The sequence below is a fragment of the Bos mutus genome, chromosome 7 (genome assembly GCF_027580195.1).
Source record: "Bos mutus isolate GX-2022 chromosome 7, NWIPB_WYAK_1.1, whole genome shotgun sequence".
Lineage (NCBI taxonomy): Eukaryota > Metazoa > Chordata > Mammalia > Artiodactyla > Bovidae > Bos > Bos mutus.
The window spans coordinates 66135891-66207979 of NC_091623.1; the positions used below are offsets into that span (position 1 = coordinate 66135891).

Here is a 72089-nt window from a genome sequence, read left to right on the forward strand (position 1 = left end):
ATGTATGGATGTGAGAGTTGGACTGTGAAGACAGCTGAGCACTGAAGAATTGATGCTTTTGAACTATGGTGTTGGAGAAGACTCTTGAGAGTCCCTTGGACTGCAAGGAGATCCAACCAGTCCATTCTGAAGGAGATCAGCCCCGAGTGTTCTTTGCAAAGAATGATGCTAAAGCTGAAACTCCAGTACTTTGGCCACCTCATGCAAAGAGTTGACTCATTGGAAAAGACTCTGATGCTGGGAGGGATTGGGGGCAGGAGGAGAAGGGGACGACAGAGGATGAGATGGCTGGATGGCATCACCGACTCGATGGACGTGAGTTTGAGTGAACTCTGGGAGATGGTAATGGGCAGGGAGGCCTGGCATGCTGCAGTTCATGGGGTCGTAAAGAGTCGGACACGACTGAGCGACTGAGCTGAACTGAACTGCCTCAAGTGGATTAGTATACGGTTTGATGGTCTCTGCCACTAGGAGGAGTTGTCTCTGGCAGATAGTGTGAGATTGTTTTCATGTGTAACCGGAGTTAACAATGCTGGGCAGAGAGCTAAGTAGAGCTAACAGTCTTTTCACTGCCTATGAGTTTGAAGCTCTAGCAAAAGTGGATAGAGGCTCTTTTTGCTGTTTGTGTGACTTCCATTTGCCAATTTGGATCCATAACATTTCAGCTGAGTTTGGAAAGTTGTGTGACTATCACTTTGGTGGTTTCCCTGTCTTCTGGAACTTTGCTGCAGACTGCATGACTCATCATGCTTCCTAGGTTTCCTCTTGGTTAAACGTCTCCATGGAGTGTCTATCTCCATGGAGTTTCCTGTGGGGAACATTTGCTTACAATCACGTCTGCCAACAGACTCCTTAAATGCATTGAGATCTCTGTGGCATGACCCAGGGCTCTCTACTTGGCTCTGATATGTTTGAAGTTTTGCCATTAATATGAAAAAAAAATATGGAAGGCTTGCTGAGCCAATGTACAGATGACACAAAGATGGTGAGCACAATGAATATGAAAATGAGGAAATCAGATTATAAAAAGCCTAGACTGATGAACTAAATGGAATACAATGAAATAAAAAAGAGAAATTTTAAATTCTTAGACTGGGGTGCAAAATTGTAAAACTGTACCAGAAGAAGATGGGATTTTATGTTTGACATAACATTTGGCATCACATAGCATAGGTAAATTTCTACCTTGGCATACATAAAAATACCTAAGAGTTTCAGCTGCCTGTGATGGCTTTTGAATGGCTTACTATGAACAGTAATGTGGCTGCAAAAAAAAGATCATTTCCTCTTGGGCTGCATCTTGTAACATGTGCTTCTCAGAACAAAATAAATCAGAATTTGGTTCCACTCGTTTTAGTCAGCCACATAGAGGTTATTATTTTCCTTTCTCTGCAGCAGGGACGTAGCTAAACTGAAGAGCGTCCAGAATGTTTGATAAGAACAAGAGATGATTCAAAACATATGACACTATAAAGGGTGGTGGAAGGAACTGGAGTATTTTTATCCTGGGGGAATAATGATAACTGTCAAGAAATCTGAAGGAGCTGAGATTTGACCATACTTGCAAGCTGATCTGTTAGCCTGACAGTTTCATGGATGCTGGTAGAAAGCACAAGACTGACAGCCAGAGAAAAGTTCATTATTCACAACAATCAGAGGACCCAGAGTATCAGCATTTCCTTGTGTCAGCTCCGTATCCCAGTTTGCACAGGGCAATGAAATCAGAGGAGATGATGCCACACGATAGGTGGCATTACAAGAGAGGAATCCCAAGCTCAGGAAATCCCAATCTTTTATAATAGGCTACCTGCAGTGGACATGAACTTGGGCAAATTTCGGGACATGGCGAGGGACTAAGAGGCCTGATGTGCTGCAGTCCATGGGGTCACACAGTCGGACACGACTGGGCAACAGAACAACAACGAGCAAATCTGCCCAACCATCTACCTAGGGCAAAGAGAGATGCTATCTCTAAACAAAGAGCTTTCAAAGGAATTAAACTCTGTCAGTGTCTCAGCTAGAAGGACATGCAAAAAGGAGGAGGGATCCATGAAGACCTGTCTTTCAACAACAGCTACATCTCAAGGGTGGTCCTATTAAAGAATATCAGAAATCTGCCACTTCAGAAGAAAACAATGGTGTCCACTTGGCAAAAATGGCCAAAATACAAGTTTGCAGTAGGTTAAAATTATTTCCTGTAAAACAGAACGAGCTCAAGATGGAATGGACTCCTTGAGAAGTTAGACATGTTCAGGCAGAACTCAGGCAGTCATTTGTTGTGACTGTTGAAGAAATATTTATCCACCAGAGCAGTACTGAATTTAATGTTGTTTTCAGCTTCTTCCAGCACTCCACTTATCAGAAAAGAGAGGATAAGAAATAAGTGAGGTAACTAGGAAAAAATGCATGACAGAAAAGGATAAAGGGTACTTTCAAACTTGAAATACTTTGTTGTATAACTTCTGAAGCTCTAGTTCTGTCCTAAGAGGATCCAGACATCTCTTTGATAAACCAGAGATAGGGCTGTATCCAAAATCTTTATGAACTTTATGTTGTAATCTCCCTTGGCGGGCCTCTTTAGCTAAGAAAAACAGCTCAAAGATCTATTTGGAAATAAATTCTGAAGCCTTATCCTAGATTGATTATCCTGTATTTAGAGAACCAGAATCTTTGCTAAGGGATCCTTTATAATTTACCTGGAAATAGCTCTTGTCCAGACACCTAAACTGAAGCTTGGGAATATCCCCAAGGAAAAGATACTGTCCATAGGGTTGTTTTTAAGAAATACAACACGTCTTCCCCCCACCACTGCTCCCCCACCGCCAAAAAAGGAGATTATTTAAGAGTAACTCTCATGACAGTTAGCAAAAGGACATTTTTCACTTTGCAGATTTATTAACTGTTCATTCTGTTTGAATTCATGTGCACACACACCACATATGTAAGACGACACAACTATAACTCGTGGGTGGAGATGTGATATGGGCATGCCATTTGACCTCTTTGTCTTCCTATTTCTTTCCATGAAAAGTGAGGGGTTGAAATAGATGATAGCAGTGTTTCTTTCCAGCTTTGCAAACTCCAGAGAATCCAGGAAGAGCTGCCTTCTCAAAAGCTGCCTAATATTCGGAGCTCTAAGAATATAATAGGGCTTAAAAGAAAATAATGGGAAGCTTAGAAGGGAAAAGAAAATGGAAATCCCCTTTGAAAAATGGTTTAAGGGAATCTCTCTTAGGCTTAAGCATAGACACATCAATCAGGATATTGGGGAGGTCTATAGGATGGAATTATATAGGAATATCTTGTGGTGCTTTGTGACAAGATGTGAGTGTATTTTATGGCAGGAAACTGGAAGCAAAACTTCAACTGTATTCTAAATTCAGCAGGGAATCCTATTCTAAAAAGTTGACCTTGATAAGAGTCCCAGACTGGCTGAAGTGTTGGGTGCTGACTCATCAGGCCAGAGCAAGCTGTAAGGGTAGGGAGGACTTGCTTCCAAAGAGGTAGACACCTCTCTGGAAATCATTTATTCTTTTAAGTAACAGGAGAGACAAAGCTTAAATGGTTGTCCTTCTTTTGCATCTCAAAACAAGCAAATAACTCTTTTGGCCTGGGCCAGTTTGATCCCACCCTGAATAGGCACATATAGAGAACTGAATACATTTTCTGGAGATCACAGCTCTCTACAACTTTGTGATGAATCAATAATTGAGGCACCCCTCTTTGTATACTTTGTCTCAGAAGACATACATCTCAGATCTCACAAATCACATCTCAGAATTTATTCAATGCTTTGGAGCTTAAAATATTTTTTTCAAAAATAATTATGTTTCCATATGGTTTATACATCAGTTCTGAAAGTTGACATCTTCTTGAAACTAAGAGATTTCTTTCAATGATTTAGTCAGGTAAAATTTGTCATCAAGTAAAGTTTGTCATCACACCAAATTTATCAATGTAATATAAAAGTTTCAGTGTTTCAATAAAACAACGGAACTTGAATGGGTACTTTTTTCCCCTGCAAACATCCACCTTAATTTCTGCCTCCTAAAACTGTTGCTTTATTTTGTTTCAGCTTTAACCCTAAAAAATAGTAAAAGAACAATCTTACTTGGAATGTTCATTAGTTTTAACAGCAGGAGTCAAATTAATCTCCTTCAAACCCTATATTAGTCTTACTTTACAGGGTTTAAGATGTTTTAAAAAAAAAGAGGTCTTTTGGAAGAAGCAGTGTTGATCTAGAACTTGGAGTCTCTTGGGAGAACAAACAGAGCTCAGACTGAGAATGAGTCTGCCACATTTTTCTGAATCAGAAGTCAGCTCTATTCTAGTGTGACCTTGGGAAAGTACTTTTTGTCATCCTGGGATACAGATATCCATGATAGAGGGCAGCTGCACTCATTATAAATATCTTGTAAGGTAGGCAAAATGCTGCACTATAACTCCTGTAGCCAGAGAGCCAGGAGAGAGAGGGCTTTTGTGACCTTTCAAGAATAGGCTGTTCACCCCAAGGAGTCCTGAGTAATTAAAACAGAGGGTTAGCACTTCTCACTGGAGGGATCAATTTACTCTGAACACCCCAAAGTGTTTTATCACTTGTTCTGGTCTCTGGCTCTGGACAAGGGAGGGTGGAGCGTGGGAGACCCATATTCAGGGTGGGATCAAAATTGCCCAACCAGTGAGGGGGTGGTTGAAGAAACAGCAGTAATCTGAGAAGGAAAAACAAAAATAGAGTGGGGATAAAGTGAGGAGAGAAAGAAGAGCAGGCTCTGGGAGGCCCTGTGGCACTTACTGGCAATCCTGTGTTCCAAGGCCTCGTGGAGGGCAGATGGCTATTTACGTCTGTCCTGTTTTAGTAGCAGATCCTAGCGTGGCCCCAAGGGAGGGTGCAGATACTGGCCTTGACCACCACTCCCCATGTCATTTTCTTTCTCAAGAATCTGCAGTGACTCTCACCCTTCATTTTGCCTTTTCCGACTTCCGGATGTTCAGCTTCACCCTTATCCTTCCCATAAGAGTTCCAACTCTCCCTCCAACTATATTGTCCAGACAGGCTGCTCTCCTTCCTCTAAGCCCCACATCCTCACCCACTTTCCTCTTCTACAACTTTCCCTCTTCTCTTCCAATGAACATATCTAAAACACGCCTATCATCTTAGGTCAAGACATAATTCCTTTCAGAATAGCAACTTAGATTGCATAGTTTTATACCACGCACTTAAACACATACTGTCCTCACCTGACTCACTGTTACTTGGGATGGTTCCTTGACTATCTTGGCCCTCATCCATCTCTCCCATATTCTATCTCCTGGAGCATCTGTTTGCTGACCCGCCTCTACAGAATTACTCTGTAGGGAGGGAAGGCTGTAGGAATCTACATTTTCAACAAGCTCCCCCAGAGGAACTAAGGAGCTGGAATGAACTAAGGAGTCAGAATTTTAACTTTAGCTGTTTATTTTATATCTTTCCATATTGTTTCTACATTTTTACCATGGTCTTATACACCTTTTATAATAAAAATTAGTTGGGGTGCATATATATTTGTTAAGCTCTCAGAGGACTCTGATGGTGTCAGAACCATAGGTTCCCACAGTTGTTTGAACAATGGCGCGGACACGTGCCTTCTTTCATTTCTCAGCTCTTCCGTGAGGTCGACAGTTACTCAAGAGCAAGAACTAGTTTCATGTTTTTCCTATCTTTCCAGTGCTAGAAATGCCAGGCTCAAAGCAGGAGCTCAATAAGTACTTGAAGGGGTTTGAACAGACTCCCAATAAAACAGGAGAAAAATTAAATAAGGATACACATGACATGGTACATTTGAAGAAAAAAGAAACTTTACAATTGGTAGGTTAAAGAAAGATGCAATAGTAAGACAGAAAAAAAGATACTTAGGTGACTTAATAGACCACAGGATGACCACAGATCAGCATCTGTGTCATGTTTTGGGAATTAGAAATGTAGGATCTCTGAAGGCATCAATTAACTTGTAGCATGATGAAACCAAGAGGTGGTTATCTTTTTAATTTGGCTCATTCTTATAAGTGAACATAGTTATGAATTCTATAGCTAAAGAAAGCTGAGTAGTTGGGAAGAGTTAAGAATCAAAACTTACATACTTTGCTAGTGGAAATGCAAAGTAATACAGCTGCTTTGGGAAACAGTCTCACAGTTCTTCAAAAAGTTAAACATAGAATTAGCATATGGGCTAGCAAATCCACGCATAGGAATTTACTCAAGGGAATTGAAAACACATATCCACACAAAATCTTGTACAAGTGTGTTCATAGCAGCATTTCTTTTAGACTGGCCAATGAATAACCATGCTAGATGAATAATGGCTCCAGTAGTAAAGAATCTGCCTTCAGTGTGGGAGACCTGGGTTCGATCCATTAGAAGATCGACCCAGGCGAAGATCCCCTGGAGAAGGGAATGGCAACCCACTCCAGTATTCTTGCCTGGAGAATTCAATGGATAGAGGGGTCTGGTGGGCCACAGTCCATGGGGTTGCAAAGAGTCGGACATGACTGAGTGACTAACACAACACAGTCTAGCCAAACAACAGGATATCATTGGCCATGAAGTGAAGTGAAGTCGCTCAGTCATGTGAGCCACCAGGGAAGTCCTATTTGGCCATACAAAGATGTAAAATACAGATCATGCTACAACACAGATGAATCTGTCTCAAAAACATGCTATGTGAGAGACGCCAGACACAAAAGGCCATGTATTCTTTGACTCCATTAGTATGAAATGTCCAGAATTGGCAAATCCTGAGAGACAGAAGCTGGATTAGAAATTACTGGATCTGAGAAGAAAGACGGATGGGACATGACTGGTGGTGGGTATAGAATTCTGGAATTAGATAGTGATGATGGTCACATAATTCTGTGAATATATTAAAGACCAGTGAATTGTTTACTTTAGAAGGCTAAATTTTATGGTATGTAAATTACATTTTAATAGAGCTATTATTTTTTAAATGAAAATAAATCAAGAGGGAATATGGGGGACAAGGGAAAGCTGAGCAGAAGAATCTCCAAAATGTTACAAAAGAAAGAATAAGACAAGGGAGAAGTTTTACTAAGGGCTGCCTTTTTAGGCATAGTTCCTTTTTTAAACTTTTTTTTTCTTAATGAAGGCTAATTGAGGAGAAAATTAGAAGACATAGACTTTAAATGCAGCCTTAAGGAGTTTAGTTTAGATGAAAGTTTTTCCTATCCGTACAGAGTTGGAATAAGAGGTTTTCATATCTCTCTTTTTGGGAGACTTAAACAGTGCTTAGAATAGGCCCCATGTGTCAATCTGTGGAAGCCCTTCCTGAAATGGGAGAGGGATGAATCAGATGACCTTTTATGGTCTTTGGTCTTTTTCTCTTTCTCAGAACAATTAGTCCTCAGCATTCGATATAACACACTGCCTCCAGAGCGCTAAAATAAGAGAGAGGAGACACTTCTGTTTCTTGAAAAGTTTTATTTGGTTTCTATATCAGTCATAAGCATACATTCTTCTTAAGACTATAAAAGTCTTCTCCTCCAAACAGTTAACTTGTTATTGAAAAAAAAAAAAAAGCACAACTTGAAATAGCTACCTATTATTTCAATCAATTGTGCAAAGAAAGTAAATTCAGATTATGTATCATTACCTCTACTCATGTTATTAATATGAATACATAGAATGCACTTGGCCTGGTAAATAGTTTGCAAACCTTTGAATTCATTTTATTTGAAAAGTAAAATAACATCATCCTCACTCGTATTTCCCAGAGATCAATCACTTCTTCTAAGCATTCCCAATTGCCTCCCATTGCTCTTAGCTTTAGGAGACAGCAAGTACCTGCTTTGGGTCTGTCCACTCAGCAGCATCCTCCTCATTCTCTGCCCAGGACCCAGATTCCCAAGAAAAGAAAACAAGCTGGGGGACAAAATTAGAGCAAGGAAGTCTGTTCTGGCCCTGCCTTCAGATTCAAACCAGGTCTTTTTTCCTGGTGACCTAGTCAGGTCCCCCAGGTCCAGTAGGGCTTCATTTTAGGCAAAGTCACTATTGGTATTCTTGGCTTCATCATCACACACATTCAACAATATTCATTCATTGAGTAAGTGTCGAAACTGAAACTTTCCTATTTGGGGTTGGTAATAGAAACCTCCATTTCCAATGTCCTCAAATGTTTACTGAATAAATGGATTGTGGTTCTAGAACCAGATAGGGTGAAGACTTCGAGTTGCTGAGAACGGTGACTAAAGAAAACCTCTCACTGAGACACGAAGCACTTCTCTTCCTCAGGATGGACTCCTGCTGCTGTCCTGCTAAGCAAGGGCATGGTCAAACTGCCCTTTCTCCAGGCCTTCAAGTCCGTCAGCCCAGGTCGAGGTTGGCATGCTCCGATACGGGTCCAGAAGAATCCGGAAGCACCTGACGATGAGGATGCCCAAGAAAATAAACAACAAAATCACAAAAACAAATGTGGTTTTCTGCTCCAGAGACATGCTAGAATCTGATGACACGTTCCCAAGGGGCAACAGAGGAGAAGGGACTGGCTGTCCTCCATCCATCGTCCAGGGATGCTGGAGCACAGGGTCTCCCGGCTTCTTTCTCTTCCATCATCAGCCTGCCGAGATCATGGTGGCTGCACCCTGGAGACGCTTCAGAGAGAAAGGAAGGGAAGAGAGGGAGTAAACATCAAAGGGCAACTTTATTTCTGGGCTCACCATCCTATTTTTCAGAGAGAAGAAGCAATCGCTAAGCTTTTTCAACAGGGATTCTTAATTCCATATAACTATGGGGAAGAAAATGTTACTCTTGCATGAAACTACCAGACTGTTCTCAGGGTAGCCACGTGGAACCAGGAGGGATGGGCAGGGATGGCAACCAGAGTACAGAAGATGAGAAATGTCCAAGACAATGTTGACTTCAGGTGTGTTGCCAACTTGACATCCAAACCTAGCTTCCCTGCCAAGTCTCTTCCAGATTCCCTCCAGTAATAATACTCTCACATCATTCTTATAATGAGACCATTGACTGGATACCAGCTGTGTGCCAGGACTGTAGCTAAATACAGCAGAAGATAGCCACTCTATCACAGGCTCCATGAGAGCAGGGATCTCTGTAGTATGAAGAAACTGAGGCTGGAAAAGTGTTAGTCACTCTGCTGCTGCTAAGTCGCTTCAGTCATGTCCGACTCTGTGTGACCCCATAGACGGCAGCCCACCAGGCTCCGCCATCCCTGGGATTCTCCAGGCAAAAACACTGGAGTGGGTTGCCATTTCCTTCTCCAAAGCATAAAAGTGAAAAGTGAAAATGAAGTTGCCCAATCGTGTCCGACTTTTTGCGACCCCATGGACTGCAGCCCACCAGGATCCTCTGTCCATGGGATTCTCCAGGCAAGAGTACTGGAGTAGGTGTCCATCCCCTTCTCCAGAGGATCTTCCCGACCCAGGGATCAAACCTGAGTGTCCTGCATTGCAGGCAGATTCTTTATTGTCTGAGCCAGGCTGGAAAAGGTGCTTAATATAGAAACTCTCTCAAGAAGCATTGGGTTTGGGTCCCCAGTCTCTAGCCTCCGTGTTACTGTGTGTGGGACCTTGAAGAGGTCACTAAGTTGGAAAGATGAGAAGTAGAAATGGCTGTGTGCTGTCTCACAGTGCTATCATGAAGATGAATGTCAGGGAAAACCTTTGAAAAGCATACAAAGATGAAAAGCAAAGGAAACAAAGTGTTGCTTCACTGAAGACAGGACTAAAGAAGCTACCATGCTCCTCCTCTGCTCTCTCTCGCAGCGCCCAGGCCAAGGGAGAAGGGAGGGGTCTCAGACTCCCAAACCATCAGACTCCTGCTGCTTTTCTCTCTTTTCATCAGAAAACAAAAACCTGGTTCAATACTTGATCCTGGAAAGGACCTAGAGAACCGAGCTAGGGAAAAGAAATTGATTGCATTTTTAAAAAAGCCTTACAGAAGCTTCCTACTGTTTGTTTAAGACCATTTGGTCAGAGGAAGAGAAAGAAAGAAATGTTATCACTATTTCTATTTTGCTAGTAGAAAAACTAAGGTGTATGGATATTACTGTTTGTCTTTAAAGGCATATTGAAGTAGACATCGAGGCCAGTGAAAGCTTCATATATTGAACTAAACCTATTTAAATCAAATTTGATAAAGAAAAGTACTTACATCAGACATTATAGGTAAATCATAGGACATATTTATGAATCTGTCTTTAAAAAAATTACATAGTCATCTATGGAAATTACCATGAATTCAAAAGAAATTATGCTCAGTGAAAATGAGCAACCAAATAAAAATAGAATTATGGCCTAAAGGATTAACATAGTATTTCTTCAGTTAACTTATAATCATTGTCTTGAGGTATAGAATTAGTGAGCATAACAACAGTTTGCATATATGTTGACACTTCAAAGTTTATAAAATCAGAGTTTAAAAATAGTTTACAAAAGGAATTACAACTGGTATCTGGGAGGAAGGAGTTACCAGTTTAGGGGAAATAATATTTTGCAGCTCCTTGACTCTGAATTTTTTAAAGGTTGGAATAGTTGCAGTAGAGTCATTTTTATTTTAAAATACGATTGGAGTAAAATTTGTTTTTTAAAAACATCTCCTTAGGCGTATAGAGGATATTCATGGATTGGGCTTGGTTTGCTTGTTTTTAAGCACCCTACCAGTCTTGAGTGTTAATAGGAACTGAAGAGGGGACAGGAAAGGCAGCCAAGGCAGCTCCCCCTGGTGCTTCTAAGGACATCCATACCCACACCAAATACCCAAACTGGACTTAATCATACCAAACAAAAAATTCCCCAAAACCTGGGTCAAAAGAAAGCCTCGTGGTGATAGAGGAATAGATGCTTAAGCTGTGCTGCGCTTAGTTGTGTCTGACTCTTGCAACCCCGTGGACCGTAGCTTGCCAGGCTCCTCTGTTCATGGGATTTTTCAGGCAAGAATACTAGAATGGGTTACCATTTCCTCCTCCAGAGTATCTTCCCAATCCAGGGACCGAACCCTCATCTCTTGCATCTGCTGCGTTGGCAGGAGAATTCTTTACCACTGAGACACAGTATGTGGCCTCTTGTCATTCCATGTCCTGCTGATCCCTGGCCTTCCCACTGGCTTAGTACAATCCATTTTACTATGTCCATTTTCCGTCTGGCCCAAGTGAAACCAGAGCCATTTTCTTTGTTGTTTAACACAACCGAGACAGGACTGCATTTTTAGGAAATTTTTTTAATGAAAACATTACATAATCCAAAAGGGAAATAGAAGAAAAAAGAGGACCATTAACTGTAAATTTACAGCACAAAGTTTGCTAGATCTGTGAAGGTCAATGACAACAGTGGAGAAAGAGCCTTTTGAGACTGTGTTAATGACACCCTAGCCATGAGCTGTCTGACTAATATAGCGATACCTTTTCGGTCCCTCCCTTCCCACCCCTGGTCTTCACTTTACTATCATGACAAGCACCATCATGACACCCTGGACCAGTCTGCTCCAGCCTTGTCCTTTGTACAAGGCAAGGTATCAAGTCCTTTTGTCTTAGCTAAGCATCCTATAATTCCTAGGCTTATTCCATAACTCAGGTTCTAGAACTGGTACACCATTCATTTGGGGGATGCAGTGATGGGCAACCATTCCAAGAAGTCCCAGTAAACAACCTAGTCATCTTAATTTCAGATTATCAGTGACATCTCTCTATACATGAGTCTGGGGCCTCACTTCTTCATAGGGAAGCCAACTATTAGAATGTCATAACACTCAGTTTTAATTTGCAATTTTACCATGCTATGCTGATTAAAAGGCAGATTTAAGGATATAGTTAACCCTCTTTGCAACCTGATCAGGTGTTTTGAGAAGCCTGCTAAAATATAAATATATATATTCTTGTTCTCTGAGCCTTTCCCCACCAACCCCTTTTAGATATACCAAACTGAGGAAACAAGAGAGATGAAAGCATTTTGAGAACTCTACAGATCTTTACAGATTGTAAGCCTCTCCCCTCCCAGCATACTATGATGCTCAAGTTCCTATTAAAATAACTTCATTTGGTCAAATTATCACAGGTCTCTATTAAAGTGCGTATTTTACCAGAGAAAATGAAACATTAACACATTAGCAGGGATTTGTCTTTGAATACTGTTCCTGTTTGGAGGAGGTAGAAAAGAGGTAGATAGAAAGGAAATTGAAGGAAGATCTGGCTGGGAGCAAGAGGCTGCTAGAGGGACTTGCGGGAACCAGACATGGGGGCTATGAGTCAATAGTCCAAAGGGAGAGTCCTGGGGAAGGAAGGATGAGGGAGAGTGGGTAGAGATGAGAAGAGGAGATGGTTATGAAGGGAGATGGAGATCCAGAGATTCATAAAGAAATGCCAACTATTTCCCAGTTTTGCCTGGAACTGCTTGAAATCCCTAGAAGAGCCTGCTTGATTTTAAACCTGCAATCAACTAATCAATAATTTACAAATTTGGAAAGCTCAACAGCATGTTTAAGCTAAAGGAAGCATCAGTGTAAGATGCAGAAATAGAAATAAATGTAATCACTTGGCCACCACAGTACAAGAATATTCAAAGACACCCAAATTTTGTAAGTGCCTGAGAGTAAAGTGTTCCTTTTTTTGGTAGAAATGATTCTTAGGGAACGGTCACAATTGCTTTTACCTAAACAATGAAATGTTCCTTTCAGATGAATAGTGGAATGTGGGCAAGTAAATTATTTTGAAAGATTTTGACGCAACCATTATCAGCATTAATAACAACAAAAGGCAGTTATTTTAAGAAGGACCAGAGTCACTCACAGCAGTATTTTAATCCTGACTGGCTTTCCCTATCACACAGCACACCTGTCTTCCCTTTGCTTGGTCCCTTTGTATGTGCTCAGGAAATAAAGTCTAATTTTAACGTGGACCAAGGAAAGCTTAATTGAAAGCTGCCATTTTCAAAAGTCATGTAATACATCCCTTTTCTCAAACTAAGCTCCTTGGACTCTAAGTTCACAAAGTGCAAACACCCTGAATTAGTCACAAAGCCCCGTGTGAGGAGTCCATCTCAGCCACAGTCATTCTCACTGTCGGCCACGCACTTTAGTCCGTTCGCAGAGAAACTCTCTCTTTCTTACCCCATACTTCCTCTATACTGAGTCATGATTCATCTTTCTAAGCTGAAATTTACCATTCATCCCCTCAGACCACCCTTGTACTCCAATATCCAAGACCCTCACCAACCCCTTAACCCTCTTGTGGACCTAATACACCTGTTTTCTGGACCACAGATTAGATGGCAATCTGTCAGTGGAATTTTTCTAAGGTATTACTGTATTTCCAAAGTAAGTTCAGAAAGGAACAAAGATCAAATCACATTTGGTTTTGAGCAAAATGACCAGTGGACAAGAACAAACTTACATGTAATTGATCTGCAGTCACCTAGGGAGAGGGTCCCAACTCTGGCCGTTCAGCAGCTCCACCTCACACCTGGTAGCCTTTGAACACCTCCGGGTTTCCCACCTCTGAGCTTTGAGTCATGATGCTGTCCGCCAGATGCTCTCCTCCTCACCCTCTTCCCACCTGCGGCTTTCTCTCCCTCCCTCCGGTCCACGCCAAAGTCCTCCTCCCCAGCAGGTCCTCGGTCCTCCCTTCACCCGAGACACCGACGCTTCCTGCGCACTGTCCCTGGGAACATTTCACCTGCACTCTGCAGCAGCACCTATTACAGGATATATCTCCACTGTGCTCCTCACCATCCCCTTTTTAAACAACAGGCTCCTTGAGGAATTCCTTGCTGCTCTGGGATCATTGCCTCTCTAATAGAGGTTGAAACAAACCTCTGGCCCCTTAGAGTTCAGGGAACTGAATTCAAGCTTGGAGGTGCTGGGTGGTACAGAGAAGGGGTGAAAAAAAGAACATGTCATCCACCCTAACTGGGGTGCCAGGCCATTGTGGTTGAAATAGATCTTGTTTCAAAGAATCACAAATAATCTGAGTCACAATGACATTTTAATAGTCACAGAGCTCATGATTTAAGAAGCAGTTGTTTGGTTTTTTAAAATTTTCTTTGGCCTCACTGCTGATGGGTAGGGTCTGAAATATAGAAATCCGCTGGAATTAAGCACTCTCCTTTCTGTTTAAGGGGTCAATCCTTTCTTACCTAGATTGCTTTTTGATGGGGAAGGGTAGCCATTTAAAATATCCTGAATTGTATTGTCTTACATGGGAACTATCAATGCCAATACATATCCTTCTCAAGCTTGGAGCCTTTGGACTGTTCATCTCATTATAAAATTTCACAGTAAGAAAAAATATTTTGTCTGGAGAGAACTATCTTAAAGTAATGATATATTTCTTATTTTCCAAGTGACAGCAGCAGAATTCATTCATTGCATTTGGCCCCTTGTTCTGGGAAACCACACACAGGCATTCGATTTCACCATCTCACTTTTGTGGTCATCCCTCTCGCGATGGGTTGCAATAACAGCTGCAGTAGATGTTGTGTGTGTATAGTCCTACCTGGCACATGGTGAGCTGTTCAAAAACTAGGTGATGAGGAATGAGTGTTTTCTCTTTATCTCATTGTTGTGCAAAATGAGATTTATTGCTCATTTCCCACGCAGGAATGGAGATTGTTAAATAAACCGCCCCAAATCAAAAAACTCAAGAGTAGCCCCCTTCAAAGGGGAATGAGTAGAACGTCATCATCCTTCAACTGCTAATGCCCTGCAGGGTGCTGTGAAACAACGCAGTCTGTATTTTAAGTACTCTGAAACCATATAACTGCTGTACCTAATTTTTAAACCTTGTAGGCCACAAACCTAGTTATGTGACTTGATGTATTTTCAAAAGCAGATGTAAAGACAGTTCATCCATCGAGCAAGAACACTCACAGGCTTGTCCAGCTTACACTCACATGTGATGGACGGGACACCTTGTCCCACAAAGACGTCCTGTGTACCTTGTTTATATTTATCTAGCAGCCTAGTGAGACCAATCCGTAGACTGTGAAATAGGGAGGGAGTTGGCTAGGTAGGCAGGACTGAATTTGCAACAACTGACAGGGACAAACTTTGTCAAAGTGCTGCGTTATCCTGTAGTAGTTCTGACGCTTGGCTGTTGAAATGTGAACATGTCTTGTAAAAATGGAAGAAATATATCCTGAAACTGAGGCAGAATAAAATCACTCTCTACTTTTTTGAGCTAAAGGAAGCCTCAACTGCATTGCTGTCTGTATAGCTGGAGTGTCTGGAGGTATATCGTCCATCCCACCCACCCACCCCCGACGTGTAAACATCCCAGTCGACCCTATTACACATCTCCCCCCACAACTGTGAGCCCACCACCAAAGTCACCTCATTTCTCTTAGAAATTCTGTGTATGAATCCAGTGAAGAGCAACTTGCATTCCAGGATATACATGCAAAGATGCAAAATGTTTCCTATAAATTCACAGAATACATGGCCCTTTTGGTGGCCAGCCAAGACCTTGAGGTAGAGATTTCCGGACTCTAAGTACTTCAGGCATTTTAACCACCCTCTCCCCATTTTCTGGCTCACATCAATACATGGCAACCCCCATGTTCCTCTTTTTCAACACCACTCCTATTCTGATACAATAGCCCTGATGATTCCAAATTCACAGGATGGTTAGGAGTAAATATTAATTTATACACTTGAAAATTAGACGCAAGGCTAGTAGAAAGCCCATAGACACCAATTTTAAAGACAAGCGAGTGTGGTCAGCTACAAATGTCAACAGGCAGTTTCAGAACTGTTGCTAGACCTCGCTGCTGCACAGGAGGTCGGCTTCCTCTGCTCATCTCTGCAAAGTCAGCTTGCAGACACATCTGCTGCTTGGTTTGGGGAGTGAACCCTGCTGTAGCCAGTTCACCATGCTGGTCAGCAGGGGACCTTTATCTTCAGCCTGAGCCCTGACTGCAGCTTTACTTCCTCCCTATTTTCATCTTCCTCCTAACATCTGCTTTACGAGTTTTAAAGGGACTGCAGGGCAAGACTGCAGCCTTGCTGAGAACATCAGAAAAATAGCCTGCGAGTGCCCAGTCAGTAAAGGGGGGTGTCAAAAGGTACCACGAGCGAACTGGAACTTCAAAGTCCAAACAGTAACCTTACTGTTCAACTCAGTTTTCCTTCTCTTTCCTTGTGTGTTTCCTAGTGAAAGAGAGTGCTTGCTGATACCTCAAAAGGCTAGGGCTACACACTGCCCAGGGACAACAGGGATAGTCAGCACTATCACTATGAATTGTGTGGGTCATGATCCTTTGTAACCAAATTAGAACATCCCTGTTACATTTTGGAAGGTGGGATGTTTTAGGTGAATAGGAAAAAAAAATGTAATGGGCAGAGAGCTTTCAAGAATAATTTACTGCAGCTTAGCAAAGAAAAAAGCCTGTTTTACTATTCTCTTATCCAGTGTCTGTAGCATTATAAACTTAAGCATGCTTTAAAAATACAGGCATCATTACATTTCACCCCCGTGCATTAACTTTACCTAGCAACTATTTAATTAGACTTTATCTGACAGCTAGATCTAAATTCAGAACTTGGATCCAAAAGGCATCCATGCAATCATGGCTCATGCATATATTTAAAGTTAGAGGAAAGCATCTAATTAGCCCACCATAGACACAGATTTTGGTCAAATACCTGGATCTGGCTGAACAAACACTTGATCCATTTCCTGGTGGAACAGTTACAGGTAGTTACAAGCCTCCTTAGCTTCCATTCTTCCCGACCAGGCTGTGAGAAAGCAGTAGGCAGTGGTAGCTGCAAGCAGCTGATGGCACACCCCAGAGCTAAAGCTGTTGTTTCAGGCTTAGAAACTTCCCATTAAAACCCCGAGTTAAAGGAGCATCGTCTTTCTGTGTGAGGCATCATTAGCGGCCAATACAGCTGCTTCTCTGAGGCGAGCCATGATTTCGGTTCTGCCTCAGCAACTCTTCAGAGAATTCTGCTTCAGTGAGTAGAGGCAGTATCCTAGCAGTGTGTCTGAAATCATCTTCAAGAAAGCATTAACATTCAAAAGGAGTACAGGGGAAAACATCACAGGGCATTCCCATACCTTTTCAAAAATCAAAGCCATAAATCTACCAGTGTCTTGCTCTTCTCTATTGATTGTTGACACTATTCCTCTTTGGGGATGTCAATTAGCACCTTGCAGCAACCAGCCTCCATATCGATCATGGTTTATGACCTTCAGGCCAACTTAATTAATGGAAAGACTTCTAGGGAAGGGCATCAACTTAGCATTTAGGAGATGAAGGAAAGACTCCTTTTCCTTAAAAAAAAAAACAAAAAAAACAAAGTTGACCTTCCAGAAAAGCAATGATTATGGGAAGCATGGAGGAAAGAACAAGTAAAAAAGAAAATCCTAATTTCACCACCTGTTTGTAAATTTACTACGTGGTGGGTTGCCAGGTCCACTCTCCTCTGGGCAGCCTGCATGATTGTGACCTTGGCAGGCACTCCACCCGACACAGACCATCTGAGCCCACTTGGTGAATAAAGATAGACCTTCATTGAGAAAAAGTTGTACTAATTCTAAAGATTCTGGTTACACGGCATAACACTTATACTATTTTCCTTGGACAAAGTACCTAAATAAATTGGAAAAATATTATAGGATAAAATTCATCCTAAAAAAAAAAAAAAAGTGCTTCTCTTGAAAGCATTCAGCCTAATCCTTAAGATGGAACATCCTTGATTTTTGGCAAATCACCACTTTCTTTGTTGAAATGGAAGAACAATTAGCAACACCCCCACCCACCAAATAATGGGGTGCAAGATATTCAAAGCTAAGTCTCCCTGTGCCTGTCAGCTCTGCTGTCTCTTCAGCTCTCCTGAGAAGCTGGCCATGACCCAGTAGCTCTAGGGGACTAGAATGGAGCTCATTCTCTAAGAGGAAACCCCCCGCCTGCTAGCAAGAGACAACAATCCTGGATAAGCCTCCGATCCAAGAAATTCAAATGCTAAGGATTAGAGTCTAACATCAGAATCAAATGCTTCACAAGGACATGAAGGTATTTTCCCCAGATGTTTTCCAGACTCTTTAACCGAATTTCCTTTCCAATTAGTGTAACTTAACTATATTTTCTCTCTCTCTCTCACACATACACAAAGACACACAGACACACAAAACAATGGAACAAATGAAATCCAACAGAGCACTGTCATTCAATACTAACTGGTATCCATGCTTTTCAGCCGACGGTGCTGGTGGATGGAGCACCCTGCTCAGTAATGCTAACAGAGTATGGTTCAGGGAACAATCTGACCCCACCCTCACTTATATACTTATCATTCCATGGGGTAAGAAAGGACTCTAGTTAGAAACGAGCCAGGTTACCACCAGTTCCCTGCCCAGGGGCCCCTCAGATATTGTTGTCATCTATAGACAGTAGAGGTGGCAGGGAACCCGAGAGGGCTGTGGTTGTCCTCTAGCTACTATGCAGCCTGAGCCCATCCCAGGGAGATGAGTGCCTGGCCTATTTTTAAAACTCTCCAGAGAAGTAGATTCCAAAACCCCCTCTGACAACCTCTGTTTAAACTAACTCCTCCATTGCTTACTTCATCTCAGTGAGTCAGCGCATTTTCTCTCCTATCCCCTTTGTGGTCATTAACCACCGCAAGCTTCTGTTAGAATGCTCTTCCACAAAGGAAGTGAACTAGGTAAGCCAAAGAACATTTGATGAAGATCTGCTGCTACAAAGATCTTCAGGCCAAGTTTGGATATTTCTTTTATAAGATAATTATCATTGGAATGATCAGTATCAGCCCTTCTCCCCTGCAGTTACATTATGATAGTCGTCATGAGCTGAAACAGTGAAGAAGGACTTACAAAAAGTTTCTCTCTTTGAACATTTCATAGTAGGTTCCAGTCCTTTTGTTTTTGATAATCGTTATAGTTGTTTGAATTGCTCCCCAAATTTCTGCTTTCTAGTCCAGCTTTAAACAGGAACATATAAGGCTGCACAGAGATGTTTCATGTTTCAGACTAACATGAAACTTGGTGAAATAGGATGATTTCATAGGTTATATATACTATGCTTCTCTGACCCCAGGGTTATTCCTGAATGTCAGTTCAGTCTTTTTATCACATGATACTCTGAGTTAGTATTGTTAGAAATCTATTTTAAGAACTTTTCCTACCTTCTAATTTCATCTCACTTTTAATATTCTTTAGGTTACAGTTCTTTCCTAAATTTCTCTTACTGCACTTTTCCATAAAGAAGTAGACAATGAATATGAGGAAAAGTTCATGAGCTTTATGTCAACACAAGGCTGTACTATTATTAATTATCATTGTTTCTTTCTGACTCTACCTAATTCTCAAAATCAAATTGAATTGATTCTTGGTATACTTTTCAAAATAGAAACATGATTTTCTTTTCATTTTCATTACTAGATTAGTGGTTAAAAAAATCTTTTCCTCCTTCTTTTAGGTAAAATTTTCTTTGACACTATTCAAGAACCATTAAGTTCATTCATTGCAAATCAGATATGTTCTGTGTTAAGCGTGCTCAGAATAAAAGCGTGCTCAGAATAAAAACTATAGGTGTTACGTCCCTGCTTGAGTTCGTTCAGGTTGTGTACTGCACAAGTCTAGGCGGCTTCCTAGTAAGAACCCTAGGAGCTTACCTTCCAGCCATGCTTGCTAAGCTTCTTGACAGATAAGCCCACCTCCACTATTCCCCACTTCCTCCCCTTCCCTTCGCTACTCACCCAGCAGGCATCTGAATCATGTTCTTACAGGACCTGATTTCACAAGGTCATTTGTAGCTTTTAATTGCCTGAACCAAAAAAGAAAAACAAAACTCTTTACCATTAATCTCTCTTGTTCTTTGTGACGACATTGGACATAGCTGATCACTCTTTTCAAGGAAGGAATGGGGAAAAGAACACACGGAGTAAGATGGATGGGGTGGCAAGAATGCACATGACAGCTCTTAGAGCCCCTCTCCTTTGTTAACTTCTGCCTTCAGAGGTTCTCTTTAGCCTTCCAAGGCTAAAGCCAAGTGTAACTTATGTGACTACCAGCAAATGTGAGATTGAGGATGTGAAAACAGGCTGGGATATGCACTAATGACTCTACCACTTTCAATTCATTAAGAGAGAATTGGAAGTCAGTTTAAGTGTGTCTTTTTAAAATGGCTTCTTAGTTTAAAAAAATCAATGCATCATGTAACATAAAGTAAAAAGAAAAGTCAAGATAAGCTCTAATAGCCCTCTGATTTGCTAGGTCTAAGTATAAGCTTATTTATCCACTTGGCTATCTTCACAGGTCAGTGAACATTCAAAGCTCAAGGGAATAGTTGGAAAGATTTAATAATATTTATACCAAGCCTATAAATAAGGATCTATACTCAAGCATTATTAAAAAGCAAGCAGGTTAAAGTCCAACTGCAAATTGGCAGCCTCCTGGTTTAATCTTTTCTTGAATGCATTTCTGTACCATCACATCTGTTGTCTGGTGAATGCTCAATTAGTAGTCGATGAAGCTGGAGCACAGAGAAGTATAAAAATGAAAATGAGAGACAAACAATGTGCAACTCAGTGGAATTATATTTGAAAGAAAGAAAACACTAATAGAATTTCATACTTGTCAGGATTACAGATTGCCCTAAAAATTATCAAGTTTATTTCTTCCTAAATCAAAAACAGTAAAGGATATAGAAATGAAATGTATCATGCTCATAAAAAAGCTGATGTCTCATCCTAAAAAGGAACAACTTCACAAAACGTATCATATTAATTCTATTTAGAGATAATATTTGCAAAATTTTAGTTATTCTAATTACAGCATGAAAATATAAGAGCATCACCATGGCTTATTCACTGCTCAAAGGAAATTCATACTGAGCAGTTAACATCCTGGTGGGTAAATTTATTCTTTTAAAATGACTTGTACAATAATAACCATTTGCTTAATGACTTTGAAATACTTAATGCCTTTAAAATGTCATATAAAGTACTAATTAGGGTTTTATACAAACCATCCCTCTAAATTTTTATGCTGTCATTTTGGCAGGGTTCTTTCTTTCTGTTCCACAGCTGCACTGTAGAAGAGAAGATACATGGAAAACTTGAGGATTAAGCAGCTTAGAACATTAAGATGATTTATAAAATGAAATAGAATGTATCTGAGAATTACTGACCTTTTAGCCTGACTTTAATACCTGACAAATGTCTGGAGCTAAAAATCTTGCCACTGAAAAATCAATTTGAAAACACTCAGAGGAGGGAAAAATCATATGAAGCAGTTAAAAAATCCTTGTTAAAAATATAGTGAAAAACCAATCTCAGTTCCTGATATTTAAAGTTGTAGAAATTACTGAAAGAAGGCTGAGGAAATAGTAATAAACAGCATTTATGATGTGTGATCACTGAATACAAACTTCAGCTGATTCAACACTGCATTTTATGAGTAACATAATTAGTTGCTGATTGAAAAAATGTTTAAGTTTACAATCATGTCAATGAGATTAGTCAGAAGTTCTAGTCATACAGCATATTATTTTAAAAGGCAAATATTAAGGGTATATATTTCTCTTTTGAGTCTACACCCAAAGTTTGTAAAAGGCCTGCCATCTATAATTTTTCCTTTAAATAATATATATGAAATGTTTATGTATGCTGCTGCTGCTGCTAAGTCGCTTCAGTCGTGTCCGACTCTGTGCGACCCCATAGACAGCAGCCCACCAGGCTCCCCCATCCCTGGGATTCTCCAGGCAAGAACACTGGAGTGGGTTGCCATTTCCTTCTCCAATGCATGCATGCATACCAAGTCACTTCAATTGTGTCCGACTCTGTGCAACTCCATGGACAGCAGCCCACTAGGCTCCTCTGTCCATGGAATTCTCTAGGCAAGAATACTGGAGTGGGTTGCTGTTTCCTTCTCCCATGTTTATGTATAGCAAGTACTTAAATGTTATAAATCACCTGTGTTTCTGTTATTAATATTAAATTATATCTATTTAATTTATAAATAAAATAGCATTAATATTACATTTTATCACAAGCTTGTTAAGCTTGCAGATTTAAGGGGTGGGCCCTGGCCCAGATTATTTAATTAAATCAGGCCAAGAATCTATATTTCAAATAAGAAACCAATATGATTAATGAGGTAGGGTGTCTGAAGTCTACACTTAGAAAGTAATATAGTTAAATTTTTTTCCTCTCAGTGAATATTTGGCCATATTAGGCATTTTAACCCTATGAGGAAAGAACCTTAAGCTTAAAATTTAGGGTATCATGTACCTCTTTGAAAAAATGGATTGAATGCCTGAACCAATCATTAGAAAAATGCATACAGCCTGCTTTGAAAAACTCTGACTGAAATGCCCATTCAGAACACATGCATCTCCTCTTTTTTTTTTTTTTTTTCTTCCCTGCTCCTCCCCTTCTTACCTCTTGCTAAAGTGGTAGTAAACAGTGGCAGGAATAGAAGCCCATGGTGATAAAGACAACATAGTGGAACAAGAGGCAGAGAGAAAGTATTTCTGAGAGAGGAGTGTGGATGGAGGAGCGTTGACTAATGATGCTGAGCTTTGGAAACATACACAGGAGGCTGCAGCTTTGTAAGGGGTGACTGTGTGCCAGGGAAGACTAGGGTCAAAAAGTAAAAAGGGGCTAAAAATAAGAAGTGGAAGGCCTGGGGACAGATGAGTGACCCCACTGCCTTCCAAGATTGTAGAGGTAACTAACTGGTAGGCCAGAATCCTGATACAACTATCAAGATGGGTGGTGGTGGGGACTGAGTGAAGTCATCCCTTTGACGGAAGGAACAGCACAGATGTCAATGCTGACCAAATAGGGAAGAGTGAGGTCAATTTGTTAATAAAAAAATATCAAGAGAACTAAAAGGAGGAACTGTTAAAATTTCATTCTCCCTGTGGAACACCGAAGAATTGATGCTTTTGAACTGTGGTTTTGGAGAAGACTCCTGAGAGTCCCTTGGACTGCAAGGAGATCCAACCAGTCCATCCTAAAGGAGATCAGTCCTGGGTGTTCTTTGGAAGGAATGATGCTAAAGCTGAAACTCCAGTACTTTGGCCACCTTATGCGAAGAGTTGACTCATTGGAAAAGACCCTGAGGCTGGGGGGGATTGGGGGCAGGAGGAAAAGGGGACGACGGGGTGAGATGGCTGGATGGCATCACCGACTCAATGGACGTGAGTCTCAGTGAACTCCGGGAGTTGGTGATGGACAGGGAGGCCTGGCGTGCTGCGATTCATGGGGTCGCAAAGAGTCGGACACGACAGAGCAACTGAACTGAACTGAACTGAGGTTAGCCATGAGAGATGAATACTGCACAGAGTAGCTACTTTTCAGTATAAGCCTTTCTGTCTGAGTAATTTGACTATTTGCAATTTCACTTTGCAAAGTCAGTCGGTGTAGTATGAGCCAAATATTAAGAAGTAAATAAAAACCCTACCTGAAACCCATTGAGTCTCTTTACAGGATCATCCTGAGGACCATCAGTGAATGGCTGGATAATTCTTTGAGAACAGAGGCTTCCTCACATGCCCAGAATCACCCCTCAAGGGCTGTGGTCCATTCTGCATGCAAGTAAACAGATCCTTCTCTGTCTTCCTCAAACATCTTGTGTACACTTAAAATCTGATTTCTTGTAATCACATGCAGTGCCCTAAAATCTAAACAATTGCCCTGTTTTTCCCATATCACTCTTATAACCTCTATTTTATGTGTGTTATCTATTCACTTATGCTTCTAACTTCTGTTTAATTATTTATCCATTTATTTTTGTGTATACACTTATTTCCCTTTAAACTTTAGGATGTTTGAAGAAAGCTATGAAGTACAATAGGTTATATGTTATTAGTGGTAGCAGACAAATAAAAAATTTTATTATGTATTCGGTGAATTTTCCCATTGCTAGGAAAGGCTTGATGTACTTGTTCTCAAGTTTTGAAGGATACAATCTTTTTCAAATGCTTGTTTGGCTGAAATACTAGATAACATCAGATCAGATCAGTCGCCCAGTCGTGTCTGACTCTTTGCGACCCCATGAATCGCAGCACACACTAGGTATTTTATAAACTTTATTTTGCAGCAATTGTACATAAACAAAAGCAGTAGAATATACTTAAGTTTATTCAGTCTATGTTACTACCACAGAAGTGAAAATACCGCTTAGTAATTTAATAGGGACTGAATACAATTCAGTAACAGTTTTCAGAGAGCTTGTGAAAAAGTTGGCTCTTCGTTTGAAATGCTCAAGAACAACACTTTAAAATGACGCGAGACAGAGCCGATATCAGCCTGGTCTCACTTCCATTTGCTTTTGTCCTCATGAGAATGCCCGTCAGCATTAGTTTCAGGAAGGGGCCTGGTTTTGTTCTCAACATTTTTCTTAATTCAAAAGTAGATATGGGGTCAATTGAGAAAAATGAACATTTCATGTTCCCAATAGCCCCATAATCAGTATTGCATATCACGAATATGGTTAGGGGCTTGGGTCAAATGCCAATACAATATTCAGTGGACTATGGATTACTAATGTGTAAGCCAAGAAAAGCTGTGTTTGCAAATGCAAAAAGGATGAAGAAAAATCTCTTCATGGTTCCCTGCACATGCCCACATCTGTAGGCCAAGTCAGGGGGGCAGAATGGGACATTCGTCATTAACAGAGACCTCTTCCCTGGTCCAGCCTTTAAGGATTAGCCTCTATGATCCAAGATGAGCCCTTGCTGGCTCCTGAGTCTCCTCTGTCTTCATTCCCCTCTAGGGATAGAGTGCATGTTTTGTGTGGCTACCTGATTATAGTCACTTGCATCTTTTTTTTTTTCCAGTCCTTTCTCTTTCTGTAGTCGCATCACTAAAAACCACCATGTTTCCTATTCCTAAGCTACTTATTGAAAATAATAAATTACCTTTCTTCCCTCACGTATTGTCCATTCAAAGGCTACCCGGTTCAGAATACTAAATAGGCCAAATAAGAATAATGGAATTTATATTTTCAACTCCTGTCAACAACTACTCATTTTATCATCTTAATATCTAACACCACAAAAGCAACAGTAAAATAATGATGACGATAATTAGAATAACAACACAATTACAATAATATAATTCAACAAGCTTGTACCTTTTGTCTCCTTTGACTTTTGACTCTTACAGTGGCAAGACTTGAGCCCTTTTACATGTTTTTATCTATCAAAAGGTACGTGTGTGTGTGTGAGTATGAATTTGTTAAGGCTTTCTGATTAGACTGTAAGGTACTTGAGAATAAAGAAAGCTGAGTCTCTTATTAATGTATTTTTCACTTGACTGGCTATAATATTAGCAGAGGTAATAATTTATCCACAGGCTTCACTCTTTGTTACAGATCGTCCTAAATAAACATCGTAGTGGTATTTTTCCTAGTCATTTTCTCTTGCAACATCATTGTCGTACTTTGCCTGTCATATTAAAATAAGTCCAACCAGGCATAACCATTAATTACTGCCTTCCAACCAGTAATCTTCATTCATATCAGTCAAGAGCAGCTAGATAATCTGTGATTTTGAAAAAAAGAAACTTCAGTGGAAAAAATAAGAAAAACTTTTTTTCTCGCTACACATTCATTACACATGTGGGGACTCTACACATTACACATGTGGGGACTCTGCTCCGATGTCATTATTACCCTCATCCCAAGATTCAGACAGAGGGTCTGGCATCTACCAGATATGAAGGTAGAGAGGAGAGAGAGCATGGCATGTGTGTGCTAGTTCTTAAGACCTCTGCCAAGTGGCTTCAATTTCACTGGGCAAAGCAAACATCATGGCCACATCTGAATTCAATAGGCTGAGTAGTATAATCCTTCCCTAGATAGGAACACAGAGCACCGAGTGACACAGTCTACCATTACAGTTAGAGTTTTACCCTTTACAGAGTGACTTCCCATAGATTACCCATCTACCTAAGTCACTCAGCTGTGTCTGACTCTTTGTGACCCCCATGGACTGTTGCCCACCAGGCTCCTCTGTCCATGGAATTCTCCAGGCAAGAATACTGGAGTGGGTTGGTATTTCCTTCTCCAGGGGATCTTCCCACCCTGGGGATTGAATGCAGGGTCTTCTGCATTGCAGGCAGATTCTTTATCTCCTAAGCCACCAGGGAAGCACATCCTCCCTCCCCTGCCCATAGATTATGTTCCCACAATAACCTTTCTTTGGCATCTCAGGATCCTTGAGCTTTAATCTTCAAACTATCTCCCACCCAGCTCCACTTCATACAGGTCAGATCTCCTGCTTACCCCTCCTTGCTTCCCCTTTCCTTCTAAGTCTCCCCTTGGATTCTGATGTCTAGGTTCATTTGCTTTCTTTAGCCTCTGATCTATTGGGTCCTCTTCTGGGTTACATCTTATTTCCTTTCTAGCTGGATGCCATAAGGCAGTCTTTTGAGCATGTTGTCTTTCTGATACAATCCCAGAACATTTTGGCTCTTGCACAATGTGTTTCCACAGCCTGACATTTCTCGGTCCACTCCCATACCCTGGCTCCAGCCTAATGGATCACACATGATACCCGGTTCCTCACAGGAACATACTATCCCAGGATACAAAATATTAGTATTTTATATCTATGTAGACATCGGAGAAGGCAATGGCACCCCACTCCAGTACTTTTGCCTGGAAAATCCCTTGGACGGAGGAGCCTGGTGGGCTGTAGTCCATGGGGTCGCTAGAGTCAGACACAACTGAGCGACTTAACTTTCACTTTTCACTTTCATGCATTGGAGAAGGAAATGGCAACTCACTCCAGTGTTCTTGCCTGGAGAATCCCAAGGACGGGGAAGCCTGGTGGGCTGCCGTCTCTGGGGTCGCACAGAGTCGGCCACGACTGAAGTGACTTAGCAGCAGCAGCAGCAGACACTGGAAAAGCCCCTGATGCTGGGGATTGAAGGCAGGAGGAGAAGGGAACAACAGAGAATGAGATGGCTGGATGGCATCACCGACTCAATGGACATGAGTTTGAGCAAGCTCTGGGTGTTGGTGATGGACAGGGAAGCCTGGCGTCCTGCAGTCCATGGGGTTGCAAAGAGTCAGACACGACTGAGTGACTGAACTGAACTGATGTAGGCATGGTTTGGAGAGGTGAAGTGGTTTTCTCCGGAACACAATGATCACATTTAAAATATTTTTGCCCATCTCTCACTTTTCTGCGGGGCCTAAGATAAATAGACATGGTAATGTCTAAAAATATCTGAGTTTGATAGAGGCCTTTGGGAAAACAGTGATATTCATTTCTTAGTGGGCAGGGAAAGTGGATGAAGACACTACATGAGATTGCATCCAATCTGAATTTTAAGCATTGCCCCTCTGGTCTGCAGGAATGTCTTGTTCCAGCAAATTGACAAACAGCATGGCCTGGATGAATCTGAGGGGTGTATGGGTGGGAGGGAGCCAGATCTCCACAATAAGGCAGCCAACTATTTCTTGGGTTTGATATCCTTAGGGGAATGTAGGTGCCCCTTTTCATCATTCTGACCTACTTGCAATGTTTCAAAAATAATTTTTTTGCTAATTAGAGATTATTCATATTTGTCTTACTTATTCTCCTGTGTCATCTTTTGTTGTTGTACTGGTTTTTTCCAACTGTACAGAATCACTAAAATCTTTCTTATAACCACCCTGACCTTGGCCAACCCCTCTCCCAGTTCCATGTAGAATCAGAATTTTAAAAGCATGGCATCATTTCAAATAAGGTAGAAGTGATCATTTAGGATAGAACTCCTCAAGGCATAAACATTATCTAATGGATTTTGCTTCTTTGCGGCCCTCTGAGGAGAACATAAGCCTGAGGCCTTTGTGAGTGCAGAGGCAAAAAGCTCCTCAGAGCAAAAAGAAAAGAAAAAGGGAAAAAACCCACCCTCATACCTGAAGTCCATGTTCTTAATGGGGATGGACCCATTTAGCTTCCTGCATGGATTTTGAGTTTTGAGGTTAACACAGATCTTGAAGTAGCCACCATGAATACAGCAAGACCGCTAACCCAACTAGGGGGCAGCTGAGATCACTTGGTCTTTTGCTGCCCGCCTCACCTCTTATATTTTGACTGTTAAATTTGCTCTTGAGTTAAGTTCTACATTACAGGTGGCTCCAAACTGGGCATAGCACTGGATCTGGGGGTATAGATTATCTAACTTATAATTGCACGTAATTGCATGTAAATTATTATGACTTGATTTAAAGCAGAAATATTCATCAATATTTTTATGTTCATGTTTTATATTATAAAATTATTTCTCAACAATGTCCTCTAGTTAGTGGCTTGAAACCAAAAGTGAGCTCCACACTCCATCTCTAGGGTGTTTTACTGTAGGAAGTATCAATAAATATGGCAATCAATGTTCTGCTACTCTAAGAATATTGAGTTCCTTTATTTTAGGGAAAATGGTTTTGAGTCTCAGGCTATATATTATAATTAGAATGCAAACAAACTGTAGTTTGAGGGAATTTTATATCATTTTGGACATGATAACACATTCAGAACACTGTAATCTACTGAGAAAAGAGGATGAAAAGTTACCTAACACTCCTGGGCTCTTTGGATTGTGACATGGGGGAGGCAAAGTAGTGTAGACAGATTTGTACTCTTACAATGGCTGTGGGACCAAGTCATCTTCAACTCTGGCGTCCCACACTCCCCAGCTATTAAGAAGGTTATAACTAGACCTAAAATTCTAGATTCTCCATCTATCACATGCCCAGAAGAAAAAAGTCACCACTGTTTTCCCACGCTTGGAAGAGCTTCAGTTCAGTCACTCAGTCGTGTCCAGCTCTTTGCGACGCCACGGACCATAGCACACCAGGCTTCCCTGTCCATCACCAACTCCTGGAGGTTGCTCAGACTCATGTCCATTGAGTCAGTGATGCCATCCAACCATCTCATCCTCTGTCGTCCCCTTCTCCTCCTGCCCCCAATCCCTCCCAGCATCAGGGTGTTTTCCAATGAGTCAACTCTTCACATGAGGTGGCCAAAGTATTGGAGTTTCAGCTTTAGCATCAGTCCTTCCAATGAACACCCAGGGCTGATCTCCTTTAGGATGGACTGGTTGGATCTCCTTGCAGTCCAAGGGACTCTCAAGAGTCTTCTCCAACACCACAGTTCAAAAGCATCAGTTGGAAGAGCTTACCAGAACACTTATCGCCTCCATCAGGATAACTGGAAGTAGTACAAGCCCTTCTACCTCTGCAGGGTAGAATGGGCCACCAGTGCTTCAGGAGGAAATTTTCATCCAGAGGATGGGAGAGATTTCTTGCATTTTCTCACATGACTTTCAGAAAAGTAGCTTGCAATATTGCCTTATAGACTGCTTCATTCATAGAAGGAATGGAGGAACTCTACATTAGTATTCGCTTTGAGTCTTCACCTGCAGAGTCAGAAGTCAGCTGTTGAAAGCTAAGAAATTAAGGCTCTGAAGTGTGGTGAGATGTGGGAAGCTCCTCTTCCTTTTTCAGGAACTTCTATCCAGCTCTAACATATATGCTGGCCATTCTCTGGGGCAGAAGAGAGAAGCAGGTCTATTGTAGATGAAGCACAGTAGCAACTTCAATACACAATCCTACCTTTAAAATTGAAAATATCAGATATCTAGAAGCATTTTCCACAATCTGTTAGAGTATCAAATAGTTCAACGTTGCCTGTAAACCCCCCATCATAGGGAATTATGCTGTTACTCTGAAATGCTTGCTCTTTATTCTTACAGATGAATAATGGAAAAGAAAAATTCAGCTCCACAAGCACATTTTCATAAACACAAAGAAAACTAATTCAAATCCATCATGATTTGAGTAATTGGTTCAGTTCAACTGAGTGGCTGATAATAGCACTGGCTATGTTCCTTTCAAAGGTTACTGTTTATAATAAGGAAATAAATTCAATGGATTTCAAGCAGAAGCATATTCTAAAAAGACCTAACTAAAGAGTCATTTCAGAGAATAGTCAGAAATCATGACCCTTTTATTGGTACTTCCAACAGAAAGCTTCTTGGAACGATTTGCTAGATGAGATTTTGCCATTAGGATTTCTTCATAAAACAATCAACCAAGTACCTATATTCAAGCATCCTTACCATTTTGGAATCTGGTCATATTAAACCAGAATGTTATTTCAAAATTATTTCTGTTGTTAGCAATTGTCATTTGTGTTGGCTTCTCCAGTTCTCTGACCCATCTGTAAATGATCCTCAGAAACTTCCCATTCACTGTAGTTCAGTTCCTCGGTCAGCTTGGCCTTGTACTCAAATGACTCTCCTCCATGGGATCAGCAAAATCTTATATAAATAATTCATAAATTAAACTTCACTTTAAAAATTAAATGAACAGATTATAAACGTAGAAAAGAATGACAGCTAATGAAAGGTTAAGAGTTCATAGTTACCATCAACATAAGACAAAAAAGCAATTTAAATGGTGGCCTTGTTTTTCTTTTTTCTCAGTTTCTCTCTGCCTATATTCCACGTATGTAACGTGGGGCTAATCATAGTACTTACCAATCTCCTAGCATTGTTGTAAGGATTAAGCAAATTAAATTTATATAAAAGAGCTTAGAATAGTTTCTGGGACATAAAAGTATATGCTTTTATATAAGTACAAGCTAGTATATAATCACAAATTTTACTTTTTTCTCTTCTGATTGTACCAATGATAATGACACATCTTCCCATGATAAAAGTATATTATAAGTTTTCACTGCAGCCTAAATCCAACAAATTCAAACAGTTTTATGATTTTAAAATCTACTACCTATCCTTCAATTGGAATTGAAACCCTAAAGATATATTGAATTCTATTCTGGAACATTAACATGTATGTTACAGTTATTTTTATTAAATTTTCACTATGTATCAAACGCCTTAAACGTGCTTTACATGTGATGGTTTATTTAATCTTCAGAAATTAGATATTGTTATCCTAATTTTGCAACTGAGACACAAACTGTTTTCTTGACTTGCCCAATATCACATAGGTAGAAAAGTGATGAATGAGGAATTTAAGTGGAGGCAGTTGGCCTCAAGAGACCACTTGATTAACCTATATACTCTTTCTTTATATGGCTGGAAAATACCTCATTTAATTCCTGAGCTAACAGCTACTACTATGCAATAAGGGATAAGTCAGTATATAACTATTGCCATCTATAAATCAGAGGAACTGCCCAAGTTCAGATTCTTTACAAGGGACACAATTTTATTTAATGAGCAAACTGTCACATCATGGATGTCCCATCTCCTTCATTATACTTTAACCTCCATGAGTAGCTTTTTATCCTCCAGAAAGTCCTGTATGGATAAAGTCAGCCCTTCATAAACACCAGGACTGCTGTGATCCCTTCCCACCTGATGGTAAACATTACAGAATTCCATTTGAGTGAGGCGATTTTTCCACTCCTGTTTTAAGACTGGTTTCCCCTGCCAGCACTTCTTCCCTATACCACACATCTGGTCACGTCAGCCCTGAGTTATCTGGAGGGCCCCACCTGGCAAGGCTTTGTCTTCATTCTTCTGTGAGCCATCTGCATCTATCTTGCTTTTAAAGGAAAGCTATCATTCAGGCCTTGATGTAAATATGGGACTCTCGAGATGATATTAGCTTAAGAGCCGATGTTGTCAGGTATAGGGCTTCAAGGACTTCTGAGGAGCCCTGGATTGGGTGATACAGATCATATGATGGGTCTCAGGATTTTCTTTCAGATATATAATGTGCTAAGTTAATATATTTAATCTATGTCCAACAAAGACAGCTATAGCCCTGTAGCTTTCCCTGTATTCCATAACAGGGGCATAGCTGTGATAAAGCAGGAGTACAACGTTTCTACTCAATGGTACATATTTCAGTTCCCCCACTTCTCAAACTCTATAAACTCAGGTAATTCACTAACCTTTTCAAGACTCAGTTCCCTTGGATGTCAAATTGGGAGACGTGTGCTAGCCCTCTCCATTCGCTGTCCATGAGTGTGTTTTTGCTCTTTAATTGATTCCAGGGAGCAATTTAACAGCTGAACGTGCCTTTTAAAAGACTTACTGTGTAAGGAGATAATAATGAATCAAGATCATCATTCTTTTTTGGTGGGTTTGGTTTTTTGTTTTTATTGAAGAGTGGTTGATTTATAACATATATTAGTTTCAGTGCACATCATAGTGATTCTGTATTTTGTAGATCATGCTCTGTTAGAAGTTATTACAAAATAATGCTTATAATTTCTTGTGCTGTACAAGATATCCATGCTGTTATCTATTTTATGCATGGTAATTTCTATCTCATCCTTCACTCCTTTTTTGCCCCTCCCCACTTCCCTCTCACTACTAGTAACTGCTAGCTTGTCTTCTACATCTGTGGGTCTGTTTTTCTTTTGCTATATACATTCATTTTCTTTTCTAGATTTCACATATAAATGATATCAAACAGTATTTGTTTTTCTCTCTCTGACTTATTTCACTAAGCATAATATTCTCTAGGTCTAACATTCATGCTGCTGCAAATGGCGGAATTTCATTTGTTTTATGGGTGAATAACATTCCATTGTAGGGCTTCCCTGATGGCTCAGTTGGTAAAGAATTCACCTGCAATGCAGGAGACCCTGGTTCGATTCCTGGGTTGGGAAGATTCGCAGGAGAAGGGATAGGCTACCCACTCTAGTATTCTTGGGCTTCCCTTGCGGCTCAGATGGTAAAGAATCTGCCTGCAATGCAGGAGACCTGGGTTCAATCCCTGGGTTGGGAAGATCCCTGGAGAAGGGAAAGGCTACCCACTGCAGTGTTTTGGCCTGGAGAATTCCATGGACTGTATAGTCCATGGAGTCTCAAAGAGTCAGACACGACTGAACAACTTTCACTTCACAACATTCCATTGTGCATATGGAATGTCATGTCTCCTTTATCCATGCATCTGTTGAAGGACATTTGGGTTGCTTTCTTATCTTGACTGTTGTAAATAGTGCTGCCTTGAACATTGGGGTTCATGTATCTTTTAGAATTAATGTTTTTGCTTTTTCCGAATATATACCCAGGAGGGGAATTTCTAGATCAGGTGGTAGTTCTCTTTTTAGTTTGTTTTGAAAAACTTCCATACTGTTTTCCATAGTGGCTGTACCAATTTACATTCCCACCAGCTGTGTACATGAGTTACCTTTTCTCCACGTCCTCTCCAACATTTGTTACTTGTAGACTTTTTGATGTTAGCCATTCTGACAGGTGTGAATTTATATATCATTGTGGTTTTGATTTGCATTTCTCTAATATTTAATGATGCTCATGTGCCTGTTGGCCATCTGTATGTCTTCTTTGGAAAATGCCTATTTAGATCTTCTGCCAAGTTTTTTCATTAGATTGTTTGTTCTTCTGATATTAAGTCATATGAGCTATTTATATAATGTGAATAATAACCACTTATCGGTCATATCATTTGCTAATATTTTCTCCTATTCCCATAGCTTACTATTTGTTTTGTTAATGGGTTCCTCTGCCCTGCAAAAGCTTTTAAATTTAATTATGTCCCATTTTGTTTATTTTTGCCTTTATTTCTTTTGCCTTAGGAGACAGATCCAAAAAAGCACATTGCTACAATTTATGTCAAAGAGTGCTCTGCCTATGTTCTTTTCTAGGAGTTTTATGGTTTCAGGTCTTACATTTAGATCTTTAATCCATTTTGAGGTTTTTTGTTTTTTTTTTTTGTATATGATATTAAAGAATGTTCTAATTTCATTCTTTTACTTGTAGCTGTACAGTTTTCCTAACACCACTTATTGAAGAGACTTGTCTTGTCTCCATTGTATATTCTTGCCCCCTTTGTTCCAGATTAATTGACCACAGGTGGATGGGTTTACGTCTGGGCTCACTATTCTATTCCCATTGAACTATGTGTCTTTTTTTGTGCCAGTATCATGCTGCTTTGATGACTATAGATTTGTAAGGATCATTCTTGAAAATTAGTTCTTTCTTCCCTCTTCCTCCTGTTTTCCCTCTCTTTAAGACATTAATTAATAGACATGATACTCAGAAACTTTTCAGAGGAATGGAATATTGAAAATGCCCTTCAAAACCATGTACCCAGTCAAATAATGATCAGGACCCAACAAATGAAAACATGAAATAGGATTGAGAATTGTAATTAACCCATTTTGAACCCAAAATGGCTAACTAGGCAGGGGGGAAGAGATTGAGAATTTAGAGCTCAGCTATGTGGGAGAATCTTGAGGAAGCATTTCTTCTATGCCCATCATTCTTTCATACATGAAACTCTAGGCCTGGATTCTTTTTCAGCCATAGACCAGCCAAGGCAATACCAGAGAGAATGGAAAATTATTCTCCAGTTCTCTTCACAATGCACATTTATTTATTAATATTTATGAGAATATTTTAGGTGTAAGCACCGTTTTCCTTTCCTATGGATTCAGTTTTCTCATTAAGCCTCATCACAGTGGAAAGAGTTATTTCCTTCTGACTCACTGTCGTGTGGAGTCACCTTAGCTTGTATTAGTTATGATGGCTAAATAATATTGATGGGAAAAACTCCACAAGTAGGAGATGTCTTCAAAATACTAAACAGGAAAAATTGATTGTGGGAAATGTAACTGTTCCTGGCAGTTACTCATTAGCCCCTCAGGGCAGCACTTTCTTCATGTTTGCATTTTAGAATTTCCTACTTCATGTTCGAATTCTGGAGTCAGCAAACTTTCTGTAAAAGGCCAGATTGAAAATATTTTCAGTTTTGCAGGCCAGGTAGTATTGATACATACTACTCAACTCTGTTGTAACATGAAAGCAGCCAGAGATAATGCATGAACAAATGAGCATGCCTGTGTTCCAATAAAACCTTACTTATAGACACTGAATTTGAATTTCATGTAATTTTCATGTGTCCCCAAATAATTTTTATTTGATTTTTCCTCTAACTACTTAAAAATATGAAACCATACATAGCTCTTTGTTTTGTTGTTGTTCAGTCATTAAGTTGTGTCCAGCTCTTTGCGACCCCATGGACTGTAGCCTGCCAGCCTCCTCTCTCCTCTACTATCTCTCTGAGTTTGCTCAAATTCATGTCCACTGAGCCAATGATGCCACCCACCCAACCATCTCATCTTCTGTCATTCCCTTCTCCTCCTGCCCTCAATCTTTCCCAACATCAGGGTCTTTTCCAGTGAGTCAGCTCTTCTCATCAGATTGCCAAAGTACTGGAGCTTAAGCTTCAGCATTAGTCCTTCCAATGAATATTCAAGGTTGATTTCCTTTAGGATTGACTGATTTGATCTCCTTGTTGTCCAAGTAACTCTGAAGAGTATTCTCCAACACCACAATTCAAAAGCATCAATTCTTCAGTGCTTAGCCTTCTTTAAGGTCCAAATGTCACATCCATACATGACTATTGGAAAAACAATAGCTTCACTTAATGGACCTTTGTCAGCAAAGTGATGTCTCTGCTTTTCAATATGCTGTCTTGGTTTGTCATAGCTTTCCTTCCAAGGTGCAAGCGTGTTCTCATTTCATGGCTGCAGTTACTGTCTGCAGTGATTTTGGAGCCCCCCAAATAAAATCTATCATTGCTTCCAATTTTCCCCCATCTATTAGCCATGAAGTGATGGGACTGGATGCCATGATCTTAGTTTTTTGAATGTTGAGTTTCAAGCCAGCTTTTTCACTCTCTTCTTTCACCCTCATCAAGAGGCTCTTTAGTTCCTCTTCACTTTCTGTCATTAAAGTGGTATTATCTGTATATCTGCGGTTGTTGATATTTCTCCTGGCAATCTTGATTCCAGCTCATGATTCCTTTAGCTTGGAATTTCACATGATGTACTCTGCATATAAGTTAAATAGGCAGGGTGACAATATACATCCTTGACAAACTCCTTTCCCAATTTTGAACCAGTCCATTGTTCCATGTCCAGTTCTAACTGTTGCTTCTTGACCTGCATACAAATTTCTCAGAAGACAAGTAAGGTGTTGCCAGTTTGATGGCTGGTTCCTCTGCCTCTTTGAAACCCAGCTTGTCATTTGAAGTTCTCAGTTCATGTACTGCTGAAGCCTAGCTTGAAAGATTTTGAGCATAACCTTGCTAGCATGTGAAATGAGTGCAGCCTTAGGGTAGTTTAAACATTCTTTGGTAATGGAATGAAAACTGACCTTTTCCAGTCCTGTGCCCACTACTGAGTTTTCCAAATTTGCTGACAGATTGAGTGCAGCACTTTAACAGCAGCACCTTTTAGGATTTTAAATAGCTCAGCTGCAATTCTGTCACCTCCACTAGCTTTGTTCATAGTAATGCTTCCTAAGGCCCACTTGACTTCATACTCCAGAATGTCTGGCTCTAGGTGAATGACCACACCATCATGGTTATCGGGGTCATTAGGACCTTTTTATAAAAAAAATTTTTTAAGACCATTTTTTATATGGTTCTTCTGTATATTCTTGCCACCTCTTCTTCATCTTTTCTGCTTCTGTAGATTCTTACCATTTCTGTCTTTTATTGTGCCCATCCTTGCATGGAATGTTTACTTGATGTCTCAATTTTTCTTGAAGAGATCTCTGGTCTTTCCCATTCTATTATTTTCCTCTATGTCTTTGCACTGTTCATTTAACAAGACCTTCTTATCTCTCCTTGCTATTCTCTGGAACTCTATATTCAGTTGTATATATCTTTCCTTCATAGCTATTCAGTTCAGTCACTCAGTCGTGTCCAACTCTTTGCGACCCCATGGACTACAGCATGCCAGGCCTCCCTGTCCATCACCAACTCCCAGAGTTTACTCAAACTCATGTCCATCACGTCGGTGATGCCATCCAACCATCTCATCCTCTGTCGTCCCCTTCTCTTCCCGCCTTCAATCTTCCCCAGCATCAGGGTCTTTTCCAGTGAGTCAGTTCTTCACATCAGGTAGCCAAAATATTGGAGTTTCAGCTTCAGCATCTGTCCTTCCAATGGATATTCAGGACTGATTTCCTTTATGACAGTTAGCTATTGTATAGATATTAGGCCCTGAGAAGGCAATGGCACTCCACTCCTGTACTCTTGCCTGGAAAATCCCATGGACGGAGGAGCCTGGTAGGCTGCAGTCCGTGGGGTTGTGAAGAGTTGGACACGACTGAGTGACTTCACTTTCACTTTTCACTTTCATGTATTAGAGAAGGAAATGGCAACCCACTCCAGTGTTCTTTCCTGGAGAATCCCAGGGACGGGGGAGCCTGGTGGGCTGCCATCTATGGGGTCGCACAGAGTCGGACACGACTGAAGTGATTTGGCAGCAGCAGCTATTAGGCCGTACAAAAACAGCTGGTGGGCCAAGTATGACTCACAGGCTATTGGTCCCTACCCTTGTTTTAATTCATCTATATGAGACCTTTGAGAGTAACACCCATATTATTCTCATCCAAATGAATTACAGTGATAATCAGATAATCAGCAATGAATATAAATGCTAAGGATCACAAAAATTTTCAAACCAGTATAAGGAAAGAGAAAGGAAGGAAGAACAAGGAAATAAATAACTGAAATGTCACATCTCAAGAGTTGCTGATCAACATCACTCATTATCAGAAAAATGCAAATCAAAACCACTATGAGGTACCATTTCACGCCAGTCAGAATGGCTGCAATCCAAAAGTCTACAAGCAATAAGTGCTGGAGAGGGTGTGGAGAAAAGGGAACCCTCTTACTCTATTGGTGGGAATGCAAACTAGTACAGCCACTATGGAGAACAGTGTGGAGATTCCTTAAAAAACTGGAAATAGAACTGCCTTATGATCCAGCAATCCCACTGCTGGGCATACACACTGAGGAAACCAGAAGGGAAAGAGACACGTGTACCCCAATGTTCATCGCAGCACTGTTTATAATAGCCAGGACATGGAAGCAACCTAGATGTCCATCAGCAGATGAATGGATAAGAAAGCTGTGGTACATATACACAATGGAGTATTACTCAGCCATTAAAAAAAACATTTGAATCAGTTCTAATGATGTGGATGAAACTGGAGCCTATTATACAGAGTGAAGTAAGCCAGAAGGAAAAACACCAATACAGTATACTAACGCATATATATGGAATTTAGAAAGATGGTAACAATAACCCTATGTACGAGACAGCAAAAGAGACACTGATGTATAGAACAGTCTTATGGACTCTATGGGAGAGGGAGAGGGTGGGAAGATTTGGGAGAATGGCATTGAAACATGTAAAATATCATGTATGAAACGAGATGCCAGTCCAGGTTCAATGCAGGATACTGGATGCTTGGGGCTAGTGCACTGGGACAACCCAGAGGGATGGTATGGGGAGGGAGGAGGGAGGAGGGTTCAGGATGGGGAACCCATGTATACCTGTGGCGGATTCATTTTGATATTTGGCAAAACTAATACAATTATGTAAAGTTTAAAAATAAAATAAAAAAAAGAGTTGCTGAAATTGGACTGTGCTATTTGGGAAAACATTTCTTGATAAGTTATTTGAAAACATTGCCTTTATGTTTTACTTTGAAAATTTGGGTCACAGTTGAACCTGCTCAGCACTGCTTCAAGAGGCTGCTGGATCTTCACCATGATTATTAGAATTGAAATGATGGGATATCAGCCATGATTGTTAATGGAAGTAATGGCTTCACCCCATTATCATTCTTCATCACAGACAAGAGGAAAAACAAATACAAATAGAAATCTCCAGCTTGTTAATGTGTTCTGGTGATAGCCTTAGGGTTGAAGAGCATTTTCAGTGTAGTTCAAATAAGGCTACATCCTTCTGAACCTAAGAGAAAACCTTGAAATGAAGAGATTGCTTCAGAGTTGCATGGGGCTTCTGGGTTTCAGTTGGACATCTTTAACACACTGAACTCTGCTGATGACTTGTGCTGTGAGTTTATCTAGTGCCCAGGGAAGAAATGGGCTCAGTGCCAGTTCAGAAAATTTCCTGCTAGTTTCTGTCCTGATCACCATGAACATATTCTTTCCAAATAAATAGCAAGATCTCTGAGAGAGCTAATGCAAGGCCTAAGACAAAATCATTTTACTTTCAAATCTATAAACATTTTAAAAATCACATTCCTGCATCTAGAAGTTATTAATACAAATGAGTGCCTATCTGCAAGTCTCAGAGCCTCTAAAACTTGGGTAACATGAAAGCACTGTAGAATACTTTCATTCCAGTTGGAAAAATCTTAGAATTAACAAATTGTAATAAACTTGGATATCATTTGGCTCTCCTCAACATTTATCAGAACAATTCTTAGGGCATTTAAGGTGGATGAAAACCCAAGCACCCTCCATACATGTTAGATTTCCTGTCCTAGGATTTATGGTCTTCTAACATCAGATATTATCCTTGTGCCTAATTTACATCCTACTAGACAGCTTAAGCTATACATGGACTTATGTGCATGATAAGTCAATTCATGAATTTCAACCCACTTAAACTTCTTTGTTTATAATTGAAGTATAGTTGATTTACCATTTATACCTCTAACATCAAAACTTAGTTTAAAAAAATTACTTCTTTAAGTGACTCAACCTTAGTTAGGTCATTAATTGCAATGAGAAAGGAAAATGTATTTTCATTTCAAGTAGCTCATATTTTGGGCTTCCCTAGTGGTTCAGTGGATAAAGAATTTACCTACCGTGCAGGGGACACAGATTCAATCTCTGGCTCCGGAAGATCCCCTGGAGAAAGATATGGCAACCTACTCCAGTATTCTTGCCTGGGAAATTCCATGGACAGAGAAGCCTGTGGACTACTGTCCATGGGGTTGCAAATAGTTGGATGCAACTTAGCAAGTAAACCACCAACCAGCTCATATTTCAGCCAGGCTTGGTTAACATGTTTCTGCATGTGGTCTCTAATATACGCCTAAGCAAATATTGCTTAAGTTGTACTGCAGCTAAAGACTAAACAGTAGACAATTACCATAGAGAAGCAAGCAGTTAGAAAAATCGTAAGTCAAGGTTCAATATATATACTTCTGTAAATAAAAGGGCAAACAAGTATCAGGCTAAACAAAACCATTTGCCTTTATCACAAATATAAATATTAAAATATTAATTGAACTTGAGTCACTGCTATTCAATTACTATGAGCCCCCAAAATTTTAATGAAGGCAAAATACTTTTTTTTTGTTAAATAAACATATGGTTAACAATGAGGAAAGACCTATAAACAAATACTAAGTTTTGTGTTTAGATTTTCCCCAGATGCAAGTAATAATTTCTTTTTTGGAAAAGGTCATAACATAAACACATATTCATATAGATCTCAGTTTTCAGGAAGAATTTAGAAATGTTTCTAAAAAAAGAAGCATCATTGCTATAACTACATTTCATAAATATTTATCAGATATTTACAGGGGGTGGCTCCTCACATTTTTAATTATATTCACTAACTTCTATGATTAGAGAATATTTTTGTTGGAATTCACCATTTATTGCTTACAATATCTCACTTATTCTCACAGATTCATTTAAAAGGCACTTATTTTAGTAATCACTTTATAGCTGAAGAAACTAAAATTGAAAGAGCATACAAGTCTTCCCCTCACTCTTCTCTCTCTCACCATGTAAGGATGCAAAATGCCTCGCAGAGCAGAAAAGAAAATTTGAGCCTTGTGCATGGCAATACAATATTGCAATCTGCTAGGAAACACTGTCTTTGTTCCTAATTCTAAAGATACTTTTATCTATTCAGGCTTGTTTACTGTTCATAGAGGCATGGGACATAAACAGAGAGGCTCATGGAAATCTAAAAGAAAAAACAGCATGCACTTTCACAGTATTGCTGTCATTTATGAATACTTTACCAGAATGTGGGGGGCCATAGGCCTGGTACGAGGGCCAGAGACCAGAGCTAACAATTGACTGTGGCTCCAATTCACCTGCCAATGCAAGAGATGCAAGAGATGTGGCCTTGATCCCTGGGTCGAGAAGATCTCCCGGAGTAGGAAACGGCAACCCAGTCCAGTATTCTCACCTGGGAAATCTCATGGACAGAAGAGCCTGGTGGGCTACAGTCCATGGGGCCACAAAGATTCAGACATGACTGAGCCACTGAGTGCACCTAGACCCCTTTAAGGTCCCTGAGACGTGGGTAACAACAGGATAGAAGCAGCCTTCATCCAGGCTTATCTCACATTTCCCTGGGGTCAAGGGACTCAGACTCATTCACAGATAGTATATCAAGTAATGCTTACAGAAGCCCTGCCAGCTTACGGGTGCAACCACTCTAACTGTGGCACTCTAACAGCTCACTCTAACTACCACTCTACCTGTACTAACCAGGTGGGAGTGACTCAGTTCAGTTCAGTTCAGTCGCTCAGTTGTGTCTGACTCTTTGCAACCCCATGGACTGCAGCACACCAAGCTTCCCTGTCCTTCACCAACTCCCACAGCCTTTTCAAACCCATGTCCATTGCGTCGGTGATGCCATCCAACCATCTCATCCTTTGTCATCCCCTTCTCTTCCTGCCTTCAATCTTTCCCAGCATCAGGGTCTTTTCCAATGAATCAGTTCTTCGCATCAGGTGGCCAAAATATTGGGGTGACTCAGTATACAATTAAACTCTAATCTACATGCAATTAGTAATTGACAAATAAACCTTTAGATTTCTGATTATGGGGAATAGAATAGGTCCCTTTTGCATAGAACACTAATGATTTATATTTTTAGGCCAGGAAGGCAAAATGGACATTTTGAGAAAGATTATTATATCTCAAGGCCCTCAATTCCAACAGGATGGCAAAGGGAAATTTTCTGTCACCCCCCAAGGCCCTGAAGTCCCACCTCTCTCCATGATTTTGATCCTTAAAAGGTCCATCAAGGCACGACAGTGTTAATAATGTTCCCTTTTGCTCTCCTGGGTAAAATCTGATGAGCAACCCTCAAGGCCTGAGATGCTGGGGTGTGGGACAGAGTAGGTCACCTCTTGCCACCGACATTCGCAGTGTAGTTTGGAAGATGAGGCTACAGCTCCTCAGGGAATCTGCCACTGTGGCTGACTGGCTGCGCACTTGCTGTGTGGTTGTGTTATTCCGAGTCTCACTCTCTTTTCTGTAGGTCCACTGGCACACACATGAAAGTAGGGAAGACCACAATGCACTCTTGTTTGAGCCACACCATAGATCCTCAGAGGACTCGGAGGGCCTGAGGAGCGGTGACGCTGAAAAGGGCAGCAGAGGCCAGGGAGGGAATGTCACAGGCATCACAGCTCCTATCAGAAAGACTTCTACACGTGGGCGCGACTGTTCAGGTGTGATGACAAGTGGGAATCGTATAACACTTCATTCATGGACTTCACAGCACTGTAATGGGGAAGTGAAAAGATTACTCACAGGAGTCTCACAAAAGTTTCCTTCAGACCAGTTGTATTCCAAGAATGTATTTGACCTAAATATCTTGAATAATAGGGAAAAGGTTAGAATGGAGAGCATTAATTGCTGCATGTGAGTGTATGATATATACACACATAATCTGAAAATTTTCAAGCATATAATACAGGGATACAAATAAAAAGGCCATCAGTTCAAATGATAGAAATACAGTGTGAATACAATATATAATCACAAATATGTAAATCTATGTATGCTATGCTATGCTAAGTCACTTCAGTTGTGTCCGACTCTGTGCGACTCCATAGACGGCAGCCCACCAGGCTCCCCCGTCCCTGGGATTCTCCAGGCAAGAACACTGGAGTGAGTTGCCATTTCCTTCTCCAATGCATGAAAGTGAAGAGTGAAAGTGAAGTCGCTCAGTTGTGTCCGACCCTCAGCGACCCCATGGACTGCAGCCTTCCAGGCTCCTCCATCCATGGGATTTTCCAGGCAGGAGTACTGGAGTGGGGTGCCATTGCCTTCTCTGAATCTATGTATAGATACACATCAATATGTATCTTGATCAGTCAAATTATCTTAAAATTGGTGGGGTCATTCAGCTTCTTCCTCCATGATGAACCTGGAACTTCCCAATTAAGGGGCAACAAGAAAATTGAAATATCCTCAACTACCTTCCATGCTCTGGGATTTTTAAATTAGATTTATAATTTGTATTCCAAAATATAACATTTCATAAAACTACCCTTTACAACCCAATCCAAAGTGGTGCTAACAACAAAGTCATGCACGCAGCAGGGATATCTTGCTCCCTGAGTGTACACACAAGGACACACACACACAAGGACACACACACACAAGGACATGTACTCAAATTAGTGAGATGCTCAGGTGTCTTTCCCACTGGGAGGAAAAATACTTGCTCCTCTCAATCCCACCACTGAACACTGTTTGACCCTGGAGAGAAGGTGGAAACCCTGGGTCTGACTGAATATTTACCCAAGAGACTGAGAACAAATCTGTGAGTAACACAGATTACTTAGAAGTAACTAGATAAAGTTTTTGTATTAGGCAGAATGAGAAACAGAAGCCATTCTATTCTGAGTTCAGAATTAAAAGATAAGTTGCATTTATTTTGCATATCTCAGGGCTATAATTAGAAGTTATATAACCAACTGTGTGATTTTTTAAATTTAATTTACAACATAAGATTCAAAGGTAATATTCAGAAACTCTGGAAATACCAAATGATACTCAAAATACTGAATTGTACATAAGGTAGGTGTTTTGCTGGATGAATGCAAAGACTGTATTAAAAAAACTCTTGTGTCTTTAAAACCAAAGTTCAATATCTATTTTAATTCGTATGCTTGTGAAAGTTACTGTCTGATAGCATCATAGTGGTCTTTTCTTCATTATTTATTTTCAAGCAAATAAAAAGGATTAGAGAACACGTTTTCAAGACAAATCAAAGAGACTATGCAGAATCACTCAAGACAAATAATATTTTCTTGAGGATAAACCACAGAAGATATCGGCTAAGAAATACATCTTTTAAATCTGATGTTAGGATTTGAGACATTAAACACAAACACAAGAATTACTTTGTTATGGGGGAAAATACAAGTTCTCTAAGCAATTAATTCAGGTAAAATGAAACTGAAATATTTCTGATCTTTCCCAATCATGTGAAAATTTACTTAAAAGGATTTTTCCTCTAATAAAATAAAAATGTACCTTGAACTTCATTAGTAACTTCTATAAACAGAAGTAAACATTTTCATTTCGGTAATTCCCACTAGTTATCACTATTTCATCTGTCAAATCCCAATACAAATATAAGGAGGGAAGACTTTAATAAATTGAATAGATTAACTTTGACAGCAATGTTCAAGTTGTCTGAAAGAGAACTTGGATCAAAGTCAACTGAGAAAAGAATATATCCACAGGGTAGATATAGAGGCAGGTTCTACTTACAGGGAGCTGTTGTTTCTAATGGGACCATCGCATGTCTTCCTGATGTGCTGAGGCAGAGAGAAAAAGCAGTATTTCATCTAAGAAATTTTGTGAAGGATATTTTTCAATTCTCCTATCATTCTAAATACATATTATAAACAACCAACTATAGTTAAATTGAGTAACATTAATTTACAACAAGATATACCAAAACAATTCAATAACTGCATGTTTTAAATAAAATCACTGAAAACCTAGGTCTTAGGATTAATAAATGTAGGGGCATATTTTTGGAATAAACCATGTGATGAATTACTCAATCACACAATCTCCAGGATTGAACTGAAAAAGCACAAATTTATATAGAAAGCCTCAGTGGCCACCATGTAAAAACAAAGACTCTATGCACTTCAGTTTAGTTCTCCATATAAACCACAGGGGATTCCTTAAAGGAAAACTGAGTTACACGCCTTGTCCTGTAAGGACCCTGTTCTTACCCACTACTGCAAAAGGGTAGAGTTTCCCAGCCCTCAGATTTCCTGCTGAGAGTGCTTCTGATACACTCCCTACTTCTATGATGCAAAATTAGTGTGACTTCTTAAAAAGGGACAATCAACATATTACCAGAAGGATACTCAATCCTTATTGATAGAAGAATAGAATAGAGTCTAAATAATGGGATATAAAGCAGATTCAGTCATGTTCAGGGAGTTTTCATGTGTTTTCTTCTTCATTCATTTATGGGAACTGCAGGCTCTTACCAAGATTTTGATTAAAAGAGAGACAGCAATTTTTAGTGGAAGTCATAATTTTTAATTATCGCATCATGGATCTCATCAATAAATACAGTGGTTTCATTGACTTCCGTTGTATCTGTCTCTTCCTCTCAGGGTTGAAAGCTGGCAGTAGAGACTTTGACCTTGCATTCTTGGAATCCCTCCTCACTATTTTTCCAGGGACTCCTTTGCCTCTCTTCAGTGTTGAATTCCATGTTTCCTGTATCCCATGTTTTCCTCCTTCTTGATTTGCTTCCTCAGTTCAGTGGAGCACATCTTCCAATGGTTTTCTGGCAGGCGGGGGGCGGGTTGGGGGCGGGGTGGGGAATGGGTCATATGTTTGACAATATCTGCATTTTCTCCTCTCATTTGATTGATATTTTGGCTGTGTATTAAATTCTACATAGGAAATAGTACTGTTTGTGAATTTTAAAGAATTTCTTGATTTTTCTAGCTTACAGAGTTAATGTGATTTTTAACACTTTGTGTATGACTTGCTTTTCCATCTGGAATCTTTGAGAATCTATTCTGTGCCCAGTTCTGAAATTTCACATTGATGTACTTTACATAAGCTTATTCTCATTCATTGTTTAAGCCTCCCATGAACTCTTTTAATCTGAAAATTCATGACCTTCGGTCGTAGGGAAATGTCTTCAATTACTTTCTCAATGATTTCCTACCTTCAATTTCCTCTGTCCCTGCTCTTTTTGAATATCTATTGTTGTGTATTATTTTGTAGACTGTTTTCTAAATTTCTTATCTCCCCTCACTTTTATCTTTTTTTTTCTACTTTCTGATCTATTTCTCCAGCTGTATTTTCAACTCTTCCACTGAGTTTATAATTTTTGCCATCATCTTTTTTCAGTTTCCAAAGATTTTTTTTGGTTTACTGAATGCTTTTTACCTAGTATCTTGTTTTCAATTCATGGATGCACTAACGTCTCTTAATTCCCTGGAATATATAGAATAGGCTTTGGAAGATATCTTATTCCTCACTGATTTCTTTTCCTGCCTTATTGTGTTTTCCCTATTTGTTTTGGTTTTTATCTTCCATCTTGGAAGACTTCTCTAGTTGGAAGCTCTGAGCATGTGTGTGAGACTTGTTGACTTTGAACTTCATTATCATGTTATCTGGGTGGGCCATTTATCAAAAAACTATGATGTCAGTGACTTTAGGTCTCCTAGTCTATTCAGACTTCCCAAAGGAGAACTTCCTGAGTCTTATCTGAGTGATGGAAGCCCAGTGGTGCACTTACGCACTCAGCATTCAATATGTGTCAATTCACCTAAGTTATTGTTTTCAGGATGAGAACTCATGGTCTAAACTCTGATCACTGCTCCCTCTTTGGCCTCCCCATTTTTGTTGTGGAATTCATCTGAAATTTGCTGTCTTAAAGTAATAAATATGAGGAGTGTATTTACATCTCGTGGACCAGATCTAGTCACTGACTGACTCATTGCTCAGATATGATGGAAGAACAGATAATATGATTTCTGTATACATATGGGAAAACTTTGTCTCAGTGATAGCCCAGGGTCTTCTAAGCAGTAATCTCCCCTATTTACCTGGGGACCCAGTTAATCAACTGATTTCTCAATACATAGTCTTTTTCCCCCAATCTCCAATGCTGAAGATAAAGAGCCAGCAAACCTAAATTAAGCCAATGTTTATAAACAGTAAGGTTATGAGGTTTATGGTAAATGTTTAAAGGTATTTGCAAGCTAAACTTTCACTTCATTTTAGTGCTGTTAATCATTGGCTAAGGGAGATGATGAAATGTAAGTTCTAGTGACAGGCATAAGAAATTCTTATATAGTGTTTGCCCTTGAGTCAATTCTGTACTAATTTTTCATACCAAGCAAATACTCACTTTCCTTATGGCTTCCCGTGTTTTTCATATTTTCATTATTTATGACTTTTCTAGTTGGCGTTTTCTATTAGAGTTTTAAATTTCCCTTTTTTTCTGCTACTTCAACTCTTTTTGAGAGAACCATCTGTTTCTCTTCCCCATTTACAGAGTAATCTCATGATCAGTGTCATCTTCTAGCTAAGGGAGCATCACAATTACCAATAAATCAACCAATAAATGATTTCTGAGTAGATTAAGTGTGTGTGTATGTGTGTGTGATGGAGGAATAGATAAACCCAGGACATGAAGCAGGAGAGGTTTAAGAATATTTCATGAATATTCTATAACTGTAAGATTTCTCTATGCAAACTAGTTAAGTGTAGGTAGACTGTAACATAAAATGTGGAAGATATCCCTGATTAAATTTCCTCCAGCTGGTGCTTTCCCCGAGTTGACATTGTTAGAAATGATTAGCATTCCACAACATCCAAGCTCACAGTGTCAGTGTGTTGTCTGTGAACTAGTCTAGATAAACAGGAAGTCATTCAGATCTGGTTAACATTGTTAACAAAAAATAAGATGCTGGCAAGATTTGGGTTCGAGCTTCTATCCTTTATCTGCCAAATTTCCATTTTAAATGTATTCAGAACAGACATACTTTTAATATGGACAGCAGCTCCATAATAGCCAACATTTCTTGTGCATTCACTACAAGCCATGCAGGGTACAGAGAACATGTACTATTATATTTCATTCTTTCAGATCTCTGTGAGATACTTGTGATTACTCTGCATATTTTACAGGTGGAAAAGCTGTGTCTTAGATTAATAATGCGCCAAAGACCATGAGCTGGAAAAAAGGAGAATCTAGTTTTCTTGGCTTCAGATGAGCTACTGCTATAATGCTTTAACGTCTTTAGGTCTGAATAGAATATACTTTAAATAATTAATCCATTAGAAACTCAGGGTAACAGTTTCTGTATTTCTCCATATTGATTTATTAAGAAAACATGATGGAAGATAAGAAATAGAGAAGTCATCCAATACTGTGAATCCCGAGGCATTCTTAATACCTCAAAACTGAGTTAGAATTAGAATCACTGTCTGCATTAAGAATACATTGCTTATTCATTGTTGTTGAATAGGAAACACTCTGACCGTAAACATTTGGGTTATCCACATGAAGCAATTCTGACACTAACTGCTTAGCTTAATGCAATCCCTGTAGGTTAAGGGCTCAGTCTCACAGGACTACTTCATACACCAGTCACAAGTAGTGGGTATCCCAGGATATTCACAATTCCTGTCTGATCAGCTACAAATCAGGGTTCCCATGACCCCATCCTCGGGCTCAATAACTTAACAGAGTGACTCACAGAACCCAGGAAAATGGCTTATTTAATATTGCCAATTTATTACAAAGGACGTTTCAAAGTATACAAATGAACAGTCAGATGAAGAGGTACTTAGGATGATGTCTGGAAAGATCCTGAGCACAGAGGCTCCTATCCTCTGTGGAGTCAAGTGTACCATAATCCTGGTACATGGATGTGATCACCAACCCGGAAGCTCTCCAAAGCCCATATTTTAGGGATTTTTATGGAGACTTCATCACATAGGTATGATTGATCGGTGACTAAGTTTTTAGCCTCTGTCTCCTCTCTGAAGAATGGGAACTGGGGCTGAAAGTTCTAAGCTTCTAATCGTGGCTTGGTCTTTCTGGTGACCAGTCCCCACCCAGGAGCCCACCAAGAGTCATCTCATTAGATCATAAGATCTGTCACTTAGGAAATTACAAATATTTTAGGAACTCTGTGTCAGGAACTAGATCAAACAGCAAATATTAGCACGAACTAGGGCTGAGACCAATATGTATTTCTTATTATTTTACAGTCTCAAAAGGCAAATTATAAAACTTAGTCACTTAGAATAGTAATAAGCATTTTCTCTGATAGTTCTTGTGAATTGAGAATTCAGTGGTAGTTTGGGTGGTTCTGAGTTTGGATTTCTGAGTTTTAGTTCAATGTCAGTCAAGACATTTGTCATCAGTTTCAAGAAAGTTCTCTAGCATGATTGACAGCGTGGATGATGCTGGTGTTGGCAGGACCTCAGTTTCTCTCTACATGGGCTAAGTCACAGAGCTGCTTGAGTGTCCTAGAGGCATGACTTCCTCCAGAGTGAATTATCCAGAGACCAAGGTGAAATCTACAATGACTTTAAGACCTGTCTTCAGATGTCATACACAGTTACTTCTACCAGATTCTCTTGGTCATACGGGCCATGGTAATTTAGCCACGATTCATTGTAGGTGGAGATTACATAAGAAGAGTGAATTCCAGGAGGCAAGAATCATTGGGGGCCATCTTGAGGTACATTATCACAAAGGAAAAAACTTGCTTAAAGAATACTTGAAAAGTGACTGGGTATAGGACATGAGATCCCAAGGGTTTTGGGGTGATAATGATTGTCAGTAGGAGAGCAGTTTCCAGGATCCTTCTGTCCATAGACAGTGAAAGTCATTCAGTTGTGTCTGACTGTTTGCAACCCCATGGACTATACAGTCCATGGAATTCTCCAGGCCAAAATACTAGAGTGGGTAGCCTTTCTTTTCTCCAGAGTATCTTCCCAACCCAGGGATCAAACCCAGGTCTCCCGCATCACAGGCGGATTCTTTACCAGCTAAGCCACAAGGGAAGCCCCTTCTGTCCATAGGGCTGCTCTTTTGCTGAGTGGGATATACTAGCTGAGGGTGAGAGAAGTATTCCTCCAAAAAGTGGAACATTTGAGAGGCGGAAGGGGAAAGAAAGCAGAAATTTGAGGCAGCTGGAGAGAAACTATGGTGAAATGGTAAAATACCTAACGTGAACTTCTATTGTTTGGATTTTTCTTTTTGTTTGTTTTTTTTGGGAGCGGGGTGGCGGGGGTGGGGGACAAGGTCAGTTTGCTTTCTTACATTCCTACTAAATCCTGTTAACACCTGAAATACTTGTCATGTACTGCAGAATTGGATTTGTTCTTTGGAGTGTTTAAAAAAAAATGCTGAATTATGTTTCAAAGTGAGTGCAGATGTTCAGAGCACTGGGATCCCACCACGACTGGGGGGGTCCATCCCTACCACCTTCCCTTATCTGAAGCTGGAGGGAAGCACCTCTCTCTGGAGAAACTATCTTATAATTTAGGTTAAAAGAATGATGTATTCATTGTTTTCACAATGTAATCAAAGAGATCTTAATGAAGTCCTAAGAAAAAATATCTGGTAAATGAGATACTTGAGTGGCTGATTTTGAAAATCATTTAATCTCTCTCAGTGGAACTTTGTAGCAATTACTTTTAAAACTTTTATAAATAAGTATTTGTGCTTCCATCTCCCACTCCCACCTTCACCTCTCCATTAAGCCGTGATTAAAACTGCCTTTTCCCTGCTACCCTGGGAGGAGCCGGAGCAGGTCACCTTGCAATCTCTATCAACTTTACATTCCTACACATCCCTCAGAGATAACTAATAGAGAAATATCTAAAACATTGTGCAGGAACATGTCATGAGTACAATAAAACTTGTCTTCCAGGAGTGACATGTGCATTTTAAAAATTCCCCTGTGTAGACATTGACCAAAACTGGAGTTTTTTCTTCAATTACTGTCTTGTTTCATGTTCTCCATGCTCTGTTTTCCATCATGTTCAGAAACTATTTTCAAGGTTTTGATGAAGTTTTTATCCTTTGAAAATAAGAAGGTCATCTTTCCAGAGACTGTACGTTCACCCACATTCAGTTGTTTTCCTTATGTTTGAGAACCATGGATGAATTTTAATACCTTCATTGTGGCGGTCTTGACAGTGAATTTGTCTAAGATTCCCATGTGTATTTACCGCCAACTGACCACAGATTCTTGGGAAGTTTTCCAGATTGATTTTGTATCATTTAATTAACCAACCATCCATCAGAGACTGTGGTCACCAACATGACTCTGCAATATGTGGAAATTAGGAAAATTGTCTCTTGAAATGTATTAAAAAAAAAAAAAAACTTTAAGTTGGAGCTTAATATACATAAAATTTCAAGTTTAATGCATGGTGTAGGTGGTATAAGGCTTTCCAGGTAGCACTAGGGGTAAAGAACCCACCTGCCAATGCAGGAGACATAAGAGATGGGGGTTTGATCCCTAGGTCAGGCAGATCCCCTGGAGGAGGGCATGGCAACCCACTCTAGTATTCTTGCCTGGAGAATCCCAAGGACAGAGGAACCTGGTGGGCTATGCTCCATAGAGTAACAAAGAGTTGGACACGACTGAAGCGACTTAGCACGCACGCACGCATAGGTGGCATAGGTCTCCCTTCTACCTTCCAATATTCTAAGACCCTTAACCAGTAAAACAGAACAATTTTCATTTAATAAAGTCATTTAAAAGATTTTGCCACTAGTCAGAAATTTTTGGAATTAGGGATGAAATTTACAGTTTCTACACCATGCACAGAGAGCTGATGACTCAATTATCGAAACAAAATTCTCCTTTTGATAAGCACCTAATTGCCACTCTTCCCATCTGCTTTTCTCTTATATAGGGCTTATAGGAGAGAAAATAAGGGTAAATATCTAACAAGGAAAAATCTGCCATTTTGAGAAGAAGGATGAAATTGTGAATGGGGGCTTCAGAATGAGGCTGCCAGATAAAAAGCAGGATATTCAGTTCAACACAGATTTCAAGTAAATAATTTAATGATGTTTCCAGCACAAGGATATCCCTAATGTTTTACTGAATATCCTGTATTTTATCTACTGAATCTGGCAACCCTGCTAGGGGATTTTGAGGATCCTTTTCCTCCCCTGGTTCTAATGTTTATGAAATGATCTCAAGAAGATTTACCTGAGCACATTCCTCAGGAAGATAACATGCTGTTTGCAAAAAAAGATAAAATGTCTGCTTTCTAACCATTTATATGAAAAAACTGGCTGAATAAATAATGAGTGGGATGCATTCATTAGCATGTATGTGGTTTCATCAAAGGCATGATTTCAGTTTTGAAGGATCGGGAGCTCTGACTCATAAAACACTGGCCCTGCTGCCTCCTAGCTCAATAACCTCAGGCATGAAACAATCTAGTTGCAGTTTTGTTGTCTGTAAAACTGGAGATTTTCATTAAAGCACTTGGCAAGTAGCTGGCACTCAGTAAATCTAGGCTTGGCTTTTTTCTTACACTTAGCTGGGAAAGGTTGAAATTCCAAGCTGAGGGAGAGGATGTTACTCGCTCCCAGACTCCTTTAATTACCTGGTCTGCTTTCAGTTATGGAGATGGGGAGAGGCATCTTGTCTAAAACAAAAAATTTTATACTGAGTAATCAAGGTATATCTAAATTTAAAAAATTTTCTCTGAACTTCCAGAAAGTTTATAGACAATGCTGTTTAAATTAGCAGTTGAGTGTATTCTACCATTTTCTAATGGTCTTTTTTGGGGGGTGTTTTCTTCTCAAGATGTTTGTTAATCCTTGAAGAAATATTCTGGTATTCCCATCTCTTTCAGAATTCTCCATAGTTTATTGTGATCCACAAGTCAAAGGCTTTGGCCTAGTCAATAAAGCAGAAGTAGATGTTTTTCTGGAACTCTCTTGCTTTTTCGATGATCCAGCGAATGTTGGCAATTTGATCTCTGGTTCCTCTGCCTCTTCTAAAAGCAGCTTGAACATCTGGAAGTTCATGGTTCATGTATTGCTGAAGCCTCACTTGGAGAATTTTAAGCATCACTTTACTATTGTGTGAGATGAGGGCAATTGTGCGGTAGTTTGAGCATTCCTTGGCATTGCCTTTCTTTGGGATTGGAATGAAAACTGACTTTTCCCAGTCCTTTAGTTCTTCTTTGCTTTCTGCCATAAGAGTGGTGTCATCTGCATATCTGAGGTTATTGATATTTTTCCCGGCAAGCTTGATTCCAGCTTGTGCTTCCTCCAGCCGAGCATTTCTCATGATGTACTCTGCATACAAGTTAAATAAGCAGGGTGACAATATACAGCCTTGACGTACTCCTTTTCCTATTTGGAACCAGTTGTTGTTCCATGTCCAGTTCTAACTGTTGCTTCCTGACCTGCATACAGATTTCTCAAAAGGCAGGTCAGGTGGTCTGGTATTTCCATCTCTAAGCAAAGAAGAACTAAAAAGCCTCTTGATGAAAGTGAAAAAGGAGAGTGAAAAAGGTGGCTTAAAGCTCAACATTCAGAAAACTAAGATCATGGCATCCAGTCCCATCACTTCATGGCAAATAGATGGGGAAACAATGGAAACAGTGGCTGACTATATTTTTCTGGGCTCCAAAATCACTGCAGATGGTGATTGCAGCCATGAAATTAAAAGATGCTTACTCCTTGGAAGGGAAGTTATGACCAACCAAGACAGTATATTACAAAGCAGAGACATTAATTTGTCAACAAAGGTCCATCTAGTCAAGGCTATGGTTTTTCCAGTGGTCATGTATGGATGTGAGAGTTGGACTATAAAGAAAGCTGAGCATCGAAGAATTGATGCTTTTGAACTGTGGTGTTGGAGAAGACTCTTGAGATTCCCTTGGACTGCAAGGAGATCCAACCAGTCCATCCTAAAGGAGATCAGTCCTGGGTGTTCACTGGAAGGACTGATGTTGAAGCTGAAACTCCAATATTTTGGCAACCTGATGCTAAGAGCTGACTCATTGGAAAAGACCCTGATGCTGGGAAAGATTGAGGGCAGGAGGAGAAGGGGACGACAGAGGATAAGATGGTTGGATGGCATCACCGACTCAATGGACATGGGTTTTGGGTGGACTCTGGGAGTTGGTGATGGACAGGGAGGCCTGGCGTGCTGCGGTTCATGGGGTCGCAAAGAGTTGGATAAGACTGAGGGACTGAACTGAACTACAGGCTCTTTGTGTTCTCTACTCTTCAGAGTAGTTTACACTACCTCATCTTTTGCATAAAAAACCAGGACACACAGTCTGACAAATAAGTGGGTTTTCAGAATTTGTTAGTTTACATAGGAAGCCAGCTAACATTATAGAAATTTAATTACAGATTGACTTCCTCTTTTGAAAAGAAAAAAAAATCAGTGATAACTAGACTGTCCTATAATATTGCACAGGTGATTATGGTACTCCCAGCCCCTGGTATAGTCATACCTCTTGCTTTTACCTAGAAATCACATCATTTTGGAATTAAGAGGGGTTTCCAGACTTGATAGTTACAAAACAGATCTGTAGGCCAGTGGAAATCAGAAACCATTTCACTGAATGCATGAAATCTCAACTCAGAGAGCAATCTAATTGCTATTTGGCAGCCACTTTTTTTTTTCTTTCCTCAACATTTTCATCTAAAGATAGTACGAAGAACGTAGAATGAAGTACTTAGAACTGGAAAGCCTGACCTATACAATCAATACATAACAGTAAGAGCCTAAAAGGAAGAATATTGCCAAGACACCAAAGCCTAGCCATCTTCATGGCTTCCTAAGGATGGATCCTGAGTGTCTAAAAATAAGTAAATAAATGGGCAATGGACTATGTGGAAGCAAAAACACCAAGTGAGGGAAGACTCTTGGGCAGCATTGCAGCTGTATTGATCGAGAATAGTCTTATGGAGAGGCTTTTTGCTTCTCAGAAACAGAAGGACTTTATCACTGAGATGTTTTGTTTTCAGGAGATTAGCAGTCCAAGTTCTGTCCAAGTTTTCTTTTTTTTTTTTTTTTAAGTCTAGTCACATTCTTCTTTAATTTCCTATTACTTCCCAATTATGAATTTTCCATCCAATATTGGGAAAGAGGGACTTCCCAACTGGCTCAGTGGGGAATCTGCCCATGAAGTAGGAGACCCCGGTTCGATCCTTGGGTCTGAAAGATCCCCTGGAGAAGGAAATGGCAACCGACTCCAATATTCCTGCCTGAGAAACACTGTGGAAAGAGGAGCCATGGAGTTACAAAAGAGTTGGGCACAACTTAGCGACCAAAACAACAACAACAGTGGGAAAGAGGCATTCAAGGTAGATGTGACATCCACCAAGACGTTATAGTAGTCATGAAAATTTCCACAATCACATTGCTTTAATATGAACCAAAAGCTGTTAGATGTTCAAAGAGAAAACTGACAATCTAATATCAGACAGAGATTTAACATAACTTTCTTATTTATATTTAAGACAATAAGGGTACAAAGGTTTTGAGGTTTATCATCAGTTCAGTTAAAATACTCAGTTGTGTCTAACTCTTTGTGACCACATGGACTGCAGAAAGCCAGGCTTCCCTGTCATTCACCAACTCCCAGACCTTGTTCAAACTCATGTCCATTGAGTCAGTGATGCCATCCAACCATCTCATCCTCTCTCATCCCCTTATTCTCCTGTCTTCAATCTTTCACAGCATCAGGGTCTTTTCCAATGAGTCAGTTCTTTGCATCAGGTGGCCAAAGAACTGGATCTTACCTTCAGCATCAGACCTTCCAATGAATATTCAGGACTGATTTCCTTTAGGATGGACTGGTTGGATCTCTTGCAGTCCAAGGGACTCTGAAGAGTCTTCTCCAACACCACAGTTCAAAAGCATCAATTCTTTGGTGCTCAGCTTTTTATAGTCCAACTCTCACATCCATACATGACCACTGGAAAAACCATAGCTTTGACTAGATGGACTTTTGTTGGCAAAGTAATGTCTCTAATTTTTAGTATGCTGTTGTCACAGTTTTTCTTCCAAGGAGCAAGCATCTTTTAATTTCATGGCTGTAGTTACCATCTGCAGTGATTTTGGAGCCCAAGAAAATAAAGTTTCTCACTGTTTCCATTGTTTCCCCATCAATTTGCCATGAAGTGATGGGACTGGATGCCATGATCTTTGTCATTTGAATGTTGAATTTTAAGCCAACTTTTTCACTCTCCTCTTTCACTTTCATCAAGAGGCTCTTTAGATCCTCTTTGCTTCCTGCCATAAGGGTGGTGTCATCTGCATATCTAAGGTTATTAATATTTCTCCTAGCAATCTTGATTCCAGCTTGTGCTTCATCCAGCCCAGCTATTCGCATGATGTATTCTACATATCAGTTAAATAAGCAGGGTGACAATATATAGCTTAGATGTATTCCATTCCCAATTTGAAACCAGTCCATTGTTCCATGTCCAGTTCTAACTGTTGCTTCCTGACCTGCATACAGGTTTCTCAAGAGGCAGGTTAGGTGGTCTGGTATTCCTATCTCTTGAAGAATTTTCCACAGTTTATTGTGATCCACACAGTCAAAGGCTTTGGCATAGTCAATAAAGCAGAAGTAGATGTTTTTATGGAACTCTCTTGGTTTTTCTATGATGCAGCATATGCTGCCAATTTGATTACTGGTTCCTCTGCCTTTTCTAAATCCAGCTTGAACATTTAGAAATTTTTGCTTCACTTACTGTTGAAAGCTCGCTTGGAGAATTTTGAGCATTACTTTCCAGTGTGTGAGATGAGTGCAATTGTGTGATAGTTCAAACATTCTTTGCCATTGCCTTTCTTTGGGATTGTAATGAAAATTGACCTTTTCCAGGCCTGTGGACACTACTGAGTTTTCCAAATTTTCTGGCATATTGAGTGAAACACTTTAACAGCAGCATCTTTTAGGATTTAAAATAGCTCATCTGGAATTCCATCACCTCTACTAGCCTTGTCCATAGAGATGCTTCCTAAGGTCTGCTTGACTTTACACTCCAGGATGTCTGGCTCTAGGTGAATGATCACACCATCATGGTTATCTGGATTATTAAGATCTTTTTTGGTTAGTTTTCACATGTATTCTTGCCACCTCTTTTTAATATCTTCTGCTTCTGTTAGGTCCATACCGTTTCTGTCCTTTATTGTGCCCATCTTTGCATGAAATGTATCCTAGGTGTCTCTAATGTTCTTGAAGAGATCTCTAGTCTTTCCCATTCTATTGTTTTCCTCTATTTCTTTGCATTGATCACTGAGGAAGGCTTTCTTATCTCTGCTTGCCATTCTTTGGAACTCTGCATTCAGATGGGTATATCTTTCCTTTTCTTCTTTGCCTTTCACTTCTCTTTTCTCAGCTATTTGTAAGGCCTCTTCAGACAATCATTTTGCCTTTTTGCATTTCTTTTTCTTGGGGATGGTCTTGGTCATTGCCTCCTGTACAATGTCATAAACTTCCATCCATAGTTCTTCAGGCACTCTGTCTATCAGATTTAGTCCCTTAAATCTATTTCTCACTTCCACTGTATAATCATCAATCAAACCTAAGGGATTTGACTTAGGTCATACCTGAATGGTCTAGTGGTTTCCCCCCCTTTCTTCAATTTAAGTCTGAATTTGGCAATAAGGAGTTCATGATCTCAGCCATAGTCAACTCCCAGTCTTGTTTTTGCTGACTGTATAGAGCTTTTCCAACTTTGGTTGCAAAGAATGTAATCAATCTGATTTTGGTATTGACCATCTGGTGATGTCTATGTGTAGAGTCATTTCTTGTGTTGTTGGAAGAGAGTGTTTGCTATAGCCAGTGCATTCTCTTGGCAAAACTCTGTTAGCATTTGCCCTGCTTCATTTTTAACTCCAAGGCCAAATTTGCCTGTTACTCCAGATATCCCTTGACTTCCTACTTTTGCCTTCCAGTCCCCTATGATGAAAGGGGCTTCCCTGGTGGCTCAGAGGTTAAAGCATCTGCCTGCATTGTGGGTAGACCTGGGTTGAATCCCTGGGTGGGGAAGATCCCCTGGAGAAGGAAATTAAAGGACTTTTTTTTTTTTTTTGGTGTTAGTTCTATAAGGTCTTGTGGTCTTCATAGAACTGTTCAACTTCAGCTTCTTCAGCATTAATGGTTGAGGCATAGACTTGGATTACTGTGATACTGAATGGCTTGTTTTGCAAACAAACAAAGATCATTCTGTCATTTTTCAGATTGCACCCAAGTCCTGCATTTTGGACTCTTTTGTTGACTGTGAGGGCTACTCCATTTCTTCTAAGGCATTCTTGTCCATGGTAGTAGATATACTGGTCATCTGAATTAAATATGCCCATTCTGGTCCATTTTAGTTCACTGATTCCTAAAATGTCAGTGTTCACTCTTGCCATCTCCTGGCCTGCCACACGGACAGGGGCTCTAGCTGTAGCAGACCTGGGACACTCAGCAGGTGGCATAAGCCCTCTTGGGAGGAGGTTGCCATTAGCCACAACATAGAGCCACGGAGCTGGAGAAGGCAATGGCACCCCACTCCAGTACTTTTGCCTAGAAAATCCCATGGACGGAGGAGCCTGGTAGGCTGCAGTCCGTGGGGTCGCTAGAGTCGGACACGGCTGAGCGACTTCACTTTCACTTTTCACTTTCATGTATTGGAGAAGGAAATGGCAACCCACTCCGGTGTTCTTGCCTGGAGAATCCCAGGGATGGGAGGCCTGGTGGGCTGCCGTCTATGGGGTCGCACAGAGTCGGACACGACTGAAGCGACACAGCAGCAGCAGCAGCAGAGCCACGGAGCAGACAACCCACAAACTGCAGAACAATAATACCAAAGAAATTCTTGCATTGTTAAGAAAGTTCTAGGACTTACAACAGATTTCCCAACTTGTGGATCTAACAAAGGGACTGAGAACTCCCAGGGAATTTGACTTTGGAGGCCAGTGGGATTTGATTACAGAACTTCCCCAGGACTAGGGAAAGAGACTCTTGGAGGACACAAACAAAACCTATGCACACCAGGACCCAGAGAAAGGAGCAGTGTCCCCACAAGCCAGACTTGCCTGTGAGAGTTCAGGAGTCTCCGGCAGAGGCGTGGGTCAGCAGTGGTCTGCTGCAGGGTTAGGGAACTGAATACAACAGTGTGGTCAAAAGTCCTTTTGAAGGAGGCTGGCGTTACCACCATTACCCCTACCATAGTTTGGCCTCAGGCAAACAACAGAGAGGCAACACAGCCCCACCCATCAATAGAAAATTGAATTAAAGATGTACTGAGCATGGCCCCACCCATCCGAACAGGACCCAGATTCCCCCACAGTCTCTTCCATCAGAAAACTTCCACAAGCCTCTTATCCTTACCCATCAGAGGGCAGACAGAATGAAAATCACAATTACAGAAAACTGACCAAATGGATCACACGGATCACAGCCTTGTCTAACTCAATGAAACTATCAATCAGGCCATGTAGGACCACCCAAGATGGATGGGTCACAGTGGAGAGTTCTGACAAAACATGGTCCACTGAGGAGGGAATGCCAGAACATTTCAATATTCTTGCCTTGAGAACCCCATGAACAGTATGAAAAGGCAAAAAGACGGGACACTGAAAGATGAACTCCCTAGTTCAGTAGGTGCCCAATATGCTACTGGAGAAGAGTGGAGACATAACTCCAGAAAGAATGAAGAGATGGAGCCAAAGCAAAAACAAAACCAAGCTGTGGATGTGACTGGTGATGGAAGTAAAGTCTGATGCTGTAAAGAACAATATTGCATAGCATCCTGAAATGTTAGGTCTATGAATCAAGGTTTATCATAGATTGAACATGTGTTTATGTTTTATCCAAGAAATAAATAATGTACTTTATTTTTTAATAATAAGAACTTCATAAAAATTGATGTGGTTTAGACCAAAATAAGCTTCAATAATCAAAAAACAGAAATCATACAAATCACAGTCTTGTATTATGACGCAATAACTGTATTAAATAGTCACAGGGGAAAAAAGCCCATGAAAATTGAAATTTAGAAAGTAATTTTTTCAGTGATCTAAGTTTAAAGAAATAAATTAAAACCAAGTGAAGAGAATAATTGGAGAAGGAAATGGCAACCCACTCCAGTGTTCTTGCCTGGAGAATCCCAAGGACGGGGGAGCCTGGTGGGCTGCCGTCTATGGGGTCGCACAGAGTCAGAGACAACTGAAGCAACTTAGCAGCAGCAGCAGCAGCAACCATAAGTTTGTATTCTATGTCTGTAACTCTATTTTTATTTTATAAATAAGCTCATTTGTATCATTTTTTTACATTCCACATATAAGTGATATTGTATGATATTTGTCTTTGTCTGACTTACTTCACTTAGTATGGTCATCTCCAATTCCATCCATGTTGCTGCAAATGGCATTATTTCATTCTTTTTATGACTGAGTAATATTCCTTTGTATATAGGTACCACATCTTCTTTATCCATTCATCTGTCCATGGACATTTATGTTGCTTCCATGTCTTAGCTATTGTAAATAGTGCTGCAATGAATGCTGGGGTGTGTGTATATTTTTGGCTCATAATTTTCCCTGGACTGTAATTCCTCTTTACACTCAATGTAAAAATAAAGTTTATCTAGATTTCAAAGTTATTTTTAAACTATAATAATATTAAGAGGAAATTTAGGAGGCATATGTTGTGATTTTATAAGGAACTGACCTTCTTAGTAAAGCTGCTGCTGCTGCTGCTAAGTCGCTTCAGTCATGTCTGACTGTGCGACCCCATAGACGGCAGCCCACCAGGCTCCCCTGTCCCTGGGATTCTCCAGGCAAGAACACTGGAGTGGGTTGCCATTTCCTTCTCCAATGCATGAAAGTGAAAAGTGAAAGTGAAGTTGCTCAGTCATGCCTGACTCTTAGCGACCTCATGGACTGCAGCCCACCAGGCTCCTCCGCCCATGGGATTTTCCAGGCAAGAGTACTGGAGGGGGTTGCCATAGTAAAGCTACAAATTCCCAAAGTCATAAAGAAAAAACTTTGATTATATATAAAGGTAAAACTCCAACATGAAAATCAGTGTTCTGAGGGAAACTATTGTTTGTGGTATACAATAGAAAATAGGATCCATTTCAGGATACGGAAAAAGTCCTTATGAATATATAATCACCTATGGTGAGAGACTCTGTACAGACTAAACAGCCAGGTTGTAAGTATCAATAAAAATAGAACTCTAACTCACAACCTGCAGCAGTCAGCCCCCAAATTAAATTACCTTTGTGGCAACTGGCCCCAAATAACTAAGACTTGATTGTTAATTGACATCTTCCCTAATTTACCCCCATTTCCATCTTCAGACCAGCTGGAGAAAGCCAGATATTCACCCCTAACCAATCATATTGGGTGTCCTGCTTCTAGTTAGTCTGCCTACAGCCTCCTCATGCCAAAAGCCTCCAGTCAGGGCATACCTGCAGCCTTCCCTTTTTCCACTGTAAAGTTTTCCCTTGCCTTTGCTTGACTTTGAGTATCTGCCAAACGCAAGTGATGGTGGCTAACTCCCTTGTTATAGTAAGCCCTGAAGCAATAGACTTTGTTTGATCTCATTTGGGTGGTCTTCATTTATTTCCACAACGGAAACTCTATTCACCCATTTTCTATGTATGTGAATTGATAGAGAAAGCATTAGAAAAGCATATTCCTGAGTGCACTTTGGTTGTGGTTTTGCTCACTCCAGTGGATTTTATCAGGAACATAATAAAAGTAAAGTTAACCCAAACTGTGAATTAGGCCACAAGGAGAGATCTCATTGTTTCTCTCTGTGTGTGATCCAGGTGTATAATAAGCCCACCGGATAGCATTTAAATGGCTCAGCCACTCACTTCTGCTGTCATTTTATACTCTCTAAAGCAGATAACGAGCAGATAGTGTCGCTCTTAAAAATAAATACCTTAGGGAGAGCTAATCATGGCAAGGTCAGGGAAAGCTGTATTTAACCTGTTTAGACTTTTTATTTGGCTGGGTTGGGATGAGTTTGGTATGTTTTCAAAGTATGCCAGATTATAACCCTCACTGGACGGGAGCAGTCATAAGGGAACTAATACTATCCAGAGACCAAAGTCCTGTGTGACTTTCCCTCAAAATACAATTGCGGAGGACAGGAAGCAGAGTCAGGCCCACAGGAGAGAGGGACTCAGGCCTGGGGAATCATTTATGCTCCAAACCACATCATTTAGGGAACGCAGCTCATGAGAGCACAGAGAGTCCACAACCAGTGAGGATGTTTTGCTGGCGATGTTTTTAAGTCATTTATTTCTACTAGGGTTCTCACAGCTCTAGAGTGGCCCAGGCTATTTTTGTTTACTGAAAAAGAGGAGAAATGCCAAAACAGGGATGAAGTATTGTGTTAGTATTGTAAGTGTTCGGTCTTTACTATGTACCTCTGTGAACCTCTGTGACTGCCTGAATAACCCAGTTTAATAACAGTACCTCCACTTTGGAGGTAATGTTTGTGTGCAAGGCCTGAGCCCAAGGTGCAACAGAAAGTCATAGGCTTTTGAAGATGAGGGTCCATCCTAGGAAGATGGGGTAGGATATGAGACTGTATTTAGAAGTTATTTCTTTTCCACATTTTGTTCTCACTGGGGTAGTTTTTCCAATTTTTACAGATATGAAGTAAAGTGAAAGTTGCTCAGTTGTGTCTGACTCTGCGACCCCATGGACTGTAGCCCACTGGCTCTTCTGTCCATGGGATTTCCCAGGCAAGAGTATTGGAGTGGGTAGCCATTTCCTTCTCCAGGGGATCTTCCCAACCAAGGGATCGAACCAGGGTCTCCTGCACTGCTGGCAGATTCTTTACCATCTGAGCCATGAGAGAAGCCTTGGTGAGTGAAGGATGAGTTAACCTTAATTAACTGGTGTACTGGTGAAATCAACATTCACATTTTTGTGTGAATTTTCATCTTGTGTTTATTTTCATTTTGTGTTTATTTCATCTTGCAGTGTCTATGCTTTCTTCCATTCATTATCCACAACTGACATCACCTTTTAGGCTGCCCATGTCACCTTCCTAAGCAAGCTAGGTAACGGAAATGTTCTTTCTGACACACCCTTCAATCTTATACTTAAAAAAAAAAATCCTGTTAGACTATCATAGCCAAAGTTTAAGTTGTTCAAACTTTATTGCAGTTTAATGTCTTGAAGCAAGTTCTATTCAGTTCATATAATTTATTCTGAGAAGTAGAAATGTTATATAACCTATTCTAATTCCAAAAAAATTAACACAGATGTCAGTGACAAAGTTCTAGGAAATGACTATAAATTCTTGGAAGGCAAACTCAAAGTAACTGGTCTCTCACAGAATCTCAATGAATTTTAGCTAGTAATTGTTATTAAAGATGTTTTCCTATACCAAGATATTGTAGTCTAGTGAATAATAACCAAGTAGCAAAAGCATTAAAAAACAGATTACAAAATAGTGTAGGAAAGAACTTTCAGGACCTTTGCAAGTAAAGGTGACTGGGAGAACTTACAGAATAATTTCCAGAAGCCCAGAGAGTTTTCACCCCACTCCAGTACTCGTGCCTGGAGAATCCCAGGGACGGGGCAGCCTGGTAGGCTGCCGTCTATGGGGTCACACAGAGTCAGACATGACTGAAGTGACTTAGCAGCAGCAGCAGCAGAGAGTTTTAGTCTTCTCTTTGTAATGTGTTTACAAATATATAAATATTTAGTAATTTAATTATAGTAATTTATGCCTTGACTCTTAATTTTCCTGAATAACTTAGGATTCTATCTAAAAGGAGAAATTTCCTTGAAGTTACTTGTAGCTAAAAGTATATTATTGATAGAACTTGGGGTGTTTTTTTTTTTTTTAACCTGAGAGATGTTTCTGATTTATATTAATGCACATTTATTAGTGGTCAAAGAATGATTTCTCTAAGATAAATATAGACAGAAATTCTAAAATGTGTTCACTCAACTTCCCTCCAGCACAGACAAGACCCAAATTTAGTGATGGAATTTCTGTGTCCGGGGCTTTTCCATATCCCATGTTTCCCAGAGAAAACAAGGCCCTTTCCCTGGTAGCAGATCTGAGGACAGTGGGCTCATATTAAATATCATTCATGTTTATATCCTCCACATAAATATCCTTCAAACAGAGGAGAAATACTAACTCCCAAGCATTGAAGTAATCATCATTTTAATTTCTTTGTGAAACAATATATTTTCAGACTCTAAATCCATGTTTCTTCTCAGACACATTTGTTGTTATTGTTGTTCAGACACTAAGTCATGTCCAACTCTTTAGTTGTATCATAGAAAGAGAAGCATTGTGGGATGAATTACATTCCTTCAAAATTCTTATGTGCAAGCCTGATCTATAGTACCTTAGAATATGACTATATTTGGAAATAAAATCTTTCAAGAGGTAATCACATGAAAATGAGGTCATTAGGGTAGACCCTAATCCATATGACTAGAGTCCTTTTAAAGGTTAGGACACACACATTACAGAGAGAAGACATAGAGAGGAGAAGACAGTTGTCTGCAAGTCAAGGAGAGGAACCTCAGGAAATATCAACCCTGCCAACACCCTGATCTTGAAATTCCAGCCTCCAGAATTAGGAGAGAGTAAATTTCTGTTGTTTAAGCCACCCAGTCTGTGGTATTTGTTATGACAGGTTTAGAAAACAAATCCAGAGGACAACCTAGATTCATGGCCCAGCTCTGGACAAGTGAATTAAACCCTGAAAATATTCTCAGAACAGACATAACATTTGTATTAAAACATCAGCTTTATGGTTTTACATTCTGTCTCTACATGGCTGACTCTAAATGTCTATCTCTTGCATTTTCTCCAAATCCACATTCGTAACCATCTATACCTGAGATCTCTACTAGAAGATCTAGTGGTATCCCAGACTTAATGTATGCGAAACAGGACTCTTGGTATTCCCCACAAAAACTGAATGCCCCTCGGTAAGTGGAATCCCTAACATTCTAGTGGCTCAGGTCAAAATCTTGGAGTTAATGCCTGATTCCTCTTTTTCTGATGGCCCACATCAAACGAATCATGTTTTGTTTTTTTTTTTTACATTTTATTTTATTTTTTTATATTAAAATTTTTTTAATTTTTTATTTTATTTTATTTTTAACTTTACAATATTGTATTGGTTTTGCCATATATCAACATGAATCCGCCACAGGTATACTTGTCAGCACTACCTTCAAAGCATATCCTAGTCCATGAATTGAGAGACAGATCAATAGAATTTAATATTAAATACAGAAATTGATCAGCTTTAAAAGATTGTGAACAAAATCAAAAGATACATGACAAACTATGAGACGATATTTGCAGCACATTATCACTGAAGAGTTAATATCCCTGAGAGACAATGAGTTCTTTTTGAGAGAAAAAACCCTATAGAAAAATAGGCAAGAGATGTGAACAGATGATTCACAAAAAGAATCTAAAACTGTATCTTGAACATATAAAAAGATATTCCATTTCATAAGTGGACTGCATATTAAAAGCACACTGAGATACCATTTCTTAGTGTTTCAGTTCATGGGGTCACAAAGAGTCAGACACAAGTGAACAACAGCTCATCAGATGGGCAAAAATTCAAAAGCATGACCGTACAACCTCTTGGTGAGGCTGTGGAGAAACAGGCAATCTCATGTACAGCTGGTTAAAATGTAGAATGGTATCATCCCTATGGAGACCACTTGGCATTAACTAACAAAATTACATGTGGGTTTACTGTTAATCCAGCAGTCCCACATGTATAAATTTATCCTGAAAATACACACGCATCAATACAAAAATACATATGCATAAGGTTGTTCATTTGCAGCATTGCCTGAAAGTGTAAAACATTGGAAACTTCCTAAATGTTCAAGCACAGAGGATTAGTTGGATAAACTATTGTACTACACACAGTAAAATACTATACAACTATTCAGAAAGAATAAAAAAAGATTTCTATGAAACTGATACAGAGGGATTTCCTGAAGATCTTATTAAGAGGAAAAAAGCCAAGTATGAAAGAGCATATTTAGAATGCCAGATTTTGCATGAAAATTAGAAACTATGCATCTGTTTTCTTATCACTGCAAAACATATAGGAATGATAATCCCTGGCAGTGGCAAAGCTGGTGGCCAACAGATAGCAGTGGCGGAAGGGACGGAGGAGGGAGTGATGCTTTTCTGAGGATATAATTTTGGACAGTTTTGAGTTTTGAAAGTGTTAGTATTCTACATATTTGAAAATAAAATTAATAAGGATGGAAAAGTAAAATTGAAACTGATTGCAAACTGAAAAAATGAATCTAACTGAATGGCACATGAATACCACAACTGCACAAAAGGAAAGGAAGAGGGAAGGAGGGAGGGAAGAAGAAAACAAGTTACCAGATAGATCAAGAAGAATACACAGGACAGTCAGTTAATTTTGCATTTTAGATAAGCAGCAAATCGTTGTTAGTGTAAGTATGTCTCATGCACCACCTCCCGAGCCACTGCCCCTCCCCCTATTGCACTACGCACTCAACAGAGACACGTGGACCCTCCTGCTGTCCCTTAGACTTGTCAAGCAGTTCCCACTTCAGGGCTTTGCACATGCATATATGGCTCTTTTCTCTCCCTGACTTTAGGATTCTGCTCCGAGGTCATTATAATTGAGAGCTCTTGCCTGCTTTCCACACTCCTTTTACCTCTTACTTTGATATATGTTTGCTTTCTCTAGCACTTACTAGAAGATACATATATGCCTATATAAAACATATATTTTATGTGTGTGTGTGTAAGAACATGGCACATAGGAAGTGCTCCATGACAATTTGATGAAGGAAAAAAATGGTATTATTGGGCCAGTTGAAGTGAGTACAGATGCAAAGCCCCTGAGACTGAGAGAATGTTATTTCCCATTTCTTATTCATCCTTCTTGGCATATAGGGGTTTCCTTTTAAAACCTAGAACCTAAAGACTAGTCAAGAAATGCTGCAAAAACAGTGCAAAGAGAGGAGAGGTATTTTGCCTCTGCCTCTTTGTGACTAATCAACTCTGTTTCAAGGACCTTGAGGAGATATTTTTCTTCCAACTATAGCTCTTCCATTTAAAATGGTAATCCCAGCTCTCATTTTGTATTTTCTCCTTGTAAAAGGATGTGAAGGTCACCCACTCAACAAACTCTTCAGTTGATGCAAAATGCATGTGGAATCAGAAACTTAGGCAATATAAAGTGAAGATGAATTGAAGTTATTTATATTCAGTAAAAAAAAAAAAATGTGTTAGAGGAGTAAAGTAAGAAAAACGTGTCTCTCCAGCAGGAGTGCCTCATACACGGTTAAGAGATACCGGTGGCCCACCAGCCACCAAGGAGGGTTCCGGCCTCTCTCTGCCCAGAAGCAGCTGGGCCAGGCAATGGGCAGGATAATGATGATGTGCCTAGATCTCTTCCCAAACAGAGGCACCACAGGGTCTGAAGAAAAACTGGAAACACTTATATACGTTCACAACCTTGAAGTGATAACCAGTAGAAAAACAAGAGTTTGGTTTATCATTCCTACTTTATAGCTTAATCTTGTTTCACCTTTGAATTCTGGTGCAGAAATGTATCTTGATCTTTTCTGAGCTTCAACTTCTCAACATGGTCATTTGGCCCTTTTCTAGAGGACAGCTCAGCTCATCTGAAAAAGGAAACTTCATCCTCCATTGGGCAAAACTTTACTTTTCCCAGTAATTCCTTCTCCTCTGATCCAACAGAACACCTTTAGAGCATCTTGACACTTCTGCCAGATGCAGATAATCTTGATGTTATTCCAAAATCAACCCTTGTAACTCCTTTGTTTTTTTTTTTTTGTGAGGAAGAGGGTTACAAGTGATCAAGAAAAGGGCTAACATTTGACTCCCTTGGATGTATGCATTTAGCTCGTGTGGACACCCTTGACAAGATTCTCTACGTGCTAAAATGTGACCATGGGTGTATAAGTGGATTGTATGGACCATGTAGGGCTGAACCATTCCCACAGCTTTTTTTAAATCTTATTTTTCTTGATAGTCTGGGATACTCAATATCAGTGTTCCAAAAGTCATTATATATCTAACAAAAATGAACCATAATCCTCACAAATCTTCATGATTCAAGGATTTAATGTTTTAATCTTTTTATAATGGAAAATGTCAGACAATTAATTTGGATTGCCCATGATCTTGTTTTCCCTTTTAACTCAAAATGAGTTTTTATTTTATTTAGTAAGACAGTTTCTCATGTTGTTCAATTTAGTGGGTCATAACAAGTAGTTTTTTTTTTTTTTTTAATGAAACAGAATAAAACAGAAAATAGCAGCTTGCTTCTAAAAGAAGGGAAATTATTTCTCATAAAACTTTTGTTTGGAAAATAAGTAAATGTTGAACTGCCCTGGCAATCCAGTGGTTAAGACTCCACACACACTCCATTGCAGGGAGCATTGGTAGATCCCTGGTTGGGGAACTAAGATCCCACATGCTACACAGGGCAGCCAGAAAAAAAAAAAAAAAAAGTAAATGTGTATCTATGTTAGGCTACACCATCAAATGCATTTCTTATTGTGGATCACAGTGAAAAAAAAAAGTGAAGGCCATAGATTTAATATTTGTACTTTAATAAGCGATTAATAGACACTTAGGGTAACATAAAATCCAATTCATAGATTAACTGTAAAAGAAACACCACTGCCTATGTGAACTAATTTATACATAGACAAGGAAAAATATTAATGTTTCTCAAGAAAAACAGATATTTTAGTATAGAAAAATAGGTTTCTGACTTATTGAAAATCAAATCCCTGAGTTATAAGCTAAAGAGTGAAAAAAAAATCTTAGTCACCTTAAATAACATTTAAACTAGGATTTATGATGACTGGGCGTTGTTGGCATTTTTCTGACTAATTTAAAAATTTTTTATTAAAATGAAATGCAGACAGATTTATTGGGATCTAGAAAATCTTAAAAGAAGCCTTATTACACGACTTATTTCATTATGACAAAAACCCGTGATGAACCCTCAGTGTGAAGGGAAGAATGGCATCTTTGACATTTTAATGGGTCGTGTCAAAGATGGGCACGTGATGGATGCTGCTCCGGTCTCTCCCCTTGCTCTGGTACTTTTCAGTGGCTGCCCATGTTGTCATTGCACAGAAAGTCAGACTGAGGAGGCCCACAGCGGTAGGATACGATTCCACGTGGGGGCTGCTCCAGCAACCGAGGAAGCTGTCCTCTGTGACAACCTAGAAGGGAGGGATGGGGTAGGAGGTGGGAGTTGGGAGGGAGGTTCAAGAGAGAGGGGATATATGTATATCCATGGCTGATTCATGTTGGTGTATGGCACAAACCAATACAATATTGTAAAGCAATTATCTTCCAATTAAAAATAAATTAAAAAAATCAATAGTAACCCAGTGAAGAAATGAAAAAAAAAAAAAAAAACCCTAGGAAGTTGCACATAAAGATTTTCCCATGGGATATTCTGGGACAGAGATAGCTGAGGGTATTTCTTGAGACCTAGTGAAATGCCCCTCAGACTTCTGAAACCACCATGTGTACTGGGGGTGAATATAGGATTCAGTACTCTGACTGCGACCATCCACAGCTCATTTTGCCCTCTGCCAACCAGTCTGTTATTCCCATCTGTCAGTATTTCTGGAGCTCATTTGTCCCTGTCTCACTCCAAGGTACCTTTTTATTGAATGTCCCCCTATTTTGGAATAGAGAATCAGCATAAAATGTGGTACCTAAGTAAGAACAGAATAGTTGACAGGAATATCTGCATATTGATTTAATGCTTTTGGGAAAAGTCTTAGTGTAAAAATTAACCTAGTCCATTGATAAGAATATTTGAAACTCATTGACCAGCCTCAAGAAACCTTGACAAATCATTTTCAAAATGGCACCAACTGTAAATGGAAAATGTTGTTTTTACTGGGAAGAAGTCCAGAAAAGCAAAGCCCTCCTAAAATTTATTTCACAGAATCTACATATTCCTATTCTCATTCTCTCTTGCAAACAGGGGTTATAAGTTTAAAAGTTAAGTTCCTAAGCCCAAAATCTGTAAATAAATCTTTAACAGAGAGATCTCTGTGAGACAAGATGGTGTAAATATTAGAATTGTAACAGGGCTTCCATTTAAACTTTTGCACTACCCTTTCATAACTTCCTCCTCAGATATAAGAATAGGGACTGCTGACTCTAAGGCATCCTGGTGTTCTAACGTTTAAAAGACGGCTCAGTTAGAAAAATGCTGAGGGCTGTAGAGCCTTTGTTTACTAGGCTGTGCGGACTAATGGGTCCCCAAAGATGTTCTTCACGTCCTAATCTCCGGAACCTGTGAATATGGAACATAGCACGTGGCCTTTTCAGGTGATTAAGTTAAAGACCTTGAGATGGGGAGATTATGCTGATTATCTGGGTGGTGGTGGTGGTGGTATTTAATTGCTGAATCATGTCCAACTCTTTTGTGACCCCACAGACTGTAACCTGCCAGGTCCCTCTGTGCATGGGATTTCCCAACAAGACTAGCAAAGTGGGTAGCCATTCCCTTCTCCAGGAAATCTTCCTGACCCATGGATCACACCCACATCTCCTGCATTGCAGGCAGATTCTTTACCACTGAGCTTCCAGGGGAGCCCAACTACCCAGATAATCACAAGGGTCCTTACAAGAGAGATGCAAGAAGTGTTCAGATCAGAGGCAGAAAGTGTAAGGACCCAAGCAGGAGTCAGAGAAGATAGATCTTAACACTGCTGGCTCTGAAGATAGAGGAAGGGGCTGTGACCAAAGAATGACGGCAGCCATTAAAAGCTGAGAGAGGCAAGAAGACGACTTCTCCCCTTAAACCCTCTACAAGGGAACAGCCTGGACCATGCCTTGGGCTTAGCCCAGCGGGACTGACTTTTGACTTCTGACCTACTAAGAGTAAGAGAATAAATCGATGTTGTTTCTGTCACTAGGTTTATGGCATTTCTTACAGCAGTAGCAGGAAACTAGCACATTTAGTAAACTCAAAAGAAGAAAAAAGGAAGGGAGCCCCTTGTATCACCTTTACTTTGGAGCAAGTGTGTTTCTTCTTAAAACAGATATCGAGTCCTCCCCGACATCCCAGCCCAAAGAGGCCTAAGCACTTTTTCATCAGTTGCTACTCACTTAATATTAGGTGCTGGAGGATGACAAATTTGCTTACTCACCCAAATAATTTGAAAAATTCCATGATGGAAATTTTTTTTATGTAACTTCTCAGAAACAGTACAATTTTTGAGATGTAAGAATATATAACAGACTGGATAAGTAAAGATTTAACACTTACTAGAACATATTTAAACTACTGCAGTTTTATAAATAAATCTGTCTTCCATGAATGCTGTATTAACTTCTAGGATTTCTCTGACTCATCTTTGCTTACCTTGGTTTGTACAGAAGTTTCTAAAACAAGAAAGAGGGATAGATTCATTTCCCTTCTTTTTCTTGTATTTGTATAATATTACCAGGTTCTTTTTCCATATTGGATGTTTATTTTACTGTTTACTTTGGATGGAATCAGGTGATTCAGCTGAAGTCCAAATAGACGACATTTCAACAAATGAAGTAGTTGAGCTATTTTAAGTCAACGCTTGGTAAAAATATGTTCTCCATTATTAAAACTTCAGGAATAATTCCATGCTGTCAAAGACAACATTTTTCTCCAAATTATTTCTTCCTTCTTATTTCAGAAGGTATCATTAAATAAATATTTCTTCTTAATGTCTTATCCACTTGTATCAGTGGTGCTTCAAACTAGGACGAGTAAAATATCAATGCTACTGGTTTTGATCATCTATGAATATTGAACTTTCACATCACAAAAAAAACCATATTAAGGAGAAGGGGAAATATCAAATCCTCCATTTGATATTTCTGCAATAATCTCAGTGGAGCAAATATTTCTTCAGATTCAGTGAAATTGCCTACAAAACTTAAGAAGAAATCCTCAGAAGTCACATTTGCATAAGATTTGAAATATGGAAGTCTGAAATGATAGAATACAAGAGCTTGCAGGGAAACCGGGGAGGTTATAATTTTAATTTATCCTGGCTATAAGGTTTTCTTTAACAAGTGAGAGTTGGCCCCAGTGTAAAATACAGCCTGAAGTACAGAAAGTTCACACAAGAAAGAATTCACCCAAAAAAACTTGCAAATAAAAAAGGGCCATGCAGCAAGCTGGCACTGAAATGAGAAACCACCTCTTAGAGAAAGGTCAGGAGATGATGTGGAGTGAAAAATCTCCAGGGAACTGTCACTTTCTGAAAAGGAAAATGACAAAAGTGACAAATTTCAGAGAGTCTGAGGAGAACAAAGGACAGAGGTTGAAATACATAGAGTAGAACTGCCTGAGTTCTTTCTTTGAGAGAACATTCAAGGTCACTTCCCCAGAATCCCTTAGTGTTTCTCCCTTAAAGGGAAAAAAGAAAAAAAAATGAAACTCCTGCCCCTCATCATTGCTAACCAGAAGAGGTGCCTGAGAAGACAGTGATCTGGGTTCTCTGAACTGGCAGCCATTGC

The 72089-nt window shown here is 39.8% G+C and overlaps 1 protein-coding gene across 14 annotated transcripts; it reads right to left on the minus strand.

The window, feature by feature from the left end:
- Window positions 1-7471: 7471 nt before the first annotated feature.
- On the minus strand, window positions 7472-39721 carry CTXN3 (cortexin 3). Of its 14 annotated transcripts, none has more exons than XM_070374046.1 (8): window positions 39602-39721; window positions 30077-30277; window positions 29138-29501; window positions 19718-19785; window positions 18834-18962; window positions 17058-17273; window positions 16643-16735; window positions 7472-8640 (listed from the first exon to the last, which is right to left on the minus strand). In XM_070374046.1, exon 8 carries the CDS (start codon window positions 8548-8550, stop codon window positions 8305-8307), a length of 246 nt encoding a protein of 81 aa, XP_070230147.1. In that variant the 5' UTR covers window positions 8551-8640; window positions 16643-16735; window positions 17058-17273; window positions 18834-18962; window positions 19718-19785; window positions 29138-29501; window positions 30077-30277; window positions 39602-39721; the 3' UTR covers window positions 7472-8304. The 14 variants fall into 14 exon arrangements, with proteins under 14 accessions (XP_070230147.1, XP_070230148.1, XP_070230152.1 ...); XM_070374047.1 differs by lacking the exon at window positions 18834-18962 and adding an exon at window positions 31885-32026 and having other exon boundaries at window positions 39602-39664; XM_070374051.1 differs by lacking the exon at window positions 18834-18962 and having other exon boundaries at window positions 16643-16676.
- Between the last annotated feature and the right edge of the window lie 32368 nt (window positions 39722-72089).

Excerpts from the sequence above, each read along its gene's own strand:
- CTXN3 (XM_070374056.1), bottom strand. The coding sequence starts at position 8,550 with ATGGATGGAGGACAGCCAGTCCCTTCTCCTCTGTTGCCCCTTGGGAAC.